Here is a 61,955-nt window from a genome sequence, read left to right as displayed (position 1 = left end):
GAAATAATTTTCTATAAACTATTAGTGTCTCATGTTTGTTTTTCTAATTGAAATTTTTTATTAAAAATCATATAATTTTCTAAGTAAGATTTTTCGTACCAAGATGGGGTAAAAAACTGTATAGAAAATTTTTGAATAAGTATTTAACAGTTGATGCTATAATACTTTTAGCATGAAGCAATTTTCATTGCAATTTTGTGTTTGATATTTTATTTAATTAAAAATTTATCGATAAGTATAATAATATATTAGATTGATTATTAATTTTTATTTATTTCCCTATAAGAGACAATAAAAGGTCCATTTAACTTTCCTAACAAAATTTTAAAATATTTCTTGTAATTTTCTAATAAGTCACTAATAGTAATAAGATTTTATTTAAAGATTTTTTTGGGAATATGTATCATAGGAAAAATATTTTTAGTTTTTCCTATAATATAAATTTTTATCTAGGGGCACTAAGGACGCCATAATAAATTATGGCCAGATTCAAAACTTACAAAACAAGCTAGACAACAATTGGAGTAAAAAATATTAATATTTGTGCATTTTAATCCATTATTGAAATTCAATCTTGAACCGCCCCTATCATTATATTTTTTAAAAATGTATGCATAATTTTATATATAATTTATTCAAAGCCACCCCTACGTGCGAGATCATAAACAAGAAAAAAAAACTTTTTGTCCCTTCCTCATGGCTCTTAAATAAATTGAAAAGATATTTTAGTAGAAATACGTTTCTAGAGACTATTAGTGGTTTTTTCAATAAATGTTGAAAAGACATTTTTAATAGAAATATAGGGACCATTAGTGCCTCATATTTTTTCAAAATATTTTTCTAATTATAAATTCTTTTTAAAAAATCATATAATTTTTCAAGTAAGATTTTCTTGCCAAGATGGGTTAGAAAACCATATAGAAAAATTTTGAATAAGTATTTGACAGTTGATGATATAATACTTTGAGCATGAGGCAATTTTCATAGCAATTTTGTGTTTGACATTTTATGTAATTAAAAATTTATCGATAAGTATAATAATATATTAGATTAATTATTAATTTTTATTTATTTCCTTAGAAAATGCAATAAGAGGTCCATTTAACTTTCCTAAAAAAAATTTAAAATATTTCTTGTAATTTTCTAGTAAGTCTGTAATAGTAATAGGATTTTATTTAAAGGATTTATAGTTTTTATTTGGGTGATTGTAAATTGATAGTGATATTTTATTTAATTTTGTTGTGTTTGATTATTGTATGGAGTTTATTTATAATGTTATGCAGTGTATGGAGTGTTTAGATTATTTTATGGAGTGTATAAACAATTTCATGAAGTGTTTATGGAATGTATAGACAATTTTGTGGAGTGTTTATGGAGTGTTTATACAGGTATCATGTATATTGATTATGCCCAATTTTAAGTAGAGGTCATGCCGAATTTTATACAAGTATTATATATATATATTATGCTCAATTTTAAGTAGAGGTTATGCCCAATTTTATGTAAAGGTCATGCCCAATTTTATGTAAAATGTATGCATAATTTTATATACATTTTATTCGATATATATTTTTTGAAAAGTTTTAAATGTATGTTGAGGCTCGAGCTCGGCTCGAAGCTCAGCTTGAGCTCGATAACAATTTTAGGCTCGAGACGAGGCTCGGCTCGAAGCTCGGCTTGAAATATTTAAATCAAGCTCGACTCGATGCCACCCCTAGTCATCTGTGCCGTCAGGCATTTCCCAGAAGAAAATGATATATACTTTGTGAACGTGGGTGAGCCGATGATCGACACAATTCTCCTGAACATGAGACTCCACGGTGGGACAAAAATGTCAAGGATGATCTGTCAGTTCAATCTGCTCACCATTTTTTCAAGGCATGTTAGGAAGGCTTAGTGATAGAAGATATTTTCACATTTACCTAAAGTTTTATAAGTAAATGAGTTATATATATACACGGCTGATCTAATATGGAAAGTCTTTTGGTGCGAAACTCGGATGATTGAGATAGTTGTTGATCATAATCAAACGGTTGAGATAGCGTTCACATATTTCGCACCAAATGGTTTTTCATATTGGATTAGTCCTATATATATATAGATGTGTGTGTGTGTGTGTGATAATTTATATGGGAGATATATGGTTGAACACGTCCATGCCTTTCTCTGCCAATTGAAGGGGGAAGAAGAGATGCCGAAGAGGTGGAGGAACCTCCATCAAGTGGGGTAGGAAGGGAGAGATGGAGGTTGCCCACGGTAGAGGAAGACAAACAGAGCAATTATAAAAGCTAAGAAAGTTGATGGAAATGATAAGGCCCTAAGGCCCTTACACGTCAAAGGAAAAACGTTACATATGAAGTGTATACTTACCTAGCATGAACTATATCAATAAAAAATATCCTTAGGTATATTTAAGCGACAATAAAAGTTTGCATAAATATTGGGATATTCAAATTCAAACTAGGTTAGGAATCCAGATACACTATAACAAAATACACTTTTAACTACATTTATAACAACAAATTCATTTCATCCTTCAAAATACGCTTAACTACATTTATAACAACAAATTCATTCCATCCTTAAAAGGTGTCTCTACTTACGAGAAACAAAGGCATTGGAAAAAGGCAACGAAAATATATTTTGTACCAAAAATATTCTACTTTCATCAATAAAAGTTGTCTGAAAAATATTTTTTGCGAGAAAAAACTACTCTCCCCTGTAAAAAGATTTTAATAATGAAATTATGTCATTTACCCATGAAAAAAAATGTTATTAATGTTGAGTGGGAAAAAGTTTCATATTGAAAAATGAGAATCAAAGTTAATGGGTTATAAGGTAGAGTAATATGCCTCCCAAGTGACTAGTCATTTTAGGATGGAACCGGACTCAACCCAAAAATCCAATATGGTATAAGAATAGGTTGTGTGTGGGGGCCAATATCTAGTTTGTGCTTCCCAGGAAATATGTGTGTTATGGGTGTTAGAGTGGTTCCGTCCACTATTGTGAGCAGTGACTTTCCGCACTTAACCAACTAGTCTTTTAAGTTTTATTGGCCAGCCTCTTGACATGGTATTAGATCCAGGTCCGGCACATCCGGCCTTCGAATCCCGCGGGGAGAGATAAGGGGCGAGGTGGGTGTCAGAGGTGGTTCCGGTCCACCTCTCTTGAGTAGGTTGGTTTTCCACTCTTAAACGAGTAGTCGTTAAGTGCGAAAAACCATCGCTCACAATAGTGGATGGAACCACTCTGACACCCACCCCGCCCATTCTCTACGGCCTCTCACAGGATTCGACCGTGAGACGTGGCGTGCTCCAAGACTCCCGATGTCAAGAGGTTGGCCAATATAACCTAAACAACTAGTCGTTTAAGTATGGAAAGCCAACCTAATCAAAAGAGGTGGACCGGAACCACCTCTAACAATGGGCTTGGTAAGCTAAGAGTTTGTGTGCTCCATTAGAGGGTTTGTGCCCCATTGGAGGCTTTGTACCTCATTGGAGGCTTTGTGTTTCATTGGAGGCTTTGTGCCAACGACTCAGGCCCGTTATCTGTAAGCATGTACATAAAGAGGAGTGTTGAGTGGGGGAAAACCCCACATTAAAAAAAGATAAGAAAAAGTAATGGATTATAAAACTAAGAAATAGGCATCCTAAATAGTTAATCATTTTGTGAGGGAACTATACTTGACCCAAAAATTAAACACTTGATAAACTATTTTATTTAGGGTTTAGAGTTTTCACAGACAACTTGTAATTATATAAAAAAATCATAAGGAAATTTGGATTCCATCAAGAATCTTCTTTTTGAAGAAAATTTTCTTTTCCTATTGAATTGTTATATGATAAAACCTTTTTACTAACAACAAGTTTTGATTTGTCATTAAAAACATTGTGTTCCATTAGTTTTTGCAAATGAATACCTAAAGTCGTCAACAAAAATATTTTAGGAATTATTTTACAAACGAAATTCAGATTTAGTTAGCAACATGTGTTGAGTGAAACTATGTTTTCCTGATGAAATTGCAATTCTATTGATAATAATGTTTTTGAATATAGGGCTCGAAATATCAAACCAAAATCTTTTCCTTCCTCTCTGAGTGCTTAACACAAAATACAAACTAGAGAAACTCCATGCCCCCCGATGTGCGTCTAACATCCCCTACATTTTGAAGTAGGGGTGGCTTCGAACCGAGCCGGCTCGGTTTGATTCGTCATCTATCGAGCTCGAGCACCGAAATCGGCTCGTTTACCTTAACGAGCCGACGAACCGAATCTGGGCTCGGTTTGATTCGTCATCTATCGAGCTCGAGCACCGAAATCGGCTCGTTTACCTTAACGAGCCGAGCTCGACCGAAGCCAGATTCGGTTCGTCGGCTCGCAAGCCGGCTCGAAGTGAGTCGGATCGGTATCGGGATTGCGAGCGAGCTGGGGAGCGGGAGCTGGATCGAGAGTGAGGGGGGAAAATTTTTTCCTCCCCCCTCGTCACCGCCGACCCCTCCCATCGGTTGTTGTCGCCGCCTCTACCACCGTCGCAGCTATTCGCTGGCCGTCTCTACCACCGTTGCAGCTACTCGTCGGCCGCCTCTGTGGTCGTTCGTTCGATTTCTTCCTCTCCTCGTCGTCGCCTCAGTTTCCATCGCCGACGCTTCCGTCACCGCCGCTTCCGTCGCCGCCGCCTCCGTCGTAGCCGTCATCCTCGACGATAGGACCTTCCCGACGCCGTAATCCCCTTCCCTCCGCAACGTCTCATCGAAAAACCAAAACAGGGGAGAAATAATCTCCCCCCTCCCTCACGCGAAGATGATCTCGCACGTGCAAGATCATAAAATAAAAATAAAAAAGAATTCCTCTGGAAAAAATTAAACATAAATTTTATAGAAATAATTTTCTATAAACTATTAGTGTCTCATGTTTTTTTAAATATTTTTCTAATTGAAATTTTTTATTAAAAATCATATAATTTTCTTAGTAAGATTTTTCGTACCAAGATGGAGTAGAAAACTGTATAGAAATTTTTGAATAAGTATTTAACAGTTGATGCTGTAATACTTTTAGCATGAAGCAATTTTCATTGTAATTTTGTGTTTGATATTTTATTTAATTAAAATTTTATCGATAAGTATAATAATATATTAGATTGATTATTAATTTTTATTTATTTCCCTAGAAGAGACAATAAAAGGTCCATTTAACTTTCCTAACAAAATTTTAAAATATTTCCTGTAATTTCTAATAAGTCACTAATAGTAATAAGATTTTATTTAAAGTTTTTTTTGAGAATATGTATCATAGGAAAAATATTTTTAGTTTTTTCTAGAATATAAATTTTTATCTAGGGGCACTAAGGAGGCCATAATAAATTATGACCATATTCAAAAATTACAAAACAAGCTAGATAACAATTGGAGTAACAAATATTAATATTGGTGCATTTTAATCCATTATTGAAATTCAATCCTGAACCTCCCCTATCATTATATTTTTTAAAAATGTATGCATAATTTTATATATAATTTATTCAAAGCTACCCCTACGTGTGAGATCATAAACAAGGAAAAAAAAACTCTTTGTCCCTTCCTCATGGCTCTTAAATAAATTGAAAAGATATTTTAGTAGAAATACGTTTCTAGAGACTATTAGTGGTTTTTTCAATAAATGTTGAAAAGACATTTTTAATAGAAATATTAGGACTATTAGTGCCTCATGTTTTTTCAAAATATTTTTTTTAATTATAAATTCTTTTTAAAAAATCATATAATTTTTTAAGTAAGATTTTCTTGCCAAGATGGGTTAGAAAACCATATAGAAAAAATTTGAATAAGTATTTGACAATTGATGATATAATACTTTGAGCATGAGGCAATTTTCATAGCAATTTTGTGTTTGACATTTTATGTGATTAAAAATTTATCGATAAGTATAATAATATATTAGATTAATTATTAATTTTTATTTATTTCCTTAGAAAATGCAATAAGAGGTCCATTTAACTTTCCTAAGAAAAATTTAAAATATTTCTTGTAATTTTCTAGTAAGTCTGTAATAGTAATAGGATTTTATTTAAAGGATTTATAGCTTTCATTTGGGTGATTGTAAATTGATAGTGATATTTTATTTAATTTTGTTGTGTTTGATTATTGTATGGAGTTTATTTATAATGTTATGCAGCGTATGGAGTGTTTACACTATTTTATGGAGTGTATAAACAATTTCATGAAGTGTTTATGGAATGTATAGACAATTTTATGGAGTGTTTATGCAGGTATTATGTATATTGATTATGCCCAATTTTAAGTAGAAGTCATGCCAAATTTTATACAAGTATTATATATATACATTATGCTCAATTTTAAGTAAAGGTTATGCCCAATCTTATACACGTATTATATATATAAGTTATGCCCAATTTTATGTAAAATGTATGCATAATTTTATATACATTTTATTCGAAATATATTTTTTGAAAAGTTTTAAATGTATGTTGAGGCTCGAGCTCGATAACAATTTTAGGCTCGAGACGAGGCTCGGCTCGAAGCTCGACTCGAAATATTTAAATCAAGCTCAGCTCGAACATAAGCAGGTTCGGGCTCAGCTCAGCTCGATGCCACCCCTATTTTGAAGGTACAAATTCGTTGTTTTTCTCACAATGAAAATGTATATATTTTTTTGGGTAAAGGGGAGAGGGATTGCCAAAGGGACAATGATGGAGGAGAGAAGGGAGCACTAGAATGAGGGGTATGAGTGAGTGAGAGAGAGAGAAAGAGACAACAGAAGGGCCAAGAAGAAGAGGGTTAGAAAGGAGAGGGGGAAGGGGGAAAGGGGGGTGAAATAGGGAGAGGAAGAGGGAGACCTCAAGATCTTCAATAAGGTAATTTCGATGATAACAAATACTCAAGTTACTAATGATATGTATTAAACATGCCTTGTATCTCAAAAACCCTCAAAAGATATTTCGGGCAGCATCTTCGTTAGACAAGCCATGGTCTAGGCAAACGACTCGTACAAAAAAAGGTCAAAAACCAACTCATGCTAGAAAACACACCGTCGGGATATTCTAGCAACACTATCTAACCACACAAGAGAGAGAAAAGGCTCTACTAAATACCATTCACCCAAACGTCAAAAAAGGCCAGCCAAATAAGAGGGTTAAAAAGTAAAAATGATAAAAAAAGATGACTAGGAAGAAGTCAACCACTTCCACTAGAGACTTGAAGAATTGAAGAGCCAAAGGTCCAAGGATTCAAGTACATGCACATAAGTCAAACACATCAATGAAAAAATGAATCCCCAAAGTGAAAATGGAGCAAAAGGAGTAAAGGAGTCAAGTACAAAGAAATGAGATGTTTCAAAAGAAGAAAAAGAGTCAACCCCATCAAGCAAGCTAAAAAGGAAAAAGGAGTCCAACCCTAATTATAGAAATTTTGAAATAGAAAAAGGAGTCAACGCCCATTCGAATGAAAATAAAAAAAATATTTGACACCACATAACATAATTTTTTGGAAAAAAAAAGGAGTCAACCCTTTTAGGGTGTAGAAATAAGAAGAGTTAAACCTTGGGGAGGATTTGCCTATAGAATTAAGCCATTTGAAGAAAAAGAGTTGAACCCAACCACAACAGTCAACCCCATGCTGCAAAAACTCAAAATTTCTGAATGCTAGACCCAAATTTAAAAGCTTTACATCTCTAACTCTAATAAATGACCTACCAATATGTTCATCTAGAAAAAATAAGATTTATTAATTGCTTTTCATAATTTTTGGACCTAGTTTTCACTTATTTTTTCCAAATGCCAAAAATACTCATAGTGGCTAATATTGGAATATTGGAATATTGGAATTCTTGCAACTTAATTAATCCAAACTTACACAAGCGGAATCTCTTTGTATTTTTATAGTAGGACCAGAATAGTGGATTTTTAATAAGATTTCTTGGGTGGTGACTACCATTAGGAGAACATCGTAAACAAATCCATGTGCCAAATGATTGTAAAATATTTTTTTTAACTCAAATATGATTTTTAATGCAAAAAGAAAAAGTCACATATGCTCAAAATGAATAGTTTAGTTAAACAAGAGTTGCATGTCTCGTGGTTCATAATGGGGATAGATCTTTATGGAAAAAAAGACAAGGACATGTTAGAAATAAATTTTTGAAAAAAAAAATTTCAATGGAAAATATTCTCCAAGTCTTCCAAAGCTTAATTTTGAAAATACGTTTTTTGTGATGCATGTACATTTAAAAGGTTCATTGAAGCCCAAGAAAAAAATTGCACCCCCAAGCCTCTACAACTCCACATGGATTTTTATGGGACATTGGAGTAGCAAGCTTTGGTGGAAACTATTTTGTTTGTCATAGTTGACGATTTCTTTAGATACACTTAGACTGTATTTTTTGCTTATAAAAGTGAGACATTTGTAGAATTTTTCAAATGGTCTAGTATGTTTGAGAATTAAAAGTAGTACAAAATCGTAAGGAGAAGTGAAAGAGGTGGTGAGTTCATGGGGGAATTTGTTGACCAAGATTGACCCCTCTTTCATTTTTATGATAACAAAACTTAATTGCATTTGTCCTAATAATTACAAATCAAGTATTCTAGATGCAATTGCTTCAAGATATACGAGATCTATACAAAAGAATTGGTAAATTCAATTACATGATCTCTAGCTATATGACGTGTCATGTCATTTTGAAGAAACACCCATGAGCAAAGATTGAAGACTTGATGACTAGAGTCTTAGTGTCTTAGAAATATATCAAGAATTCTAGTAATGTATGAGGATAACCACCAAACTCCAAATATAAGGTACACAAGAGCATTGGAGCTTTAGGGCATAAATGTTTCCAAAACCATATTTAAATGATGCATATAATTATTTTGAACTTGCTAAACCCTTACTCTTGTTATTCATCATGCTTAAAATACAATATTACACTATGGCATAAGGCATGACCTATAACCCTACTTGGGCATGATCGATCATACAAAATACTTTGTGGTAGAGTTTATAATGCATGTTCAGTCATCTGGTATGGCATGATCGATCATATAGAATGCTACAAGTTGAGCCTATAAAGCATATTGATTATACCCTGTGAAAGGATCAATTATACATAACCCTGGATTGTCAGAACTATAAAGTATGATCAATCAATTGAATTGGGTAACCAATCAATGAGTTTTCTAAAAGGTTGAAAATTAATTGATGCTTTGATTGATCAACAACCTTAGGGAACCTAAAAAATTTAGTCATTACACTTGGTTGATTGGTCATACCTTTTTAGTAATTGATCAACATCTTTTACATTTTTTTGTAATGGTCAATGAACGACTAGTTTTGAAAGGGAAAACTATAAATATCCCTCTAAATTCGTTAGGAACAATATTTTGAGCATTTGTGGTCAATTTATTGCATTCAGTAACCTTATGCACTTGAAAATCATTCACAAACCCATTTTGAGAGATTGGAAACTTGAAAATCACAAGGAGGATATCACTTCATTCAAAAAGAGTGCAAGTTTCCTTTCTTCTTCTTGTATTTTCCTTTTATCCTCCCAAAGGTATTCTAGAACCTTTAATCTAGAAAGGGTAGGCTTACTAGAGCATTAAATCTAGTTGTAAAATCTCAAGTAGAGATTAATTTCATGTAATTACTCATTATGCCTAGTTTAAAAGTGAGTGTGGATGTCTTTTGTGTAAAATTTTATCCCATAGAGTTTATTAGTGAATTTTTCCTAAACAACGGTTCGTGGACGGTGACTACCAATAAAGGAACATTGAGAACAAAAATTCTTGTCTTATATTGTGGTGTGTGCTTTTATTAATTGATTTAATTTAATTTTTGCATATATGCACCAAAGTTTTTAACTTTAAATCTCAATTTACCCCCCTTTTTACAAGCCACCTAGGCTAATAATTGGTATCAAAATAGGCCAAAACCTTGAAATCAAAATCTTATTTGATTTCCTTACTTGATTTTAATGGCAACTCAAGATAAATAACTTCTTCCTGAAGGGCAATCTGCAACCATCCCCCAATGTTCAATGGGATAAATTATGGATCTTGGAAGATAAGAATGAAATTCTTCCTTCATTCTTTGGATTGGGATATTTTTTATGTTCCCAAAAATGGATCATTTGAACCATTGAATATGAATGATGGTCATCTCATCTCCAAGGAGTTTTGGGATTTGACTAGGAAAGATAAAGACCAACTTAGAACAAATTCAAAGGTCATAAACTTCCTCTTATGTGCCTTGGGGCCCAACGAGTACACTAGAGTTTCAACTTGTAAAACCAACTTAAAGGACTTTAGGATGATTTAACTACAAAAGATAAAGACCAACTTAGAACAAACTTAAAGGTCTTAAACTTTCTCTTGTGTGTGTTGTGTCTTAACGAGTTCAATAGAGTCTCAAGTTTTAAAACTGCCAAATGGTGGCCAAAGTTGAATTTTGTCATTGAATATTTTTATTTGTATAAATATAAATATTTTGTGGCAAAATATCTTTGGATGCTACTAATAGTCCATATCTAGGGGCAATAATTATTTCATTGATAAATACTTTATATTTTTTTATTACTTCCCACTCAGATGGGGACAACTACTCCCTAGGTAATCAACTCCCCCACAATATGAGAAAATAATATTTAGAGGCAAAAATTGAATTTCACAGTTAAATATTAGTATTTGGATAAATAAGGCTTTTGTTCCCCTTTATCTTCAATTGAACTTTAGAGCCCTATTAGTAGAAGCCCTATTTTAGTATGGGTAAGGGGACATAAGAGATCTCCACTCAAACACTATAGAGGTGCAATCTACAACGGACAGTAAGATCTTCCATTTTCGCTACTCTTGGCTTGACTACTTCTAGGGCACCCCAATCAAGCCACTTTTAGTGTACTTGAATTGCTTATAGCGTATATGTTGACCGTAAGTTGACTCCCACATTGCTTTTGATGATAACAAAACTTGAAGTAATAACTTAAAAATCCAAGTATTTCATATACTTACCTTCAAGAGCATCTCAAGTTCTGAAGCATCAAAGCCAAATTCAAGACCTCAAACACAATTGAAGAACATATCTTGAAAAACACCCACAAGGAAGAAGACAACGACAAGACTCGAGTTCAAGCATTATAGACAAAATATCTAAACTCGATCAATTTTTCTAAGAGAGCATCCCAAACTTCCTATTCCTTAAGTATATTTGTGAAATGGAAGCTTTAGTTTATAATTTGCATATAAAAATGTCTAGGATCATTATAAGCATCATTTAGAAACATGTTAGAGTACTTAGAGAGAAATTTTCATGCTTTTAAATATCTACATTGTTAAATTGGCATTGGAATGATTGATCATCCAAAACTGTGCAAGCTAGAAATATAAAACATGATCGATCAACCATAATTGATTGATCAATCATCCAAGACATGGCCATTTCATGCTATAATACATGATCGATCATCCCACTTGGATTGATAGATCATTACTGTCCAAGCAAGCAAACTTTTCATGGAATGATCGATCATCCCTCCTGATTGATCTATCAGTTAGAACCTGGCCAGTAAGAAATATAAAACATGATTGATCATAGGAAAATGTACTAATAAAACAAACTGGAATTTCATAGCCAGTGGGAATCTTAATTGATTGATCATCCATTGATCATGATCAATCAACTTGACTTTTCTGGACCAACAATAACATATTGATCTATCAGTCCATCAATCAATAAGTCATTATTTGACAGGAAAGTAGTCGTTATGATTGATTGATTCGATCAATCACTTAATAGTGATCGATCAGTCAAAGTATTGATTTTTGCAAATGGGTAAATAACAGCTAGTTTGAGTTGGGGAAGCTATAAATACCCCCACCAAACCGTGAGAAGAGTGAATCGATATTTATTGGCATATCTTCAAGCCACAATCCTTTATCTTGCAAATTTTCATAAAAAGTGTTTTAGAGAGAAAGAGAGAGAGAGAGTCACACACTTCGAAAAACTTTATTCACTTTTAATCATCTTTATATTTATCATAGTACAAGCTCCTTAATCATTTGATAGTGTGCTTCAAAGGAGGAGGCAACTCAAATCTCTCAAGGAGAAGCATCTTTCCAAGGGAGTAATTTTGTTTTCCTTTCTTTTTGTGTATTTTTGAAAGGTTCATCTAGAATCTGTTAATCTAGATAGAAATACCTAGCTAGAAATAGAACCTAACAACAATCTGTTGGAGAGATTAGCATTGTGTAAAATTGTGTAAAATTGTGATTTAAGCTACATGTGGCTAAAGAGAATCGAACTCTCTTTTATAATTTTCCAGATATTAGAGCTTAATAGTAGAATTTTTCCAAGCAAGGGTTCTTGGGAGGTGCCTACCACTAAGGGAATATCAATTATAAAAAATTATTTATCCATGTGGTGTGTGCATGTTGTTTGAATTGCTTTTATGCATGATTCTTTAATCACACATACAAGTTGTTTTAAATTTAAATATCTCAATTCACCCTCCACCGGGCCAACAATTGGTATCAGAGCAGTCCAAGAACTTAATTGAAGGGATTTTGAAAAAAAGATAAATGACATCTCAAGATAAATTGCTCATTCTCGAAGAACAATCTACCAACTGTCCACTTTTGTTCAATGAAACAAATTATGGATATTGGAAGGTAAGAATAGAGTTCTTATTTTAATCCATGGACTGGGACATTTGACATGTAACCAAGAATGACCCATTTGAGCCTAAAAAAACTTGAAAATAACATTCAGGTTGCAAAAAAAATTTAGTGAGCCGAATAGGGAAGACAAGTGGCAAGCTCCAAAGCTATAAACCTCTTGTTATGTGGTTTAGGACTAAATGAGTTCAATAGGGTCCCAACCATTAAAGAAATTTGGGAAAAACTTGAGGTCACACATGAAGGAATCTTTAGAGTTAAAGATTCTATAAGGATTCACTCACATGGGGAAATGACACATTTTTATATAATTTAGCTCATCCCATGGTAATTCACTCACATTTATAGGAGTGGGTCCTATTTAATTAGAGGGAGTCAGGATCTATTTAGTGCATCTCTCCACTTAAAAAGGGTTCCGTTTACGTGATTGGAAGCGACCAATCTAAGGGCCATCATTTGTTTCAGCTAATCCCAACCCATTAAAGTGAAGGAGAATTTACTTTGGCAAAACAGTAGCCATCTAGAAAGAGAACAGCTATTTGAAGCGACGCAAAAATCCTATTTTTTGAATTAAATTGCAGGAACAAGAGAGTCTTAGCCATATTACTAATCATTCATTCATGTACAGAAAAAACTTCCCAATTATTAACTTACCGAGATACTGAACGATGAAAAGGAAAAGAAAAGCACCTCCTATAAGAAAACTACGTCTTCTTCGTTTGCTTTTCATTTTGTTCTCAGAGAAACGGAACCCACCTGCTTTGCACTAATCACCATTTTCATCTCTCCTCTCCACGTTCGTCTGTGAATTTCTTCTGGCGACGAGCACATACAGGCATAAATTCACACCACTCATGACAACAAGCAGCCAGTAGAAGTTATCCAGCCGGCTGACGTTCAAGTTCCTACTGATCCACCCTCCATTGCCAGACGTAGAAGTAACCGCGTCGACGACTGTCAAAAGAAGGCTGCTAAGGAAGCTGGAGGCTCCCAACACGCTGAGGTAGAAGGCAATTCCCAGGCTTCGCATGGAGTCGGGCGCTTGATCGTAGAAATACTCTTGCAAACCCACCAAAGTAAAAGCATCCGCTACACCCAGAAGAGCAAACTGAGGAGCCAGCCAAAATACGCTCATGGTGGAGCCATCTGCGACCGAATCCAACCTTTTTCGCTCTACTAAAGCCGCTGAGATCATTACCAGAGTAGAGAATCCCATGCCGATGCCTATCCTCTGTAGGATACTGATGCCCCTTTCGTTACCCTTGAGTCTCCTGAAGAAAGGTATTACACACTTATCGTAGAGAATTACGGCAATGATCATGACTACGGCGGTGATAGAGTATATGGAGGCGGCCGGAATGGTGAAGCTCTGCGTTAGTTTTCTATTCATGATGCTCCCTTGTTTGATAAATAAGGTTGTGCCTTGTGCGTTATTGATACCAAACATCAAGGAGACCAACCATATGGGGATCATGTTGAGGACAAGCTTTGTTTCCTCCACTTTAGTTACTGTTGCTAGTCTCCATGGTCTGTTCTGCTTCTCGGTTGCTTGGCTCTCTACGTCTTCTGGGTGTTCGATGATAGCTGCTTTGTCTAGAAACCTACAATCAGAAGGTTTTAGGATCTGGGATCCAATGCTTATGTGAAGAAGAAGGTCGAAGGTGAGGTGCTTTACCTCAAGCTACTGGTGTGGCAAAGTCGCCTTGAGTTTCCCTGCTGCGAATTGGTTTCATTGTACAGAAGGGCAGGACTGGGAGGGAGAGGCAGGTTTCTCTTAGCGATTGCTGCAACCATAACTTGAGCCAGTGGAGCTAACGGGCTCCCTTGGGGGAGTTGATATCGATAAAATGGCATTCCTAAGAAAAATATCACTAGGCATACTGCCATAGAAGATGTGAGAATGATATATGCGACTCCCCAGCTCACGAAATCTTCCACATACACGATGAGAGTTACCCCGAGCAGAAGAGCACCGCTAACTCCAAAACTCCACCAATTGAAGAACGACATCTTCTTCATTCTCTCTTCTGGGTGGTTCTCGTCGAACTGGTCTGCTCCAAAGCTTTGTAACGAAGGCTTGTGCCCTCCAGTTCCTACAGATACCAAGTATAAAGCCATGAAGAAGACCACCTGGTGAACGTTTGTTGATTTGTCACACATAGACTCGCAAGGCTTCAAGCTTGGGGCGAATCGCGATGCTGTCATCAAACTCAACCCCTGTTTTCCAAAGAAATGCAGTAATCCATTACTCAATTTGTTCATAAATCATAAGGGGACGACTTTCTTCATTGTTTATTTTCCTGTTCGCGCGCGACACAGTTGGTTTATCTTGAGTATTTAGTTAGACTCTTATTCATCTGATCAGAAGATTGATGGAAATATGGAGGACGATAAATTTTACCATGAGGTAGACGATGGATGAGAAGACAACTGCTTTGAATCTGCCCAAGTAAGCATCTGCTAGAAATCCTCCGATCAATGGCATTATTGTTGTTACTCCTGTCCAGTAATTTACGTTCTTTGCCGCAGTTCCTAGGTCCTGATCCATTACTTGCGTGAGGTAAATAATAAGATTTGTGGCGATCCCAAAGAAACTCAACCTCTCACTGAACTCCATTACTGCAACCCATAAAGCACGAACAGAAATTAAAGATTGGAAGTAAAAAAAAAAAAAAAAACAGATTGAAATTCGACATCAGTGCTGGAAGAGTCAAACGGCAACAAATAATGGAGATTGAACAATTTACCAATAATGAAGAGAGATGCTTTCCATTCTCCAGTAGAAGATCTAAGAGGGATTCTTCCTTTATGATCAACTGAAGAATCATAAACCCATTTCTCCCCATCAGCCTTGGTTACACCTCCCTTTGTCTCTTCAATCTCAAGTGCATTATCCATATCTGTAAAGCAAGATATTGGGTCTCCAGATATTTTTCTACAAAAAGTAGAATCTGAAAGTCAGATTCATCCAAGTGAAGAGGCTGATGAGGAAGAAAGATCTCGGTGGCGTCAACTTATATAGTATTCCTTCTCCTCTTGTATGCAAGAGACAAATGTGTTCGCTGCAGCGAATCAGGTTCATGACAACCACAATTTTCAACAAACTTGAGCGCGTCTCACCTTTGTACGCCACACAAAGAGTTGTTAGGATAAGTTGTTAACAATAGAGATGCACAATGGGAAGCTCTAGGGAAGGTGGGCAGAAATGGGGCGTGGCGCGATAATGAATAAAATAAACCTTAACAGACACGAGGGTGGCAGTTCTCCTACCTAAAAACGGAGTTGCAGAGAGCGACTTCTGCATATAAAATTGATTTTCGGAGGAGAGCCAATCCAGTGCGTCAAGTTGTGAATGGAGCTATAAATGCTTCCTCGTACTTTTCTCTTGCAGATTTAGGTGTTGTTGCGCGCCCCTATGTTGATATGAACACACCTAAGCCCGACAATTTTACCTGAATATGTCTTCTAACTTTCTTTGTTTTCAACATTTTGCCATGCAAGTTCCAAAAAGAAAAAGAAAAGAAGAGCTTACACTAAAATGACTTAGATTGGGAAAATATTTAATATTGATAACCTCACTATCCTTATCTATCTTTTAAACCTTTAGTTTATGAACTTGATTGTTTACTTGTATAGACATGTACCCAAATGAACAAAGAAACACCTTTACTTGTTGGTGTCAAGTAATGAAGACGAGCAAAAACATTTGGAGTTACTCATTTCGATTCATTTTCACTCTTTTCCTTTTTTTCCTTTTATTTTTTCCGTTTCTTCCCTTTTTCTTTTCCTCCTATTTTTCTTTTTTCCCTTGTTTTCTGTCTTCTCCTTTTTCCTTGTAGAGGAGGAGAGAAAAATTGGGAAATAGGGAATTTGGAAAACTAGGAAATTAGATATCTCCCACCAAAATTGGAAAATTCATTGGGAGATGGTACTTTCTCCTCGGTACATGGCCCAACCAATTTATGTTTAGTATATATAGATACATCCACATCGACTTCATCTGCATCCTCATAGACGAGGCGATCACGAGGTGTAAGCAAGGGCTTTAGAATTGATGAGCTTATAGGAGACCTTGGCTTGAGTATCCCAGTGGAGTTTCGAGATTGGCAACAAAGGGCATTGGGACTCCAAAGTCTACTTGTCACGCATTGGGTATGCCATCGACTGAGGACTTATATGGAAGTGAAGGTGGAAAGTTTAAAACCTACACGAAAAATCCATACAACTTGTGTTTATCATTATACTAAGATAAATGTTACAAATTACTTGATTAATTTTTCCTTTTATTTATTTTAGCTTAAAATATTAAGTTTGATAATGTCTTGCGTTATATGAGAAGTTTGATGCTGACTTGAATAGTAATGTTATAGTACGAGATGTCGTGCATGCTATATTGGGTGCTACATTTCTACAACCCTAGACTATTATGCACGCCTGTTATAAAGAGTGTGGAGGTTACCCCCGCGGTACTGTCTACTCCTTATAGTGGGATTTCCCTCGAGGACTAGGAGTTGTTGTGCATGAACATGTTTGAGGAGGAGAAGTTCCATGTAATTAAATTTTTAGGTATTGTGTTTTAAAATATCAATTATTTTTAATTTTACTCATGTCAAATTTTTATTATCAGAGAGCTTCCCGAATAAATACCGAAAAATGTTAGGAAACAAAATATTCAACATACTAATGGGTCGAAGTCTTTTACACATATTAGAGAGGAGATTATATGTATTTAACTTGGAGTAAATTTTATTTCAAATGTACTAGTAATGTAATATATTTACATGCACATAACCTTCTAAATATGTAGGGTACAAATTGCTCTGATATTGAACAATTTCGGATTACTCATTGGTCTAATTACAACTGGACTCACATATTTGAAGAATAATGTGTAAGTATAACGTTCTTATAAATATAAAATTTTATTTTAAGCAAAAATGATTTTAACTTATGTTATTTTTCACAGAAGTAGTTGTAACGGCTGGTATAAGAGACAGAGGAGGCTAGTGAGATAGTTGATGAGAGTGCCATTATGTGATGAGTTTGTGGAGCTAGTTCTGGCTACGTTAAGGGGCTGGATTTGTCTCAATTGCCTCTACCCAGGAACGGTCAACCATCTTCAGCTTAGACAACTACATAAAGAAGCATTATTCCAGACTTGGGACCAGTTAAGAAATATACAATATCATGATGAGGAGTCTAACTGTCGTGTTGAGGAGCAAGAGCATAAGATGAAGAATTTAGATATGTCGTTCTTTTAGTAAATTCAGACTCAGAGCTAGCCACCTTGAGATCCTTCCCTTGATGGTGTATAGTTTTATTATTTTATACAATTTGTAAATTTTTATATTTTCTAAAAGTTTTTGTATAATTCATAGATTTTTTGAGATTTTATTATACATATTTTTCTATACAGGGTTTCTTTTGTATTAATTATTTTAAATTTTAATGAATTTGTTGCCAATGATTCAAATTATACATTTCTTAAAAAAATAATTATTTAAATAATTTTGACTTCTACCAACAAATTCTAAATTTTAAAGGCAGAAGAGCCTCCTAGTGAATGTTGAAGATCACTGGCAAAGCCATAGCCCAGTGAATTTGATATTCACTACGAGAAGACCAACCCGGTGGATTTGATCAATTGCTGGTAGAAGTCTCTCCTAGAAAGTATGAAATTCGCTAGCAAAGTCTCTCTTAGTAGAAGCAAGCCAACAAAAAATCTCAACAAAATATTTGTTGGGGGACATTTTTAGTAAGTGAAATTTTAACTTCTACCCTAGACCTTAAACCCTAAAAACCCAAATATTTAAGACAACTCAAAATTTATTTTCTATGTATCACAATTTTTTTTTAGTTTATTTATTTACTTTGCGTATAACTTTTTGTAGTTTATTTATTTACTTTGCGTATAACTTTTTGTAGTTTATTTATTTACTCGATTAGGTGAGGACATGGCCTATCAAATGGCTCTAGAGTGGACGATGTCATGAGAGAGTTAGGTAGGAAGATCCCTGAAGAGTTTAGGGATTCACGAAAGAGACCATTGGGGTTTTACAGTTCCCTCTTTACTCATTGGTTAGGCCATATCTTTTACAACCACATGGATGTGAGGGTAGAGAAGTTCAAGGCCTATACAGATGATCAAGTTATCAGTTGGATACCCATATATTGAGGTACATCGCATAGTTCAACCAATTAGATTTCTTTTTTACTTGCAACTATACTAACAAAAAAAATTATGATAGATTTTTTGTTCAAGGATAAGTTTGAAATCAATATATAGAGTAAATTAAATTGGCATGCATGCCTGGTATAGGCATATGGGGGGTCAGCCGACTAAACTTTTGACCCCTTCCATAGCGGTTTCTCTAGAGGACTAGCAATGGCTATGAAAGAGTATATTTGAGGGACCTATGATCCAAGTAATTGGATTTGTAAGATCTTCGTTTAGAAGTTTCAATGGTCTTTTAGCTTCAATGGTAATGATTCCAATGGAAATTAATAATTAATCTCATACATTATCATACTTCTCGGATAAATTTTCTATAAAATAAAATATTAAATGAAAAATTACCATAAAAATTACCTCCAGTCAACGGAACCATCAACGCCACTCCGAACCAGTAGTTAACAATCTTCGCTGCTATCTGAATGTCTTGATTGAGGACTTGGGTTAGGTGGATGATGAGGTTGGTAATGATTCCAATGTAACTCAGCCTCTCACTGACAGAGGAAATAAAAAAACAACAGAGACGCATTAAATGATGAGATGAAGACGACGAAAACCCATTTGCTGAAGATAAAGATAAACTTAAGGAAACTGTTCTGGTTTAAAGAGAAATCATGGCTTCTCCCATGAATAATTACACAGACTGTTTTAGTCTCCGTGATTCTCATTCTATAGAAAGACGATAACAATTAAACCAGCTGAATCAATTTCATTACGGAGGCTAGCCTTTACCTAGAATGAAGAAGGAAGCTTTCCATACTCCAGACGAAGATCTAAGTCATACACCCATTGATCATCGGCCACTTCTATTTCTCAAATTGTAACTCTGAAGCATTGTAAACTCTGTTGTAGTTTACGTGTTCGATACCTGCTGTAATCTTATAAAAATTGCATAGCTGTTCAATGAATATCATCCGGAAATTATTCCTTCTTCTTCTATTTCTTCTATATTTTGGACACTTTTGTAAGAATACCTCTTAGCCAAGACCACATATGCACATAGATTCATCCCACTCAGAACAGCCAGAAACCAATAGAAGTGATCCAGCCTGCTTTTGTTCAAATCCCTTGAAAACCAGCTATTGCTACTAAACTTCTCGGTAACACGATCTATTATGGTAATCAAGAGATTTGTAAGGAAACTAGCGACTCCTATCACGCTAAGGTACAGTGCCATCCCCAGGCTCCTCATGCTGTCAGGTACCTGATCGTAGAAGAACTCCTGCAATCCCACTAACGCAAAAGCATCACCTATGCCGAGGAAGATGAATTGTGGAGTCAACCAGAAAACACTTATGGAAGGACCTCCACTCGGCTGTTTTGTGTCAATGGAATTCAGTCTTTTTCGTTCCACCACTGCTGCGGAGATCATCACTAGTATGGAAACTCCGAGGCCGATGCCCACTCTTTGGAGGATAGTCAATCCTCGTTCGTTGTTCTTGATTCTTCTTAATCTCGGTATTACGACCTTTTCGTAAACTGCAATTGTTACCATAATGGCGACGGCTGAAAACGAGTACATAGATGCAGTAGGCATGGTGAAGTTGTGGGTCAGCTTTCGATTCATGGAGCTCCCTTGTTTGATGAAGAAGGATGTCCCTTGGGCATTGACAACGCCAAATAACAATGCTCCCAACCATATCGGAATTACGTTGAGAACAAGTTTGATCTCCTCCACTTGGGTTACTGTTGCAAGTCTCCACGTATTCTTCTTTTCAATTGCTTGCACATCTTGCCCCTCGATGATAGCTGCTTTGTCGAGAAACCTGCAACAGAAGATTTAATGGCTAAAGATTTTTAACGGGATTGAACGAATAATTTGCCCTTCTGTGTATCGACTTCATGTAACCATTAGAGACGAAAAAAATCCCCTTTCATTGTTTTTCGTGTTCGTACCTTAAGTTGTTTGTGTGGCAAAGAATCCTCAAGTTTCCTCGTTCTGATTCCGACAATTCATAGAGTTGGTCAGGGCTTGCTGGATAAGGAAGATTCCTCTTGGCGAAAGCCGCTACCAGAACTTGTGCCAATGGCGTCAATGGGCTCCCCCTGGGCACACTGTATCTGTAATGTGGGATCCCGCAAAGAAATATCCCCAAACTTACAGTCATGATTGATAAGATAATAATATCGGAAACTCCCCAGCTCACATAGTCTTGGATGTAGACGAGGAAAGTAACCGCAAGTAGGAAGCCAAAGGAAATAGCAGAATTCCACCAATTGAAGAATGACATCTTCTTCTTCCTCTCTTCTATGTGGTTTTCGTCGAACTGATCGGCTCCAAAGCTCTCTAATGAAGTTTTATGCGCACCAGTGGCGACAGATATGATGTACATGGAAACGAAGAAGACGATTTCGTGGGCCGGCCTTGGTTTATCACAAGCATCTGTCTCGCATGGCTTCAGACTAGGGACAAACTGGGACATCGTTAAGAGACAAAATCCCTGTTTCACAAATGCGTAAATTCTCATTATTTCTTTTAAACTTCCGAAAATTAACAGTTGAGTTTTCTCATAGAACTAAGATTAAAGAAGATGCTAGACATGGATCTGGAAGTAGATAACAACTCACCAGAAGATACATAACAGAAGCGATGACCACCGTTTTGAATCGCCCCCAGTAAGCATCGGCAAGAAATCCTCCAATCAACGGAACCGTCAACGCCACTCCGAACCAGTAGTTAACATTCTTCGCTGCTGTCTTGACGTCTTGATTGAGGACTTGGGTTAGGTAGTTGATGAGGTTGGTAATGATTCCAAAGTAACTCAGCCTCTCACTGAATTCAAGTGCTATACAGAGAAAAAAGATAACAGAGACGCATTAGACGATGCGATGGAGACGACTAAAACCCATTTGCACAAGGCAAAGATCAGAGATAGGAAAACGATCTGGTTGAAGAGAACAATAGCTACTCTCGTGAATGATGAACAAACTGTATTTAACGGTGGAGTTTCTTTCTTCTCTCTGTTAAAACCAGCTGAATCAATTTGGCCAAGGAGGCTGTCGTTACCTAGAGTGAAGAACGAAGCTTTCCATACTCCAGTCGAAGATCTCAGAGGGACCCTTCCTTTATGATCAACTGAAGAGTCATACACCCATTGCTCATTGGCAACTCTCGTCGAACCTCCCAGTTTCCGCTCAAGTTCTACCTCCATTGCTTACAGTGATAAATTGGGTGTCCAGAATGGGATTAATATAGTAGATACCAAGACAGAATCTTTCCGTGTAGATACCAGAGGGGCAATGCTCAGCTCACATGAAAGAGGAAACAAATTCTGCCAGAATGATTTCTGTGATTTAGACTTTGAGTAAGAGATCATCGGAAATATCCAGGCGAGATCCTTCATTGGGTGTAGTTTGGAGACTAACAATGCTGGCCAGGTTGAAACATCTTTTCTCTTTTCAAAAACTAAACAATATTTTGTTTACATATGGGGAAAGAGAAAGAAGTGGAGATAAAGAATTCAGACATGCAACCAGCGAGAGAGAGAACACAAAGATTAATATTCATCGGAGAATCACGGATGATGCTGTTATCCTATTTAATCGCAAACTCTCAACATCGAACAGAAAAAACAAAGAGGGTAACGTTGGTGTGGGCTGTGAGTCGTATCTGTCCACCAGATTGAAGTAGCTTCAAACAAAAACCAGGATTCCTGGTTTAATTTAGTGAAAGTTGCCTCGATCTGCCATGATTAAAAGTTAGAAGGTAGCTTGCCATGTGCTGAGAAGTAAACTAGATCCAGTATAAACGGCACGATAGCCGTCAGCGCCAAACTTCGTCGATGATTGACAGAGATAAGATGGAGTACTCCAAAACGAAGGACAAGCTGGAGCCAATTCAAGCACCGACCTCGTGATCACCGTGATCGTTTTTTTAGGCAGACTTTCATGTTAGCACCTTACTAACAAATCTGTAGTTATATTATCACACGTCACCAAATCTGTAGTTATATCATCAAATGTCAAATACTTATCCCATGGCGACCAAAAGTTAAAAATGTATTTCTTACTATACACATTTCTAAAAATCCTTCATATAAAATCGTATTAGTGCCTTTCAAGGAAATTATATGAAATTTTTTTAAAATTTTTAAAGAAAATTAAATAGACCTTACAATGTTTTTTTTTTTGGAAAATAAATAGAAATTAATAATCAATCTCATACATTATTATATTTATCCATTAAATTTTCAGTAAAATAAAATTTTAAATAAAAATTACGATGAAAAATTACTTTATGTTGAAAGTATTACATCATCAATTGTCAAATACTTATCCAAAAATATTTCATATGGTTTTTAGGCCATCTTGGTTGAAAAATCTTACCTGGAAAATTATATAATTTTCTTGGTAAAAATTTCTAGCCAAAGTTAGGTATTTTGAGATTAAGTTTAAAACTTAGGTATTTTTTATTAATATTTTCAAATTGGTTATTTACTAAATTTCCTTTTTTCTTTACTGTTACAAATACATCAGAGTAGCCATTGGAGCTAATTAATTACTTGTTTGCAATCACTTGGAATTGCTCTGACACCATCACACTAAGATCAATCAGCACTGACCACTCATCTTCTCCACATTTTTGCAACAGTGATTGAACCCACCCATGATAGCTAAGAGCCAGTGGAAGTTGTCCAATATGCTATTGTTTAAATCCTTACCGAACCAACTAGATCAACTTTTCCCAGTGACATATGGTCTACCCTAGTGATCAAGAGATCGCTAAGGAAGGTGGAGGCTCCTAGGACACTAAGGTAGAATGCTATACCAAGGCTCCTCATGGTCTTCGGAACTTGCTTGTTTAGTGAAGATCATAGTTTGATCAATAAATAAGCTAAACACACAACATGCCTACCAGGACTGCCTTATAGGGACTATGTCAAGTACAAGCTTCATCTCCTCTTCTTTGGTTGCAGAGGCCAGTATGACTCGGGAGATCTTTGCTATAATTTATGTTAGAGTAGAATTTGAGATCATCTCAAATTGTAACTTTGAAGTATTGTAAACTCATCTTAGTGATAATACTTATCATGTAAAATCTTATCTCTTTATAACTTATAAATACCTGAATTGATGAATGTAAACAACGAAAAATTATTCATTCTTTTTCTTGTCCATTATGGTATCAGAGCTCTTAATCGACAATCCCTCTTCCCGTAGCTGAAGACTCAATCGAACCTATCTCCTGCCCGTGGCCACAACCTATCTTTGTTCCCGTTCATGCACTCGAGGAAGAATAACATTCCCGATTCCGTTTTCGCCGTCCTGCTCGGCCCCCCAACCCAAAATCCCCTCTTCCTCCTTTGTTATTATCTTCCCCGAGCTTGAGGGGGAGTGATGGAAGACATGATGGGCTTCCATTTTATATGGGAATATCCTATACACCATTTATAACAAGTTGGGCGTTTATGATGTTCTCTCACCCCCAGCTTGAGCAGGAGTATTGGAAGATGGGCCCAAACCCACTCGACCAAGGAAAGCTCACACATCCAAGTGTGTTAGAAGATGGGCTCAAGCCTACACAACAAAGAAAGAAACACACATCCAAGAGAGGTAGACAATGAGTTCAAGTCCATAGATCAAGGAAGGCCCACACAATGGTGGCATGATGGTAAATAAAGAGTCATCTCATCAAGATGACATTGATGTAATTAGTTTAAGTTTAATGGGCATAATTTTAATATTATAGTTTATTCATCTATAAATTGAGCTTCAGGGGAGGGTTTGGACACAAAGCCATAACCTCTTTCTTCCTCCTGTTTTCTCCGCAAATATGTTGTCTCTCTTTTTCTCCATCAGCTAATCTACAGAGTCCTGTAAATCAACATTTGGCGACTAACCTATCTTTGTTTCTCACTACTTGATTTTCTTCATGAGCTTTGTTCCTATAAAACCATTTTGTTCCTATGAGTTGTTTATTTTGGGGTCTGAGTAAACTTTGTATATTTCAAATTGATTCAATTCTTCTTGCATTGGCATGATCCAAAAGTCTTATTTTTTGGCTTCGGTAAAGATTGTGGGCTCAATTTGAGAAACAAAGACACTATTTGCCATAGTTTCATGAGTTGCTATTCTAGTTGCCATTTTGCTTTGAGGGTCAGGAACGATTTATTCTAAGGGATGATCAGTCTTGAACCCATACTTCTATGGCTCCATAGGTGGTTCTTCTTGGTTATTCGGGTCATTTGGGTTCTCTTCAAGATTTTGGTCTTGAGGTTGATATCCCGGGGATGAATCGAAGGGGTTTCTTTCTTCGTCATAAAAACTTGGAGTTGGAGTTGGATTTGGCGAATCAGATTCGTCACACTCAACATTTACCGACTCCTCGACTATCATAGTTGCCTTGTTATAAAATCTATATGCTTTGCTATGAGTGGAATTACCTAAAAAAATTCTTATATTTGCCCTAGAGTCAACCTTCCCACTTTTTTCCTTGGCTTCTTTAAATATGTACACTTTACATCCAAAGGTTCTAAAATAAGTAATGTTGGGAAGGGTGCCCATATACAACTCATATGGGGTTTTGTTAAGAAGCAACCTTATGCTAACTCAATTTATGATAAAGTATGTGGTGTTTATAGATTCGGCCCAAAACCTATGTGGCATGTTGTATGCATGAAGCATAGTTCTAGCCATTTCAATTAAGGGTCTATTTCTTATTTCAACAAGACCATTTTGTTGTGGAGTTCGAGATGTTGAGAATGTATGGTCTATACCATGTTTTGCACGATATTTCTCAAAGAGTGAATTTTTAAATTCTCCTTCATTGTCACACCTAATTTTGACAATACTATAGCCTTGCTCTTTTTGAATTTTTTCACATAGTTTGGCAAGGCCAAAAAAAAAAACATCATCCTTATGGGCTAGGAAACCTACCCATGTGAACCTTGAATAATCATCTTCCACCACTAAAATGATATACTTCTTATTTAGGCTTAAGGTTCGAGTAAATCCAACTAAATCCATGTGGATTATTTGAAGAGGACGGAAGGTTGAAATTACATTCTTGAATTTGAAAGAAATTTTGTGTTGCTTTCTTTTAGAAGATACGATGTAATTAGGGAGTCAATGTAATTAGTTTATGAATCTTGTCTCTTCTTCTTTCTTACTAGGGTGAAGGGCATAATTTTAATATTATACTTTTATTTATTTATAAATAGAGAAGTTTGGACAAAAGTCCATAACCTCATTTTGTGTTGTTTTTTTACTCTTTTCCATGAGGTAATCCATGGAGTACTGGAAAATGAACATAGCATCAAAGCAGTGACTCGTAGCTATGAGTTTTTAGGATTCTATTTATTTGTTTTTCTACTCTGAACTCATTTTTCTTTGGTATCTTGACTATCATCGTGTCATTGTTGTTGTTCGTTCAGATAAACTACTTCATGTTGTTTTGCCGTGGAATGCCTTACCCTCTGTTTATCATCTGGAATTTACCTTCCTTCTTACTCCATTAATCTACTGCTGCTATTTTTTCTCATTTTAATCTGCTGTCATGCTACCTCTGATCATCGTTTAATCATATTGCGTTGCTCCATGGTATGACCTTCTTTTGAATCTGCTGTTCTGCTACCTTCTGGCTCATCTTCCTCTGCAATATGATAGTTGGTTCTCTGATATCATCGTCTACTAGAACTTTGTTATCTTCGGTTCTCTGGTATACTGCTGCTGCATCCCGAGTCTTCAAACGTTAACAACAGAAGGTTCTATTAAACTCTGTGGTATCAAATCAAGACCTAACTCTGGCGTGTCCTCTATCTTCCTTGGCTGGATTATAATACTCAGTAAGACATATCTACTGAAAGATCAGCTCATCTTGGACATATTGTTTCTATTTTCCGTATTCGTTGCCATCCATCTTCGTTGTCACCACTGCCATACAACAATTTTTTGGAAACTTGACTCAACTGTCAGCAATCAGCCAGCAATCCGATCAAATATTTTAGTTATGGAAATCTACCTTCGTTGGCACTGCTGGCATCCAGCACGCTGACGAAAGAAATTCGACGGAGTTATTCTGAAATCAACAACTAGCAATCCAATCATCTACCTTATTTTTGGAAATATTATCTTCATTAATTTTGGTATCTTATCATCCAGCTGGTGGCAGACTCCAACCGGTTTCCATTCGAAGTTGGAAACAAGTTCAGAAGGTTTTGTCGGGATTACTGGTACCTTACTATCTGGTTTGATCTTTGATCTCGATCTTGGTGTGATCTTACCAGTTCCAGACGTTTGCCGAGAATACAGTGGACAGAAAATCAAGGTCCATGATCTTTCCAAATAGAGCATGTAATTTGAAGTGAACCAGTAAACTTGAATCAGTCATCTTACCAGTAAAATTGTTCGGGAAGATCTTGATTTGATTTTTCCCGCTTTTAAGGCAACTCGAATCAAGTACCGAACAGAGCCTGTCTTGTTGATTATACGCGTTGCTTGAATTGCTTCGGAATAGAGATACGAGTTGGTGATTATACAAATTGCTAATTATACTGTTTGGGAAAAATATGAGTTGTTGTTGCTATCCGGTATGATATCTATTGCCGATTTATCATAATTCTGGAGACTGGGCGATCTCTGGTTTTTCCACTTTGGTTACCATTTTCTCCACAGCCGAAACAGAAGGGAAGCCGAGAGAGGGAGGAGACCGTTTAATCTGATTAATTTGCCAGGTTCGCATACTGTTTCTGTTCGCTGGTAATTTCCCGAGCGCCAACTGCGTTGCAATTGCCGAAGATGACGACTTCTCACTAGTATCGTCGGCGAGGAAGTCGCACTGACCACCGTGGTATCATCTCACCGGAAGACGAAGACACTATTTCCACTCGTTTAATCTGTCGAGCAATCCGAGCGACCATATTGGTGACTATTTTATTTAATGTTGCGAGTTAACTCAGAGAACCAGCAATTCTATTATGTTCCGCTCGGGTTAACTTGGGCCAACTCGGACCCAGTAAACTCAGACTTGAGTCAGCCTGACTCAACTGACTTGTTCTTTGCCTCTATTATACTAGTCTGGGTTCTGAGTACTCTATGGATTCCTCCCAACTCAGCTATGTTGGTCAATTCTATTATGTTCCGCTCGGGTTAACTTGGGCCAACTCGGACCCAGTAAACTCAGACTTGAGTCAGCCTGACTCAACTGACTTGTTCTTTGCCTCTATTATACTAGTCTGGGTTCTGAGTACTCTATGGATTCCTCCCAACTCAGCTATATTGGTCTGACACCAACTCGGTCCCTTGGCTCCAACTTGATTATTATCTAGGATTAAAGGCAACTTATTACTCGGTTCCAGCTTATTATTCGGTGCATATCTTCCTTATTCAATGAGGTAATTTTATGTTGCTCTCTAAGTTGGGAATCATCACAAGGTCTCTCTCTTACAAATTTTCTATCTGGTAGTCCTCTCACTAGGTTTTTCTTCACAAATTTGTTCAAGGAATCTATTCCTATATGCCCTAGTCTCTTATGCCATAACCAAGATTCATCGATTTTTTCACCCAAACAGATAGTACTAGTTGAGGGCAAATCAACTATGTTAGCAACATAGATGTTCCTATTTCTATGTCCCTCTAGAAGTAGTTTATCATTTTTCATTCTTTAATAAGCATTTGTCTTTTTCAAATGATACTTTATTACCTTTTTTCACAAAATTGACTAATGCTAAGTAAACCAAATATCAACCCTTCAACATAGTATACATTGGATACGAAAAAGGTTGAGGTACCGATTTTACCAATTCCTTTTATGGTACCTTTGCTATTGTCTCCAAATTTTACATGACCACCATCTTTAGGTTTGAGTTCGATGAACTTCTTATCATTGGTCATGTGCCTCAAGCAACCACTATCCAAAATCCAAACATTTTTTGGTGCCTTGGCTCGAAGACAAACCTACATCACGAAAAATATAACCCTTAGAGATCCATTTTAAGTTGGGTTCCTTTGGGATAACATTTGATGCACTGGGTGTTTGAGCTTCCAAATTTGTTCGCCCATGTTTTTGTTGGTTACTGCAACCTTTTTGGTTGTTTTAGGTACCCATCTTTATTTGATGACATTTGCATTCTTAACTTGGCAAATGTGGGCGTAGTGACCCATCTCATTGTAATAGTGACATCGGATGTGAAGAATGAAATATAACTTCTTGATTTGTTTCTTTTTGTTCTTCCCAACTTTCCTCTTGGGTGTGGATTTCTGAGATAGAATTTTGGTTTGTTGTTATAAGTTTAAACTCTTCTTTTCAAATACAAGTCTATCACATGATAGTTTGTCTATCAATCCACTTTGCCTTGAAGCATTGGCCATATGACTCTCATTTGCTTCCTTCAAGGCACTAAACTCTTCCTTGAGTTTTTCAATCTCCTATAATTGAGCATTGCATTAGATCATTCTAACAGTAATTCAAGCTCAGTTTCATAGTCCGAGTCACTTACCTCTTCAGAAGATGTAGACTCATCATCTTCTTCAATTGGCATGAGTCCAACGACTCCTACTTCTTCTTTCGAGTGGCTAGACTCTTCATCCATAGCACCCCAAGCTGAGATCAATACCCTCATTCTTCTTGTTATTGGGATATTTGTTTGTGGATGGGGCTCTTCCTTCAAGGTTTGGATGTTTGTTCCTTTTATGCTTTGGTTTTCCACACTAAAAAAAACATAAAATTTTCTAAAAGATTTGTCATTTTGAGTTCTGTTTTGGCATTGCTTAAAGTTTTTCTTTCTCCTATAAATCCTTTGTAAATGTCTAGTGATGAAACTGGCCTCATAAAAGCTTTTTTCATTAGAGATGCTTTCAACACTCACTTGGGGCATAAGAGCAATGGTCTTTCTTTTAGGTTGTTCTTCCTCAACTTCTGAAGGGTCAATCTCATATGTGAGAAATATTCCAAGTAGCTCTTTCGTGCTCATTATTCTAAAATTCGTATTCTCACGAATGGTGGTCTTCCTCCTGTCTCATGACTTTGGAAGTACCTTGAGAAGATTATCATTTTGCCTATACATGTAAATCTCTTGTCCTAAGATATTCAACTCATTAATAATATGAATGAATCTAGAGCTCATCTCAACTATTGATTAGCCCATTTTCATTTTAAATACGTCGTATTGAGCTATCAACAAGCTAATTCTAGAGTCCTTGACTCTAATGGTTCCCTCATCGTGACCTCTAGTTTTTTCCATATTTATTTTGTCGTCTTGCATGTAAAAACCCTATTGAACTCTTTGGGTCCTAAGGCACATAACAAAAGGTTAATGGGAGTTTGTTTTGAGCTGCTCCTTATCTTCCCTAATCAGCTCTATGAATTGCTTTGTGACTAGAATACCTTTTCCAATTTTTTGAGGCTTGAATGGACCATTCTTAGTCACATGCCATAAGTCCCAATCAATGGATTGGAGGGAGAATTTCATTCTTACCTTCCAATAGCCATTGATTGTTCCATTGAACAGAGGATGGTTGATAGATAGTCCTTCGAGAAAGAACAATTTATCTTGAGATGTCATTTAACTTATTCAAAATCAAGGGGATTTTCACTAAAGTTAAATGCTTGGCTTATTGTGATAACAATTGTTGGCCCAGGTGGCTTCTCAAGAGGGGGTGAATTGAGATTTACATGTTAAAAATTTAACTAAGGCGTGGAATGTAGAATATGCAAGTAAGCAATTTCAAAATAAAATTTAATCGCACTCCAAAGGGAGACACAATATTGTTTTTGTTGTCGATGTTCCCCTATTGGTATATTTTGAAGTAGGTGCTCAACTACATTGAAAATGAGGTTGTGCAAAACCGTAATGATATCGAGACTATTATACTAGTGTGTAGAGTAGCAGTATACCGTTAGAGATATCACCAATGTGAATGTGACAGTGGAGTAGTCTAATAGTGAATGACTTCTTCTCTAAAAGGACACATAAGACAAAATACTTGTGCATGGCCATAATGTGCTACCCACGATTCATACTTAGTTGTTCAATATTCTCAAAACATATACATAAAATTCAACTTCAAGATTCATTCACTTAGGATTGATGTGCATGGTGAAATATCAAATAGATGAAGGTTCTGTTGGCCGAGGTGACTTCTCAAGAGGGGAGTGAATTGAGACTTACAAGTTAAAGATTTGACTAAGGCATGGAATGTAAAACACTCAATTAAGCAATTTCAAAGTAAAATTTAATCGCACACCATAAGGAGACAAGAGATTTTTTGTTATCGATGTTCCCCTATTGGTATTCACTGCCCAAGAACACATGTTTGGGAAATTTTACTATATAAGCTCTTGTAGCTGGAATTCACATCAAATAGATTGTGACTCTCTTTAAGGCACATGTAGTTTAAGTACACGCATTTAAAAATACAATCTCTCCAACAGATTGGGTAGATTCTAGCTCTAGCTAGGCCCTTTCTATCTAGATTATAATAAGTTTAAGATTAACCCTTGACAAAAGAAAAATCAAAAGAAAGGTAAAAACCACTTACACCCTTTCATTTGGAGAGTACTTTCTCCTTGAGAGATCTAAGTATCTAAACATTGCATTACAATGTGAGTATGGAAGCTTGTCTAATACAAATGTAAGGAAGAGTGGAGGAAAAATCAGGAAAATTTTGCAAGGGACTAACTCTCTTTCACTCAAAAGCATTTGGAGAAGTATTTGCAAGACTTTGAAAATAAAGGCCTAAAGATTAGTCAATAAATGATCATTAACTTCCCTATGTGATATTTGGTGAGGTATTTATAACTTCCCCAAGCCAAACTAGGTATTTTTGGCTCGTTTGCAAAAGTCAATTTTTGGATTGATCGATTACTATAAAGTGATTGATTGATCTGTTGTGTGTAACGATTATTTTTCTATCTGAATGTGTCTTCTTGATCAATGGTATGATCAATAAACATGTTCCCATTGGGACTGACATTTTAAGTTGATCGATCGCTACCAAGGTATGATTGATCAAACAAAGTTCCCTCTGGTAGTGCAATGTATGTATGATCGATCAATGAACTTTCTATGATTGACCATGCTTCATGTCCTTGACTGGAAATATTTTGTTTGATTGATTATTCATGTGGTATGATCAATCATTCAATGTAAAATTTGTTTGCCTGGACATTATTGATCATTCAAACCAAGTGGGATGATCGATCATGCTTTGTGGCTTAAAATGGTAATGCTCTGGGTGATCAATCAATCGACTTAGGTTGATCGATCATGTTTTATAAACTTGGCCTATGTACTTCTTGATGATTGATCATTGGTAGAGGTTGATCAATCATTTTGGTGCTAGTACATTTGAATTAACTTTAAAAGCATGAAAATGAATGATCTTAAGTTCTTTAACATGTTTGAAAAATGTAGATGATAATTTGAAACATGTATGAATGCAATGTATGTCCTAAAGTTCTATGTTTTACATTGTACCTCAAATCAGAGTTTGGACAACTCTCTTTTACATATATTGAGTTTTGACTTATATCAATGAATCCTAAACTCTACTCTTCACTTTGTCTTCTTTTTCAACTGCTTCTTTATGAGTTGACTTTCCACGAAGCTTGAGGTCTTTAGTAGGCTTGATTCGTTTTGAAACTTTAAACTTTGAAATGCATATCTCCTGAAGGTAAAGTATCAGAAATACTTACTTTGCAAATTATCAACTCTATTAAGTTTTGTTATCATCAAAAGCAAGAAAAGAGTCAACCTAGGTCAATAGTTTCAAGTATGAAAGACAACTGTCATAAAAGTAAGGCAATGATTGCTCGTACCATATTTTTTAATTCTTTTGTCATATCAATTAATGTGTTAATTTTTAAATTTTTTAAAATGGTGGGAATTTTAGATTATTTTTTAAAATTGGAACGACTCACATGCATAAGAGAGGATCCGGCATGCATGCCTTGTTTTTACTTTCTTTTCGTCCCACATTGCTAAGTGCAATGAGAACTTTTGAAGCTTATAAACCTCAACCCTCCTTCCATTTGACATTGTGTGAGACACATGTGCTCGTGCGTGGGAAGCACCCATGCACACACTTGTGCATGGTCTCACAGGGGATCATGCATGGACACACTAGCCATGTGGGGTGGGGCTAGGGAAGATTGATCTTTAATGATATGATTGGAAAATGCAATCGTAGGGATGGATGTGGATTAGAGTTGTTGGATTAAAACAGTTATAGATTGGGACCGTTGAATGGATAGTTACATATTTGAACCGTTTGATTGTGTGGGTACAAATTTGAATCCTTGTATCAAGTAGTTACATATCTTGCAGTTACAGATATGAACTGTTGAATTGAGTTGTTTCAAATCTGATTGCTCACATTGTGCAGTTACAGATCTAAACCGTTAGATTGAGTGGTTAAAGATCCAATGATCAGATTTAGGGTTGCTGATCTGAACCATCAGATCAAGTGGTTTCAATTTTGGACAACTAGATTAATTTGGAGATCAAAGGGTGGATTTTTTTTTTTGAAGAGGTAGGAAGCTCTATAAATAGAGTAGCATAACATGAGAAAAAGGCAAATAAGAAAATCTAAACCCTAAAAGCTTTTGAAAAAGAAGGAAAGTGTTCTTCATGTTCTTGAGTGAAAAGTAGAAAAAAATCCTTTATTCGAACTGGTTTGAGCAGTTAGAAAGAGTCCTGCAAAGTTCGTGAGCTCATCATTGTACTGTGCGTGTCTAAGATGACAAAAAAGTCCACTGTATCTTGAGGAGGGATAACCAACATTCGATGCACTGTAGGAGGTGAATTTCTGTCAAAGATCGTGAATAAATTCCTTAGGTCTATTTGAGATATTATTTAATTTATTTATTGTTTAATGTGATTGGTGAAGCGATTCGATAAAAGGTACGTATCTACACAAAAATTCTTAGGGTTAATAAAGTGTTATTTAGTGCTATAAATTATATTATTTACCAACATATTGTTGTCGTGAGTTTGAACTTTTCTTTCTTTGTGTATTCAACTTGCCTCTTGCTACTTGACCGGTTGTCGCCGTTAAAAAGGCTTTTTTGGTGCTTCTTTTCTTCGCTGCATTTTGTAGAGTTGGGTAGGGTTGGAAGGACAGGGAAATTTTTTCTCAACAAAAGCTGCAACTAGACTTGGTGCCTTTGGCGTTCCACTCAGACAGATTACCCTGCTTACCGCCATTACTACAACAATAATAACATCTTTTTTGGCATAAGTCTTATTCCAAGGAATCAAAAGAGGAAATCCTCCGAGTTATCCTCCGAGAAATAAGAGGAAGAAATCCTCCTCTGATTTATCGTTTGAGATTATAGGAGGAAATCCTCTGACGTTGATCTTGTAAATTAAACTGTATAAATACCCATGTAAACTAAAAGTAAGGAATCGAATGAATATAAGAGTTTATCGGAGAAAAATCTAGCATGGTATCAGAGCAGGTGAGCTCTTTCGACGCAGGTGGGCTCCAGTCCCGTGATGGAGGGAGGAATCTTCACCTCAACTGCGGACCCATCTCCCGAATCGAAAACTCCACTTGTGGTGAGTCATCCTCTCCAAAAGCGGCAGAAAATAGATCGACGATCACGACGACCACCGACTCTGGCCGAACCTTTGATGTGCGCAAAGACATTCCGGACCCATCCACTCCAAAGGCACCAGAAAACAGATTGTCGGTCACAACGACCACAGACCCTGGTCAAACCTCCGAAGTGCGAAAATTTTTTCAAGTGACGACGGAAGTCTTCCCGTCCTATGCAGTTCAAGGGATCCCTTGCACAGAAGCTCTCTCGTTCGGTGCTATTCAGAGGCCGTCGTCAGGGATGATGATGACCTTGAATTTAAATCTGTTTCCTAACTTAGGCAGATTTATTTGGAAGGAGCAACCCATATCAGACTGGACGAACCAGACTCAAAGACAAATCAACCTAGCTGCCCAGACTGGATCGGACTCGACTCAATCGGATTAGACTTGACTTGGACCGTACTCGACCTGTCCCAGGTTGTTGGGCAGTGTATTTTAGGCAAAGATAAGCTGGCATATTTGAACAACGATCCTCCTCAAATGGATATGGAACCAGTAACGCTTTCCTCAGATCTACTGGAGAGGCTAATTGCAGCGCGTGGATAATTGATTCTGGAGCAACGGACCATACGACATTTGATAGGAATGATTTTTATCAGACCTCTCCTCCTCGACGAACTAGCATTGTTAATGCTAATGGAGATATTTATTTGGTAACAAGTGTGGGAACATTGATGTTGTCACCATCCCTACCATTATCAAATACATTACTTGTGCCTACTCTTTCTCATAAGTTATTATCCGTAAGTCAAGTTACCAAAGAACTGAATTGTGTTATGATTATGTGTCCTATATTTTATCTTATTCGGGATGTTCTCACCAAGGAGATCATTGGGCATGGTACTAAGAGAGGAGGGCTCTATTACATGGAAGATTTCAGTATGGGCCTAGCATATCACATGCGCCACCCGAGTGATCTCAAAGTGGAAAAAATTTGGTTGTGGCATTGTTGATTAGGTCATCATTCATTTGGTTATTTGAAACATGTGTTTCCTGATTTATTTTCAGATTTGTCAATTTTGGATTTTAATTGTGAAACTTGCATTCTAGCTAAAAGTCATCGAGTCCATTATCCTTTGAGTTTGAATAAAAGGGAAATCCCTTTTTCTTTGATTCACTCTGATGTGTGGGGTCCTTCCCCTCTGTTTGGTTTTCACTGATTTGTAATATTTGTTAATGATTGCACTCGAGTGACTTGGATTTATTTTTTGAAACATAAGGATGAGGTTTTTCTAATCTTTTCATAAAATGATTCAAACCCAGTTCTCTGCTAGGATTCAAATTCTTCGATCTGATAGTGGTGGAGAATATGTGAATCAACAGTTCCGTGATTATTTCCAACATCATGGACTGATTCATGAAACCTCATGCCCCCAAACTCCTCAGTAAAATAGTATTACGGAGTGGAAAAATTGACATATCCTTGAAACAACTCGAGCACTTTTACTTGGAACTCATGTGCCTAACCTCCATTGGTCTAATGTTGTTGCTACGATAGTCTATCTTCTTAACTGCATGGCCCCTATCAACCTATGTTTCATTGCCTATGATGCTGATGTTTCCACCTTGAACTTTTGGTTGCGTTGTGTTTGTTAATCTCCAAAAAAAAATAATGCACGAAACTTGATCTTTATGTTATTTGGTGTCTTTTTTTGGGATATGTGATACATAAAAAAGGGTATCGATACTACGATCCAACTACTCGGCGCACATGTGACTATGGATGTCACGTTCCAAGAATCTAATCCTTTCTACTCTCTTGCCACATCCAATTCTTTTCTTCAGGGGGAGACACGAGAAGAAGAGCAGAATTGGTTGATATTTGAGTGGTTCAAGGACACTAATACAGCGACATCTTCGAAAGTTGAAGTAGTAGAACCTAATCTAGAGCCTACATCTCTAGAAATTGAAGTAGCAGTACCCCTCCTCTCCATAGTATCCAATGACCCATCTCCTGACAAAATCAGTGAGGTAAGTACTCCTACCACAAATCAAAATTCTAATGATGCAGATATTTTTGTTAGTGGCTATGAATTACCTGTCAGGCTTAATCGGGGTAAACCACTTAACAAATATTCTCCTGAAGTGAAGGAACACAGATCAAGATATCCGATTGCCAATTATGTATCTACAAAAGAATTACCTGAACCCCTCAAGAACTTTGTAAGTGAACTCTCTCACACCATGTTCCCAAGTATTGATGAAGCTCTTATAGACCCTAGGTGGGCTCAAGCCATGAAAGAAGAAATAAAGGCATTAATGAAAAATGAGACATGGAGTCTTGTTCCTTTACTTGAAGGTAAAAGAATAGTGAGGTGTAAATGGGTATTCTCCATCAATTACAAATCTAATGGAGCAGTTGAACGGTACAAGGCAAGGCTAGTTTCAAAAGGATATACACAGATATATGGTATAGATTATCAAGAGTCATTCTCACCGGTGGCCAAACTGAATACTGTTAGAGTTTTGTTATCTCTTATAGAAAATCTTGATTGGCCACTGCACCAGTTTGACATTAAAAATGTTTTTCTCCATGTATATCTTGAAGAAGAAATCTACATGGATGTTCCCCCAGGATATATGGCAAATTCTGAAACCAGGATGGTGTACAAACTCTAGCGAACTCTATAGCTTGAAGCAATCTCTTAGAGTGTGATTTGGGAGGTTGAACTTGGCAATACGGAAATATAGTTTCAAACAAAGTAACTCAGATCATACACTATTCTTAAAGCATCGACGGGGTAAAGTAACAACTTTGATAGTGTATGTGGACAATATGATTATTATAGGAGATGTTCCAAAAGAAATAGCAAGTCTTCAAGAGCAATTAACAACAGAATTTGAGATAAAAAAATCTGGGAGGACTTAAATATTTTTTTGGAATCGAAATTGCTAGGTCCAAGCAAGGCATATTCCTTTCCCAATGAAAATATATCCTAGATTTATTATTAGAAGTTAGACTACTGGATTATAAGTCAGTGGATACCCTAATAATCCCAAATCACAAGCTTGGAGAATACCATGATCAAGTTCCAACGAACAAAGAAAGATACCAGAGGTTGGTTAGGAAACTTATTTATTTGTCCCATACACGACCTGATATCGCCTATGAAGTAACTATAGTAAGCTAATTCATGCATTATCCGAGTGAAGATCATATGAATGTTGTGAATCAAATTCTTTGATACCTAAAGTCCTCCCTTGGTAAAGGACTCATGTTCTCAAGAAACCATCACTTAAGAGTTGAAGGTTATACAAATGCTGATTGGGCGGGGAATATTTTAGATAGAAGATCTACCTCAAGCTATTTTATGTTTGTTGGAGGGAACCTTGTTACATGAAGAAGTAAGAAACAAAAGGTAGTAGCACTATCAAGTGCTGAAGTTGAGTTTCATGGGATGGCTAAGGGTTTGCGTGAGCTTCTCTGGCTTCAGAGATTATTAACCAAAATTGGCTTTGGCTCAAACTGTGAGATGGACTTATTCTGCGATATCAAGGCAGCTATTGATATTTTGCATAATCCGGTTCAACATGATCTGACTAAACATGTGGAAGTAGATAAGCACTTCATCAAGCAAAACCTTGAGTCCAAGATAATTCGATTTCCATTTGTTAAATATGAAGAGCAATTGGCAGACATACTTACAAAAGCAGTATGCAACAAAAACTTCTACAACTCACTTAACAAGTTGAACATCAAAGATATATATGCACCAACTTGAGGGGGACTGTTGGCATGAGTCGTATTCCGAGGAATCAGAGGAGGAAATCCTCTGAGTTATCCTCCGAGAAATCAGAGGAGGAAATCCTCCTCTGATTTATCGTTCGAGATGATAGGAGGAGATCCTCCGAAGTTGATCTTGTAAATTAAATTGTATAAATACCCATGTAAACTGAAAGAAAGGAATCAAATGAATATAAAAGTTTTTCGAAGAAAAAGCTAACAATCTCCAAGTCCCATAAACATGAAATTTTGGGCATACCTATAACATTACTCACTTATTTACTCACTTAATGTATGATGTGTTTCCATTAAGAACCTACTACGTTTATTGGAAATCCATTTAAGAACCCAATAAGTTGCTCATTGGGTCCTTGATGGATGCCATAGGGTTTTTAATGATTTGGATTGGGAATTGATTTGGGTAAACCCACCCCTCGTTAGCCATAAGGTAGAATGCTACCGCAATGCAAGTGGTCTGGATTTTGCAAACTTACCAAATGGGCGAGCATGTGTCAATAAGAATTCAAATTCATTACGGTTATAAGTAACTAAAAGGAATACATGATAGATAAAGGGAAGGAGTGGGGGTGCTGCTTCGTGACACATTGTCTTCAAAACAAAGTAAAAATACTGCGGAAGATGGAGCTGATTAATTACTTGTCTGGAAACTCATGGAATTGCTCCTACATCATCAGACTCATATGAATCAGCATCGGCCACCCTCTTCTCCTCATTTTTGTACGAGTACCTACTAGCTAAGAACATGTAAACACAGAGATTGATGCCACCCATGGCAGCTAGGAGCCAGTAGAAGTTGTCCAATCTGCTACTGTTTAAATCCTTGGCGAACCAGCTAGATCCACCACTTTTCTCAGTGACATGGTCTACCAAAGTGATCAAGAGACTGCTAAGGAAGTTGGAGGCTCCGATGACACTAAGGTAGAATGCTATCCCAAGGCTCCTCATGGTTTCGGGAACCTGATCATAGAAGTATTCCTGAAGACCTACCAAAGCAAATCCATCTCCAACGCCAAAGATCAAGAACTGTGGTGCCAACCAAAATACACCCATGGTGGATCCTTCTACTTTTTCTGTTTCCACGGAATTCAACCTCTTCTTTTCCACTAAAGCTGCACAGATTAAACCCACGATGACAACGGCCATGCCTATCCCAATCCGTTGGAGGATACTAATGCCTCTCTCGGTGCCGGTGACTTTTCTTAGGTAGGGGAATAAGAGCTTATCGTAGATTGTTACGGTTATTATCATGCCAATAGCAGCGAGGGCGTAGATTGTAGCGGGAGGAAGCGTAAAGTGGCTGGTCAGTTTTCTGTCCATGACGCTCGCTTGTTTGATGAAGAAGGTCGCTGTTTGATCAACACAAATGCCGAACACCAAACAGGCCAGCCATATAGGGACCATGTTGACTACAAGCTTCATCTCCTCCACTTTGGTTACAGTGGCCAGTCTCCATGGGCTCTCCTTCTTGCTCGGTTGGGTCTGGATATCTTTGCCATTTTCTACGATGGCTGCTTTGTCAAGAAACCTGTATTTAAATAGCAGGCAGCAAAGGACATCTTAGCTACAGGATTTAATGTTCGAATGAAAAAAAGAGTTGGGTAGCAATTAGAAGAAACCCAAAGAAAGTGTCATCTTTTCGGTTAGGTAAAGCGAATAGGACCTGGGACCTGTTTCCACTTGTGAATACTCCCCATTGATTTTCTAACAGTTAATAGATGGGACTATCGTTATGCTTCCTCCATGGACCAAGTAAATTTTATATCACTAGCCATTTGGATTCTAGACCACTTGCAAGATTATGCTGTCGAGCAAATCTATAAATAAAGTACCTAGAATCACCAGGGTAAGTGTGACTGTGTGAGTGTTCCACTCAAACGGGGACCAGTTCCTTTCATGTCAGGCAAGATAACTGGCTGGGATGAGTCAGTCTACTGGACTGCATGGTTCAAGCATTTGCCTTCTAAGTCACGAATAAGTGGTTCAGTGGGATCACACTGGTAACCTAAGGTTCGGACTTTTCTCTCAGAGAGAATTCGACTAGTCTCTTGCCAACTTACCTGAGTTTACTGGTGTGGCCTAGAAGGCTCTGGCCGCCTCTTCCTGCAGAGTGCACTTCGTAGAGTTTGGCAGGGTTGGAGGGATAAGGAAGTTTTCTCTTGACAAAGGCTGCAACCAGAACTTGTGCCATGGGCGTCAATGGACTCCCTTTGGGAACTCTGTATCTGTAAAATGGCCTCCCAATCAGAAAGACCACGGTGCTGACGGCCATTACTGCTATGATAATAACATCTCCGGCTCCCCAACTCACGAAGTCTTGGACATACGCAACTGCCGTGACCCCAAGCACGAGACCACTGCAAAGCCCGAAACTCCACCAATTAAAGTATGACATCCTCTTCTTCCTCTCTTCGGGATGGGCAGCATCGAATTGATCAGCTCCAAAGCTCTCCAGTGAAGGCTTGTGTCCTCCGGTTCCCACAGAGATCATGTACATCGCGACGAAGAACATTATTTCATGAACCTTTCTGGGTCTCGGACACTGATCTTCTTCACAAGATTTTAGGCTTGGAACGAACTGAGATAGTGTTAAGAGGCCTAATCCCTGTTTCCAAGACACAAGAAAGAACAGGTATGGTTAGTGTAAGGAGATTAGACTATGATGAAAGGTGCGTTAGTGCTACGTCCATTTCTGGGTGGGCGTCAGCACCCTGAAAAGGTAATTTACGCGGTCGATCACATTGGATGAAGTGGAGGTGTCTCCATCCACATCTGAAGAGGAACTTTTGATTATCGTTCCTTTTATTGCAAAATTTTGCAGGCATGTAGGTGTAAAACTAGCCACGTTATCTCACTGAAGAATAAGAACCCACCCTCGAATCTTTCCCTGGAATTGACGGAGAGAAGAATAAGATTTATGTACCAAAAGATAGATGATAGAGGAAACGAGAACTGTTCTGAATCTTCCCAAATAAGCATCGGCCACAAATCCGCCCAGCAATGGCATCATGGTTGTCACTCCCAGCCAGTAGTTGACGTTCTTGACCGCAGTCTCCAGGTCTTGGTCGAGGACTTTGGTCAGATAGCTGATGAGATTGGTGGCGATGCCGTAGTAGCATAATCTTTCAGCGAATTCGATCGCTATACAAAATGCAAAGACACAAACGTAAACATATGGTTGTGAGAGGCGCAGTACAGTTAAATCTAGAAAGAGAAGAAGAATAAGGTAGATGAAGCATCAATTTCTGGCGTTCTAGGCCTTTCTGAGAAATTAGCTTCAGCTAACTGGGTGAATCTTGTTCTCCTTGAGCTCTGCTTTCTTTAGTTTTATTTTTGGAGAGAGACAATTTTTCATCAGAAGAAGTAAAAATGATCGTATAATATTGTAACTAGCTGGTTATATGTTTCTCTTAATACAACAGATACTAAACAGCTTCTGGTATAGAGACTTTATCAGAGCATATCATAATGGAAACTGTTCGCAATAAATCTTATAACTAATTTCTTCTACTGTAAGAGCAAAGAAATGCAACAGACTACTCTCAAATGTCTACGACAGCACATTATAACCATCCAATCTTCATCACAAGATTGTAACTTCTGGGATATACAGAAGCTTTCTACAATTCAAGTTCACAGGAGATACAGGAGGAAAAGCCAAGGAAAAGCAAGTTATTCTAACAATGGCTTCGGGGCAGTAAGCGGGAAGAAGACAACTGAGAGAGATCTTCCTTACCTATGATAAAGAGGGTAGCTTTCCACACTCCGGTAGAGTCCCTACGTGGAATTCTTCCTTTATAATCAACTGAAGAATCGTAAACCAACGTGTTCCTGTCAGCTTTTGGTGTGCCTCGGTTTTGCTCATCAAATTCAATCTCCATAACTGAAGAAACAAGAGGAGCTCGGTCTCTGGACTAAGTGGGTCTTTTCTTTGAAATGAATATCTTCTTCGAAGTAGGACGTGTAGGAATTAAACGAGCCTGGTGTGATTTGTGAGGCTGGGCTCTGCTCCTTTATATACGCTTTGTAGATACTCTTAACATGCAAGAGATGAAGGAATAGTTGGTGAGGTTCATAATTGCAATGGAGAAATTATTCACTTGACCACTAAAAGCTGAGACGTTCGTTTTTGGGTGAAGATGGGAATCACATCAGGCCTGTCGGTACAGTGTAAACCAAGGTTGAATGTTCATTTGACGATCGATCGAGTTTCAGAAAAGTGAAAGAATAATATTTAACCATTTTAGCTTTTTGTTTATTTTCTCTTAATCATAACTTTAGGAAAGCCTAAACAGAGTCAAGTGCAAGAAGATGGATAACCTGGGAAAAAGAAAGTAAAAGGTCATTTCCTAGGTGATTTAATTTTCTGGAGTGTTTTACTTTTTTATATGTGTGTATTAGTGTATGTGACTGGAAAATGTGTTTAAAAAGGAATGTCAATATACTATCTAGCTGATGTTGAAGACCTATAACATCCAAATCTTGGTATGACAATAAATGCATGGCTACTTGTAATAGTAGGTAACTTACAAATTTTGGAGACCTATAACTTTCAAATCTTGGTATGACATTAAAAACTTCGACTCATGAGGTCGAATCTTGTTCTTGGGGTTGACTCTTTTTTTTTTTTATTTCAATTGCTTGATTCTTTAGTTGAATCCTCCCCAGGGTTCATCTCCTCTTGCTTCTGCACCCTACAGAGGTTTTAACTGTCTCGGTGTTTTTCTTCTTTCTAAATTTTCTATTTCATTGTATAAAACTCTTTTACTCTCTTTGTCATGATAATAGTTTGAATCTTTTCATAGGAGTGACTCCTTTGGTTCCCTTCTCATTATATGCTTGACACCTTTTATCTTTTCACTTCAATGCTTCATCCATTTCACTAATATGTTTGAAGTCTATGCCTGGGCTTGACTCATTCGACCTTTAACACTTCGAACTTTCAGTTCTCTTGTTGAAGTTGCTGACTTCTTCCTATGCGGTCATCTCCTTTTGCTCGTTTTACTCTTCTTGGATTTCCTTGGGTGGCTATTTGCAAAAATAAATCTTCCATTCTCTTGTTTAGTCAAATAGTGTTGCTGCTTTGATTAGATGGTGTACTTTCTAGTATGAACTGTTTGCTTAGACTTTTGAATGCACCGTTGAGATGGACCATGGATGGTCAAATGGATATGTTGTCAAAAAAATTCTTTTGAGAGTTTTTTAACTATACAACATACTTAATACACATCATTAGTAACTTAGGTATTTGTTATCGCTACATTATGTTAATGAGGATCTTGAGACCAATAGGTGACCCAATGCCTCTCCCAATCACCTAGCTGGGGAAGGTAGGTTTCACTTCCTTACCATTGATTAGCCTCTAGTTTGGCACCATGGAGAGGAAGGCCCTACCCCTGGCCTTGTGGGTCCATAAGATTGTAATAGGAGATTTGGATCTCAACTAGTGGGCTCCATTACTAAAAAAAAAAAAAAAAAAAATTAAAATAATTTTTTTATTTAAAGAGAAATGGTGATTAAAACAAAAGTTTGAGAATAAATTAATATTTTTCAAGGTGCTTCACAAATTTCTTTGGTCACTTCTATTTTTCAAGGTGGAGATTGAAACTAGATATTAGGTCATAGTTGGAAGTACAAAAAAATTGAAACTCTATTTAAAGAGGAAAAAGTAATGATCTTATTTGAAAATTACCCTATACAAATAGTTAATAGAACTAATGCAAGTAAAAATTGAAGTATACACTTATTATTTGATCTTTCTTCCATTAAAAGCTTCTAAATAGTTTCCCAAATATAAGAATACCTACCTTTTAGGTTCTAAGTATGCTCTTGTCTCATTTTCTCCACATGGTAGCATTAAGATTATTTAATTACAAGATTCACCAAGCCCAAAAAGATCTCTTACAAGCTTATTTAAGTGGATGAACTGAATTCAACCTTGGATCACATTAAGAGGTTTATCTCAACCTGATCTAATAATGTCCTACACATGCGGCTACTGCCACAAGAAGCACTTTGGGGACACCTGGTTCCAACTAGAGAGAACCCAAATGATGGAACATTAATTTTTCTTTCCACTGTATTTAGTTGGAAAATCTCTTAATCCAACAGTTTAGGTTTAGGTTTTAGGTTTTTTCTGTAGTTGTGAGAATGGACCCCCAACTCAGGACAATCCATGGTGGTCGAGCAACTCTTCATCAAAACAATCTACTGAAAAATAACAAGTCGACAAACTGGCCTAAGTGCCTAATCATTCAGCCTTTTTCAAATATAGTAATAACACGTTTGTTCATCATTATTGACCACTATCCCATTTTGAACCCCTTTTCGTCTTTTTTTTTTTCTTTCTAAACAACTGGTTCAAATTGAAGATAACGATCATAAAATATGCTTTGATGGAAGTGCTGGTACTGTGAATGACGATCATTCACTGTATTACTTATATCCCTGTATGTATGAGGCATTAAGTGAATAAGGGTCACTGTGATGTGTGGTCGGTGCTTGGGTTATCACCTTTTCTGTCCTTTCAAAGAGATGCTAATGGGTGATCGAGATGCTCTTTTCCCAGAGATTCTTCGAGAAAAAAAAAAAAGGTGTTGTTCTTCTTTGGATCAGAGTTAGTGGTAGAAACTTGGAGCATTTTAAATTTTCTTCGCTTTTCACATGATGGAATATGTTTTGAGTGAAAGAGACTGTAACTCATGCTGGTATGTTCAATACAAGAGCAACCACTGGACTTCATCAGCTGATAGATCAGTAATCCACGGTTTCTTTTAATGAACTTTTGTGTTTGTTATAACGGAGATAATGTGGTTTTCTATGAGAGAAAAAAAAACGAAAAAAAAAAATAAAAACCTGACTTCTAAAAGTAAAGATGCATGGTAACCCATCAGTATCATGCATGAACATCAAAACAGTTCTAAAAGTCTAAGAGGGCTGAAAGAATAGGTTTCGTGCAAGGCATCTTAGAAGGAACATAGTTGATGTAAAATCTCAAGGATCATCTATCAAAATCATGGAAGGTTTTAATGCACAGTGGATGTTCCTGACTCTCGAAATTCTGGTTCTTCTTACTTTTCTAGATTGAACTGGACCAGAGGGGGTCGATTCCTTCACTGCATTGAAGTGCACTTGGTCCAAGAAGGTGAGATCAACTGCAGCTGCAGGAATCACAGAAAGTAAAGGCATTGTTATTACCAGTCCACTTTTTCTCTTTCTGCTTCATGGGCCATCGTTCCTTTGCTGCTTCAGAAACATTTACAAGCCTATCTCTTCAAGATAAGATGTTGAAAGAGTCTTTTTGAAAGAAAATTTGAAAGGTTTGACAGACCCACCATTTGCCAAAGAGTCATAGTGCTTACTGCTTACCTGCCCATTTCCGCACTCGGTGAGAAGAAACTTACCTAGTGCCTAACACTATTAAAGATCATCCTTATCGGCTATGCCACAGAAGTCGATCATGCTCGAATGCTCCAGTCAATTAATCATTCTGGCACTTGATCGTGTGCAATCATCATCCATTGGCTTTAAGGTGATCGGAAATTAGCATTGACATCACAAATAACTCACCAGTGCATTTGACCAAAGTGTGAAGTGGGCGTTAGTGTGACCAACCCACTATGTGTTTACACTTTCAAGTAATCTAAAGGTGTAATGCAAAGTTTATAATTTAAGTTTATGTATAAAGTGGTCAAAGTACATAAAAGTAATCAACCCCAAAGTAAACAAGATTTTTAGATGGTTCACAATCCTTTTGTGGATTGTCAGTCACCGTCTAGGATGTTTTAGCACCTTGAGACTCCACTAAGTTTGGATTACCCTACAACATTTATAACGAATTGCATTCAAGACCAATTACAATGTCGTCCACATAAGAACTTATACCACTCATTTGACAGCGGTAGCCAACTTACAATGGCACACTATCACTTATATTTTCAACAGCTAACTAGAAAACTGTACTTAAACCTATATGTGGATTTATAACAACAATTCACTGGTGGACCAGGCCTAAACCCAAGAATGCAATTTTCAGTACTGCCTAGCTACACAAGGACTTAGGACTCGACATCAATAGCTTCAAGGCTTCTCAACCTCCCTCTTTCAAGAGCATAACAACTAAACAACGACATATGCCTTGTTAGGGTTACAGTACACACAAATGTCTCTTCAACAGGTAGATTTGACAATTCAATCATAGTAAGATAGTTATACCTATCCTAACTACCTATACAATGTAAATAGTAGCTAAAATTCGTTTGGCTTGGTTTTTGGAACAGGGGGAAATCATAAAGCAAATTGACTTAAATTTGATTTTCCATTGCATGCACACTATTCATGTATCTGCATCTTTGAGTTCAAATTTGCTAGACCAAGATCAATCATGAGTTTTTAAAATATGAGTGCAATAATGCTTGAATTTTGAAAAATGTCCCAAAACATTAATATTAGGTAATAGCTCCTTCAAATGCCCCTAATAATTTCAAATCAATCTAAAAACCACTTCAAATTTGCTTGTTAGAACAATCAAATATGACTCAAAGAAATTGTTAAAGAAGATTAATTAAGTTTATGTAATGGCATAATCTGTAATTTCAAAATTTCGTTTAGTCTTTTATTCTCTATTATATGCAAGGGTAATTTGGAGCCTTTTGTACCAGACTTTTCATTATAAATAAAAGGAGTAGAGAGGGATCTCACATACAATTCGAGCCTTTCTCTTGGCGCCCTAGTTTTCTTCTTCTCTCCACGTGAGTTCACTCCCTCTCTCACAGAAGCCTCTCCTCTCCTCTTCTCTTCTTTTTCTTTCATTCTTCTTTTTATCTTCTTTCCATTTTCTTTTTATTCTCTCCATACCTAAACTCTTTCAAGTTTGAAATAGTAGAATCTAACATGGTATTAGAGTAGGGGTTCTAAGGTATTACTTAAGTTGATCTAGAAAACAAAGAAGAAGGATATATTAAGGTGGATGTCCAAGGTGTGAAGTTGGGTTCAAGGCCTATCTCAAAATAACTAGCCAAGTTAGGAAGCCTCTTTTTCAACTATTAAACTCAAGATCTTTGTACTCACTAATCTATGTGAGACTATTTTTAACACTCCCTCTCATGTGTATGCCCTTTTTTGTGGAAATTTTGGGTGGAGCTCCACATATGAGTACATGCTCTAATACCATATGAAGTTAAGTCCAAGGCCCATCCCAAAATGTATAACCAAGTTAGCAAACATTTTTCCAAACTAATAAATTCAAGATCTTTGTACTCACTAATCCATGTAAAATTATTATTCAACACAAGGCATCCATCAAAAGGAAGAAAATTAAAATTTTATAAAATTCAGCAATATCTCTAGATCAAATAAGTACATTAGTTCCCAGCCTCGTAGTGTTTTTTAAGTTAAAAAAAATCTAAGTTTTATGTTTGAATTGTTAGATGTCCAATTCATAGTGTGAAAACTTCTTATCATACATAAAAATCAGGTTTTTGATGGCTGAAATTGTTGTTTTCAATAACCTAACTTATGCTCATTCAAAAGTTGGTTTTTTTATATCAAAAGTTCTCTTTTAAAATTTTGAAAACTCTCTTGAAGTGCCGGCTAAAGTTTTTTTGAAAAACATTGTAAGTCTCACCTCCTATATCTTGAAACCCTAAAGTAGGGTTTGGTATTAATTATTGCAAAGATGTCTTTATATAGAGTGGGTTTTTTCCTTCAACTTTCCTCCATAATTATTATTGGAAATAGTTAGAAATTTAACTGGTATTTTGAGCATTAGTCAACTGGTATTCTAAGCATTGTTTAACACACATCATTGAATGTGGGTCTGGTTAAGGAGCTAAGTACTTGATTTTTTGCATCGAAGTACGATTGTAATTAGCAAGGCATATAGCATATACAAAATCTTCCCTCTATTTTTCTTGAGTTTCAATGTCAATTGAGTATGGCTGAGCAACTATCCATTTTTTAAGTAGATCTCGAATCCTGGAAAAATATTCATGAAGATTTCCTTCATGCTTTGTCCTACACATCTCCTAAAATATGTCAAAAAAACTTTTTGCAGACTGTTAGGTGCATAATATAATTGAAAATATGTATCCTAGATATTGTTGACTATATTCAAATGAATAAAATTGTTGGAAACCTATTCTTCCATGCTATTAATCAACTAAAGTATAATCAATGTATCTTTCTTCTACTACTTATGGTAGGAAGCATCATTAACATGTGTAGGTGGCTGGTCGAAGTGTTCAAAAAAGTCCCTTGTTATAAAAAAAACCATTCAATAAATTGAGACAAAGACATATAGTTGTTCAAATCCTTGAGAGAAATGGTAGTAATTCTCAAATGATCATGTTTGTTGAAATCAACTTAACTCAAGGAAGAAGATGAATTACTTGAAATTTCAGCGATTGAAAACAAAACCACAATGGCTTACCTGTAAAGAAGACACACAAACACATTTTGGACTAATCCTAAAGGCGATCAGTCTTTCTCAATCAACTAAACATGTACACAACCTGTAGATTGAATTCATGAACTAACACAAAGCCATAGGTGTACAAGTCTCAATATATGGGCACAAGTATGACTTGACTTAAAAAAACTTTATACTATTAAACCAGTACTTCAAACAGCCTTACAACATGGATAATTAAGTTGAATATCTTAGAAAAATTACTGATTTTGAAGGTAGTTCCAAACATACCATAAATATGAAAATATTCTAAAACATTTCAAACCCCAGCTTAGGGTTTCATGAAACTAGAGAGCAAATAACTTGGGAGATTTAATCCAGAATTTTAGAAGAATTTTTAAATTTATCAAAGTGAATTTATGGCATGCAAAACTAATCAAAACAAGGCAGTACAAGAGGCCTTGTTGCAAAGCACAAAGAGAATGGCGTGTGTGATTTTTTCTTGTAAACTTCTTCATCATCATAGTGAATGATTGTAGCAGCGGAATGACAGGACATAGTCTCACCTTGAGGCAAACCCGTATAAATATTGTGTATTTTTACTTGATTATTTCTTCTTTTATGATTACTATTGTTCTCGATAGTATTGAACTAGGGTGTCTAATTCCTAACAAGTGGTATTAGAGCTTGGCTCGTGATTGAGAGTAATGGTTATCCGAGAAGGATCGAAACTTGGAATCAACAAGTTTGATGGCATGGATTTTGCTTTTTGGATGATGTAGATGGAAGATGATTTGTGCAATAAAAAGTTGCACTCACTACTTCTAGATATGAAACCAAAAGGCATGGAAGATGAAGAGTGGAATCTCCTTGATAAACAAGTGTTAGGAGTGATTTGGTTGACACTATCGAAGAACGTGGCTCATAACGTGGCGTCCGAAAAAAACCACAGTGGGAATGATGAAGATTCTGTCTAATATGTATGAGAAGCCTTCCGTAAATAATAAGGTACATCTCATAAAAAAAACTCTTCAATTTAAAGATGACAGAAAATACATCAGTGGTAATGCATTTGAATGAGTTTAGCACGATTGTCAATCAATTGACCTCCATTCAGATTAAATTTGACAATGAGGTTTGTACCCTAATTCTTTTGGCATCTCTGCCAAATAGTAGGGAGCCTATGAGGGTTGCGGTCAGCAATTTTGCAAGCAACGGGAAGTTGCACTTTAATGATGTTCGAGATACTATTCTTGTTGAGGAAGTTCGTAGAAAGGACTTTGGAGAATCGACGACATCTAATTCTTCCCTAAATATCACTACTAGGGGTAGGAACTTCGAGAAGAATTCCAATAAGGGCAACATTAGATAGAAGTCAAGGAATGGAAGAAGCAAGTCCAAATTCGCAAGGAATGCAGAATGCTGGAATTGTGGCAAGTCTGGTTATATAAAAAGAACTGCAGAGCACCGAAGAAGAATGAAAAGACAAATTATGCTGCAAATGCGGTGACTGAAGAAGTACAAGATATTTTACTCTTGTCGATTGATAGCTTTATTGACTCTTAGTTGTTAGATTCAGGAGCTTCTTTTCACACCAATGCGCATCGTGAGATCTTGGAGAATTATTTTGGTGGAGATTACGGGAAGGTGTATCTTACTAAGAATTTTTGGATATTGTCAATATTGGTGATGTCAGTTTGAGGATGTCAAATGGGTCAGTGTGGAAAATTGACAAGGTGAGACATGTGCCAAAACTTATGCATAATCTGATCTTAGTAGGGCAGCTTGATGATGAATGACATAATGTGATTTTTAATGATGTTGCCTGGAAAGTCACTAAGGGAGCCATGTTGTTGCACGAGGAGTTAAAACTGGAAAATTTTACATCACTTTCAATTGCAGAGACTAGGTTGCGGTTGTTGATTCTAATTTGTGGTATTATAGGCTCGCTCACATGAGTGAGAAGGGAATGAAAGTGCTTCAGTCCAAAGGGAAGCTACCAAGGTTTAAATCTTTAAACAATAGTTTGTGTGAAGGCTATATTTTTGGCAAGCAGAAAAGGGTTAGTTTTTCTAAGGTTGGAAATGAGAGAAAGACAACAAAATTGGAGTTAGTTCATACAAATGTGTGTGGACCTTCAACTATTACCTCCCTTGGTGGTTCTAATTACTAGTGACATTTATTGATGATGCAAGCAGAAAAGTATGGGTTTCTTTCCTTAAAAATAAATCTAATATTTTTTATACTTTCAAGAGATAGAGAGCAATGGTTGAGAATGAGATAGAATTGAAGGTGAAGTACATGTAGCCAAATAATGGGGAAAATTACATAGACGATGATTTCAAGTGGTACTGTGCTGATAATATAATCAAGATGAAGAAGACCATTCCTAGAAAACCTCAACAAAATGGTGTGGCTGAGAGGATGAACAAAACTTTAAACGAGTGTGCTAGGAGTATGAGATTACATGCAGGATTGCCAAAGATGTTCTGGTCTGAGGCTATTAGCAATGCTACATATTTAATCAATAGAGGTCCTTCAATACCATTGGATTATAAAATACCAGAAAATATTTGGAGCGGCAAAGAGGTAAATCTTTCTTTCTTGAAAGTGTTTGGTTGTGTTTCTTATCACATTGATTATGCTATTAGTTACAAGGTGGGACCCACCATGATCACGTGAGGTGGCAGGGTGAAGCAGGTCTCACAGAAGAATTTTAGTTATGTTAGTCTTCTATTTATGTTAAGTTATTTAATTATGTTAGGACTTATCTTTAAGTGTTAGAATTTGGGTGTAATTTGGACAAGGGTAGTTTAATTGTAGGTGGACTCTACTACTTTTCTCTATTATATATAGGGGTTCATGTACTCTGATTACATCAAGTCAAAAAAACTCTCCACTTCTCAACTTGTGAAGAATCTTTCTCTAGCCTAAACTTTTTTTCTTTTTTTTTTCTCTTCTCTCCTCTCTACCTGAGTTCTCTCTCTCTCTCTCTCTCTTCTCTTTGCTCGTTTTCTTCTCCCTCTCTCATCTTGTTCGAGGTTTCAATCATGGGGTCCTAAATTCAACATAGTATTAGAGCATCAAATTTAGGATCCCCACGTCAAAAGAATTCTCTATTAAGTTATAATCAAAGCTACTCGTAGAAGTCTCTTTGTGAAGCAAAATTGAAGCTTGTGAGATAAGTTTTCTATTCTTTTTATTATAATTTCATGTTCTTTGTTTTTGGATCTTTAGAAGACGGTTCAGAGATAATTTTATAATAGTCTTCATCTTATGAAATATGAAATTATTGATATTTATGCATCTCGGATTAGAAGAAGTTTACCAAGGCAGTTTTGTTGGTTTGTAAGTTCTTGGCTAAAAATAGGTTTATGTTGAGATTTCTGCAAAAAAAAAGTTATAATTTTGTGGGAACAAGACTTTCCTGATGAAGAAAATTATTCTTGAGCCTATTATGAGTGATTTTTTATCCATTGGATTTCATAAATCTAATTATTTAGCTTCTATGCTAAGCTTCTCCATTAACCAAGTTATTTCAAGAACACTACTCAGTTTTGTGTTTTATAGGAGAATTTTTTGAAAGCCACAAGGTGGCTGGTTGATCTTGGAACTGAATATATACTGGTTTATCCCATGCTAGAGTCAAATATATTTTTGGAATAATCATGGAAAGATCTATTTCTGAATTGTTACCTTACTTACTTGATCTCATGCTTATTTATAGATTTTTGCTATTCTATACAAGGAAGACTAAATATTTAATTATAAAAAAAATTGGCCAACAAGTTGACTGGCCTAAGAGGGTTCCCTCCTTTCCTAAAGACTTGATAAGCTCTGGATCTCCTTCCATCTACCCGAGGTAGCCTTAGCTAGTCTTGAAAATCCAAGCATTTTACTTAGGCTACTTCAAATTTGAGTACGTTATTACCCTTGAATTTTCTCTTATGGTTGAAGAATACATGGGTAACAAGAATGATATTCTCAAGATTACTACCATACCCTTGCGAGGGATATCAAATTTCTTGAGTTGTTCCACATCGGTTCGACGGTTCCTTATAACAAGGGATCTACTTGGTCACCTCACCAAACATGGGCCACCCATTGATGAAGAAGATATTGCTTAAGCTAAGTGGTTAAAAGTGACACTTTGGTAATTAGTTGGTTCATCAACAGCTTGGAAGAACTATCTCCAATAATGTTATTCATCTCAACACCTCCAAACAAATTTGGTAGACATGTGCTAAGTTGTACTCTAACTCTAACAACTTACACAGGCCATATGATATTCCCCAAAGAATGTTCAACACTAAACAAGGAGAAAATAGTCATGAATGTTTGTCTCGTTTTAGAGGCCTTCTTCAATGATGGAAGCTAGCTCAGCCTATCTCCACTGATGTTTCTATCCAGACAAGCAGAACTGTAGAAGTTAAGACCCCATGAGAATGACTCTAGGTTAACGTGGAAGAAGGAGAGAAGAGAGAGAAGATGGAGAAAGGAGAAGGACGTAGAGATGAGAGTTTGGCTTAAGGGAAGGAGAGAATGCGTCAAGGGAGAAGAGAGGGTGGCTGGATGTTTTCTCAAAGAGAGGAGAAGGATTGAATGCCTTACCTCTTAGCCAATGCTCTTATTTATAGTGTTACAAAGCCCTTAGGGTTACAAATCAATAGATTAAAAGACATACTAAGACAATGTATTTACATATTCATGCCATTCTTATGGAACATACCATAAATAACCACTTTGCCACTCCTTTGACGTGTGGGCTTCTAGCCTTGAGGTTGTGGGTTTGAGATAAGATAGAATTTTGGATATAACCAGTTTGGTGAGGATATCAACTAATTGCTTTTGAGATGAAACATACTTAAGAGAAATCATTCCTGCTTGAAACTTTTCCCGTATAAAATGACAACCCAATTCAATATGTTTAGTTCTTTCATGGAAGACTGGATTTGACATAATGTGAACAACTGCTTGATTATCACAATGTAGGCCCATAGAGCCTCCTTTATAAAATCTCAATTCGATAAGAAGAGTCTTTATCCATAAAATTTCACTTACAGTGTGGGTTATAGCTCGGTATTCTGTTTCAGCACTAGATCTTACTTTTTGGTTTTCCATGTGACCAAGTTCCCCCCAACAAGGGTACAATACCCAAACATAGATTTTCTATCATCGGGTGATTCAGCCCAATCTGCATCAGAGAAGCCTTCTATATTGAAGTGACCATATTGTTTATATATTAATCCTCTTCCTAGAGCACCTTTTAATTATCGTAGTATTCTCTCCAACGCTTGCCAGTGAGTAATTTGTGGTTTGTGCATGAATTGACTTACCACACTCACGACATATGATATATTTGGCTTGGTTACCATGAGATAGATCAATTTTCCCACAAGTCCTTAATATTTTCTAGTGTCAACATCTTCTCCAGTTGTGGCACACAATTTTTCATTCGCATCCATAGGTGTATCAACTGGTCTACAGGCTTTCATTTCTGCTTCTTCAAGAAGATCCAAGACGTATTTTCTTTGAGACAATACTATTCCATGATTTGACTGAAGGACTTCTAAACCCATAAAATATTTGAGCTTACTCAAATCTTTAGTCTTGAACTTTTTACATATCATATTCTTCACTTCTTGTATATTATGAGCATCATTCCCAGTCAAGATAATATCATCAACATACACGGCCAATAATATCTTCCCTTTGATAGTATCTTTAACATATACTGAGTGATCACCGAAGCACCTATGAAAGCCAAATTGTAGAAATGCTTGATTGAATTTATCAAACCAGGCCCGAGGGGACTGTTTAAGCCCATATAAAGATTTCTTTAACCAGCATACGGACTCCCCCTCAACCACATATCCTGGTGGTTGGACCATATAAATTTCTTCGCATATATCACCATTTAAAAATGCATTTTTTACATCGAGTTGATTTACTGGCCAGGATGAGTTAGCAGCAATAGAGAGGATGATACGTACAAAGTTCAGTTTTGCAACCGGAGAGAAAGTCTCTTCATAATCCATCTCATAGCATAGAGTATAACCTTTTGCAACCAGGTGTGCTTTAAGGTGAGCAACCGACCCATCTGGATTTTGTTTCACCGAAAAAAAACCATTTGCAACCAACCGGTCTTTTCCATTTTGGGAGTGATGCTAATGTCCATGTTTGATTTTCTTATAATGCATGTATTTCTTCATCCATAACTGTTTTCCATCCTGAATGTTTCAAGGCCTCCTGAGAGGATTGTGCTATAGAAACAAATGAAAGAGAAGCGAGAAACTGAACACACTCAAAAGATAAGCGATGAGAAGACATAAAATTGACAATTGGATGAGATGTAGTACAAGAACGGGTTTCCTTTTATAACGCGATGGGCCGAGTATCAAATTCAGGGCCAAACATAGGAGGAGGAGAAAGACTTACCTCAGGTGGATCGGACAACTCCACAAGTGAGGGGAAGGTTGGTGCTTCAGGGAGTTGAGTAATATCTTCATTAAATGGCACAAGTGGGCATGGAGTGGTAGGATGAAATGTAAACCCTGGAGGAGCCTCATGTGAGGATTAGAAAAAAGTGTCTTCAAAGAAAGTCACATCCAGAGATACCATCAACCTCCAAAGCGTAGGATTATAAAAAATATATCCTTTTTGTGTTCCAAAAAATATATCTCAGAGACTGAGGATCAAGTTTACTTTTATGTGGTAAAGTATCATGAACAAAACATGTGCAACCAAATCCTTTAAGAGGAAGAGAAAATGGATCTTCACCGTGAAATAAAAAAATACGAAGTTTGATTTCTAAGTACTGATGACGGTAACCAATTGATGAGAAAGAATGTTGTAAGAATAGCATGAGGCCAATAAAAGTAGGGTACCTTCATGGAGTAGAGGAGGGACTGAGCAACTTCAAGGAGGTGTCGATTCTTTCTTTCAACAACACCATTTTGTTGAGGGGTATAGGCACATGATGTTTGATGAAGAAGTCCATTACCCTCACAAAATGATTTAAACTCATTAGACAAATATTCCTTAGCATTATCGAATCTAAGGATTTGAATTTCTTTTCAAATTGCGTTAGAACCATTGCATGAAAGTTTTTAAAAATAGAAAGAATTTATGATCGTTCTTTGAACAAAAACAACCAAGTTACTCGTGTAAAATCGTCCACAAAAGTAACAAAATATTGAACCTGAGAAATGTTAGAGACTTTTAAAGGGCCCCATACATCAAAATGTATTAATGCAAACGAATCAGTACTAGTAGTTGTAAGACGAGGTGAATATGTAGTCCTAATTGACATACCTCACAATTAAAGATAGACAAAGATTTAAGAGATGGAACTAAAGAACGAAGTGACGAGGAAGATGGACGACCAAGCCGGTTGTGCCACAGTTGAGCCTCGGATGTAGTGGATGAAATAGCAGCTATTGGTGGAAGATTAAAATAGTATAAACCCCTTTTTTCATGGCCACCACTAGGGGTGGCATCGAGCCGAGCCGAGCCCGAACCTGCCTATGTTCGAGCCGAGCTTGATTTAAATATTTCGAGCCGAGCTTCGAGCCGAGCCTCATCTCGAGCCTAAAATTGTTATCGAGTTCGAGCCCACCGAGTTCGAGTCGATTTTCGAGCCGAACTCGAGCCTCAACATACATTTAAAACTTTTCAAAAAATATCTACCAAATAAAATATATATAAAATTATGCATACATTTTACATAAAATTGGGCATAACCTATATATATAATACATGTATAAGATTAGGCATAACCTCTACTTAAAATTAAGCATAATCTATATATATAATACCTGTATAAAATTCGACATGACCTCTATTTAAAATTGGGCATAATCAACATACATAATACCTGCATAAATACTCCATAAAATTGTTTATACATTCCATAAAATAGTCTAAACACTCCATACACTGCATAATATTATAAATAAATTCCATACAATAATCAAACACAACAAAATTAAATGAAACATCACTATCAATTTACAATCACCCAAATAAAAACTATAAATCCATTATAAATTTACAAACTGTAGTTATTTCTCTTTATGCTAGAAAATAATATACGTCATTGCTTGAGCAAAATCTCCACCTATAACAAAAACAAAAAAATAAAATTAGTTATTGTCAGATAAAAAAATACTCTTCCACTAGTAGTTACTTAATGTCGTTAAAAATATTAAAATTACCATGATGACAAAAACATGAAAAATCATGTAGCTGGTAGCATTATCTCTACACTCTTCTTCTCAGGCTGTAATCATAAAACAAAATTTTAATAAATAAAACTAAAAAATTTCGTAATAAATAACTAATCAAAGAAATTCACCTTTTGATTTTTCTTTATACCGTGAAGAGTCCGAACCCAACCAGTGCCACAAATCAAAGTTTGAAATGTATTTGGTACCAAGGAAGAACTATACGAGTCTATTACTCTATCACTAGCACTAAATAATGACTCTGAAGCCACTGTGGATATGAGAATTAAAAGGGGGTTAGTCAACAAACTTAAAATTTGAAGTTCATCTTCATCTCCTGCTTCAAATTCATTTAATTTATCTACATGAAATTCAATTTCAAACTTGGTGTTAATGTGGACAAGTTCATATACATTGGAAAACAGTTTCAGTGTTAGTGCCCCAAAATAAGAAAAATATAAAAAACAAGAAAATGAGTAACTTATAATAGTATACTTAATTAAAACATAATATTTAAACCCAAAATTAGGTAAAAAAAACATGATTACAACACAAATAAGTTATTTAATGTATAATTAATATATTAATTAATTCAATTAAATATTATATTATTTAATAATTACAGTTTATTATACATTAATACAATAATTGCATGACCCAATTAACTGTGTACATGATTAATTATAAAAAATAAAAAAATAAATAGGAAAATTTGATCAAATGTTAACTTTAACACACTATATTTTTACGTATTATTACATCGTCCAGAAGAAAAACAGGATGAGAATAGGATTTGCAAGTTTTTTTTTTTTTATATAAACCACACGTGCGAAACTCGCATGTGTAAACTGCAAGTGCGAGTTCGCACGCTATGTGGGACGGAGCGTCGAGGGGGGAAAATAATCCCCCCCCCCCCCCAGCTTAGGTCTCCGAACTTTAGGTATCCGGGGGTTCCCGTTCCGACGAGAGCGGTGGCCGGTTGATTTGACGGCGGCAACAGGCGGTGGTAGGGGGGTGACGACGATGGGAGAGGGTCCGAAGTAGCTGCTCTAGTTGGGATACGACGAGGTGAGGGCAACGCTATGGGAGTCGACGGCGACGACGATGAGAGGCAAAGAAGGCGATGAGCGGGGGGAAGGATTAGGTGCGGCAACGACGGAAGGGGCATCGGCGGCGAGAGGAAGAAGGGAGATGGAGGCTGAGAGAGGGAATTTCGGAAGAAGAAGAGAGAAGGGAAGGAGGAGACGAAGAGAGCGAGGGCTAGAGAGAGACCCAAAAAAAATTTCGGGAGAGAAGAGAGCAAGGGCGGGAGAGAGACCGAAAAAACAATTTATGGGAGAGAAAGCATGAGACGAAGAGAGCGAGGGCGAGAGAGAGACCGAAAAAAAATTTTGAGAGAGAAGAGAGCGAGGGCAGGAGAGAGACCGAAAAAACAATTTTTGGGAGAGAGAGCGTGCGAGACTCCCGAAAATTTGCCCGATCCCACCGCTCGTTAAATTAACGAGTTGGCTCGCGAGTCGACGAGCCGAACCTGGCTCTGCTCGAGCTCGGCTCATTAACCTAAACGAGCCCATTTTTGAGTTCGAGTTTGGCTCGAGCTCGAAATATAACGAGTCGAACCAAGCGGGAACCGAGCCGCTCGCGAGCCGGCTCTGTTCGAAGCCACCCCTAGCCACCACCAATCACTTGTTTCGTAGTTAGATCCTGAAATATACACAAAGATGGTGAGAAGGTGAAAGAACAATTCAATTATTTGGTTAATTGACTAACAAAGAGCAAATTTAACAGAAATTGAGGACCAAATAACACATCTTGGAGAAGAATAGACATAGTAAGAGAGGAGGAACCCTTGCCAAGCACCTTGGTTTGGGAACCATTAGCAATAGTGACAAATTTATGAGGAAAGACAATGAATAAAGCATGTGTTTGTTACATGACAAGTGTTCGGAAGCCCTGGAGTCAATGATCCAAGAGGAAGGGGTTGAAGCGGAAGAAAGCATACGTTAGGCAATGGTAGTGGCAGCAGTAGGGCCTGGTGGAGTAGAGGATTGATCCAATATGGATTTTAGCTTCTTAATTGCAGTTGAGTCTTCCGTAGAAATAGTCACATTTTCAGAATGAGAATCAATCATATCCTTCTTTTTATCAACATTAACTGAGAGTGGATTGGTTGTTGCCCAATTAGGCTTGCCATGGAGTTTCCAGCCTGAATCCACAAGGTGGTTCTGACCACCACAGTAAGTGCACAATTGAGGCTTGGTGAGGGAATGAGTCAGACTCGTTCGATCACCTCTATTGCGGCCACCGCTTGTATTTTTGTCACGTCCTCGAAATGGGGATGATGTACCCCGATTACCAGTGAACATAGCAGATGGAGCATCAATCGGGGAAGGAGGAGATGGATCAGGAATCCGTAACAACATAGTACTGATGTCATCAAAAGAGGGCAGGCAAAGGAACTAAAAAGTTGAGTCTTAGCCACCTCTAGATACGGCTTAATATTGTTAAGGCAAATAGCCACTGCCAGGGCCTCGTACTGTTTTTCTTGAACATTAAGGTCGGTAGAGTATAGTTGAGCAATTTTCCATTCTTGGAGAAGACCACAAAACTGGGCCAGAAACTCATGAATATTATCTACTTGTTTGGTAGCCAGCCTACTTTGGAAAACATCATATACTCTTTGCAATGATGCGCTAGAATAGAGCTTAGCACATGTGTCCCAAATATCCTTGGAAGTTTCCAAGTTGATCACATTGGTAGCGACATGATCTTCCATGCTATTAATAAGCCAACTGATAACCATGTTATCGTTTTTTACCCATTTACGGTAGACTTCATCTTCTTCATCAATTGGTAGCAGGATTTTGATAACATGACTAAGAAGGTAACCCTCCGTACCGATTGTGACCAGCTAAGGTAATTGGAAAGACTTCTTAGTGCAATTGTAGTAATTAGGAGTATGTCCCTCTTATTACTCATATGTCCACTCTCCATGTTGACGCAAACCAACTGGTGAGGTCAATTATCAAAGGGGCTCAAATAATAATAACACAACGTAATTTGAAGCACCCGTAGACCAAATTAGCCACCAAAAATAAGTAGAGAATATTTTCACGAGAATAAGCACCAAATCATGGAAAAATTGGTGTTTTTATCAAGTGATAACAAGAACCAGCCACTACTCAACTTCTCTTATATTTATCAAAAAAAATAGAGAGAAGAGAATAGATGCAACTCTTATGCTTAATCCAAACTCAACCACAAAACCGAGAGCAACTTTAGACAAGGCCTTTCTTGACAAATCGAGAGCAATTTCTTGGCAAAATAAATTGAACACAAAAAAAATCAATTGTTGAAGTTCAAACTAAAAAATAATAGGGATAAGTGACTGTTGAAATTTCATCAAACTTATAATGGTCATCCAACAACATAACACACTCCCATGAGTAACGTTAGATTATAGAATTGACAGCAACATATGTTGGAATCCCATATCAACAATGTTTGATTCCCGTTACTTAAAGGTAACTGAATCCAAATAACAAACCAGAAAAATAACCTTTGATCAATCATGTAATTTTGCTACAAGATGATCAACACTACAATATCCTTTTAGTCATACAAGATAAATCTTCACAATGTTTATGAAGATTATCTTGCCTTGACGTGAATCAAGAATTCAAGCAGAGGGAAAAAATTGAAACCGTAAAGAAAGAATATGAAAAAAAATAGATTTTACCTATCTCTTCATGGCAAAACTCCTTCTATACACAACTTCTTGAATGGATGACATAACTACTTGAATAGGGATCCAAACCTCCAAACTCTGATACCATGTAGAAGTTAGGACCCCATGAGAATGACTCTAGGTTAACGTGGAAGAAGAAGGAGAGAAGAGAGAGAAGAGGGAGAAAGGAGAAGGACGTTAGAGACGAGAGTTTGGATTAAGGGAAGGAGAGAATGCGTCAAGGGAGAAGAGAGGGTGGCTAGATGTTTTCTCAAAGAGAGGAGAAGGCTTGAATGCCTTACCTATTAGCCAATACTCTTATTTATAGTGTTACAAAGCCCCTAGGGTTACGACTCAATAGATTAAAAAATATACTAAGATAATGTATTTACATCTTCATGTCATCCTTATGGAACATACCATAAATAACCACTTTGTCACTCCTTTCACTTGTGGGTTTGAGCCCATCTTCCAACAAGAACGAAACCCACTACCATTTTCCTGGAAAATATTAAGCCATATCTCGAAGTTGCTAAAAGTCAACTCCTTAGCGCCTCTACTATTCCCACCTTTCATGATGTCTGTGCCACATTACTCTGCATTCCAGACTCTTCTTCTCCTTCTCCTACTGAAGTATCATTCACTATATACTCTAGGCATAGGGGAACATCAACCAACCGCGACCAAAGTCATGGAAGAAATTACAAAGGAGGACGAGGAAGAGGTGGAAGGAATGATTTTGTCAAAACAGGCGGCAGGGAATGCACCCATTGTGAAAAATATGGTCACACTATAGATCAGTGTTTTAAAATCGATGGCATACCAGATTGGGTTAAGGTTAATCAAGCCTCAGTAAATGATACAAAGGAGAACCAGTCTACCCCACCAACAGAAAATAAAACCCTTACTGATGATGAGAATGACTTTATTCCAGAAAATGAAAACATTGATGGTCTCTCCTCCAAGTTCCTCCTCAAGTGCCGCTACCACCACCGCTTCAGGTATTCTCTCATGCACTTCCTCTTTTCATCCTGAATAATTGACTCAGGGGCCTTCGAGTATCTCACAAGTAATAAAAATCTACTCCACTCAGTTTCTTCTTGTCTCTCAAATAAATTGGTTACCATAACTAACGGCTCCCAAACTAAAGTTCTATGAAAAGGATCCACCTCTGTTACACCATCACTTCCGCTCACAGATATTTTTTTTGTTTCTACCTTTCCCTTGAATCTTTTATTTGTTAGTCAGCTAACACAACTTTTTAATTACTCAATTACCTTATCACTCACTTCCTATGTGTTTCACGATCTTACAACGAAGCAGGTGATTGGTGGACGCCATGAACAAGAGGGGCTCTACTACCTAGATGTGCCTCAAATAAATGTCGTCTCAACCAAGGAAACTGAGAC

The 61,955-nt window shown here is 36.8% G+C and overlaps 4 protein-coding genes across 4 annotated transcripts; all 4 read right to left on the bottom strand.

Annotated features, from left to right (window-relative positions):
• Positions 1-13,290: 13,290 nt before the first annotated feature.
• On the bottom strand, positions 13,291-15,628 carry LOC137942281 (protein NRT1/ PTR FAMILY 5.6-like). The gene is made up of 4 exons (XM_068787974.1): positions 15,420-15,628; positions 15,074-15,291; positions 14,348-14,889; positions 13,291-14,273 (listed from the first exon to the last, which is right to left on the bottom strand). The coding sequence occupies exons 1-4, from the start codon at positions 15,568-15,570 to the stop codon at positions 13,439-13,441; spliced, it is 1,746 nt and encodes a 581-aa protein (XP_068644075.1). The 5' UTR covers positions 15,571-15,628; the 3' UTR covers positions 13,291-13,438.
• A 4,186-nt stretch (positions 15,629-19,814) lies between these two features.
• On the bottom strand, positions 19,815-22,056 carry LOC137943055 (protein NRT1/ PTR FAMILY 5.6-like). Its single transcript, XM_068788752.1, has 4 exons — positions 21,912-22,056; positions 21,473-21,690; positions 20,801-21,345; positions 19,815-20,670 (listed from the first exon to the last, which is right to left on the bottom strand). The coding sequence occupies exons 1-4, from the start codon at positions 22,054-22,056 to the stop codon at positions 19,815-19,817; spliced, it is 1,764 nt and encodes a 587-aa protein (XP_068644853.1).
• A 16,781-nt stretch (positions 22,057-38,837) lies between these two features.
• On the bottom strand, positions 38,838-45,374 carry LOC137943054 (protein NRT1/ PTR FAMILY 5.6-like). The gene is made up of 6 exons (XM_068788751.1): positions 45,261-45,374; positions 44,916-44,956; positions 41,923-42,017; positions 41,110-41,327; positions 40,247-40,791; positions 38,838-39,714 (listed from the first exon to the last, which is right to left on the bottom strand). The coding sequence occupies exons 1-6, from the start codon at positions 45,372-45,374 to the stop codon at positions 38,838-38,840; spliced, it is 1,890 nt and encodes a 629-aa protein (XP_068644852.1).
• Positions 45,375-58,822: 13,448 nt separating this feature from the next.
• On the bottom strand, positions 58,823-59,622 carry LOC137943053 (uncharacterized). Its single transcript, XM_068788750.1, has 2 exons — positions 59,312-59,622; positions 58,823-59,246 (listed from the first exon to the last, which is right to left on the bottom strand). The coding sequence occupies exons 1-2, from the start codon at positions 59,620-59,622 to the stop codon at positions 58,823-58,825; spliced, it is 735 nt and encodes a 244-aa protein (XP_068644851.1).
• Positions 59,623-61,955: the final 2,333 nt, after the last annotated feature.

This window comes from Aristolochia californica, unplaced genomic scaffold (genome assembly GCF_029961685.1).
Source record: "Aristolochia californica isolate CCGP_79_NKW_82.1479 unplaced genomic scaffold, dmAriCali1.0.hap1 SCAF_10, whole genome shotgun sequence".
In the NCBI taxonomy this organism is placed as follows: Eukaryota; Viridiplantae; Streptophyta; class Magnoliopsida; order Piperales; family Aristolochiaceae; genus Aristolochia; species Aristolochia californica.
Note: the sequence above shows the minus strand (reverse complement) of the source record. Positions and strands in the feature narration are given on the sequence as shown.

What these genes read in the sequence shown, in the direction of transcription:
- LOC137942281 (XM_068787974.1), bottom strand. Translation starts at nt 15,570, where the DNA reads ATGGATAATGCACTTGAGATTGAAGAGACAAAGGGAGGTGTAACCAAG. An exon ending in AGCATCTCTCTTCATTATTG is followed by an intron (nt 15,292 to 15,419) that starts GTAAATTGTTCA and finishes TATGGGTTGCAG; the next exon opens with TAATGGAGTTCAGTGAGAGG. An exon ending in TGCCACACCAGTAGCTTGAG is followed by an intron (nt 14,274 to 14,347) that starts GTAAAGCACCTC and finishes TTCTGATTGTAG; the next exon opens with GTTTCTAGACAAAGCAGCTA.
- LOC137943053 (XM_068788750.1), bottom strand. Translation starts at nt 59,622, where the DNA reads ATGGTTATCAGTTGGCTTATTAATAGCATGGAAGATCATGTCGCTACC. An exon ending in TGCCTTAACAATATTAAGCC is followed by an intron (nt 59,247 to 59,311) that starts GTATCTAGAGGT and finishes TGATGACATCAG; the next exon opens with TACTATGTTGTTACGGATTC.
- LOC137943055 (XM_068788752.1), bottom strand. Translation starts at nt 22,056, where the DNA reads ATGGAGGTAGAACTTGAGCGGAAACTGGGAGGTTCGACGAGAGTTGCC. An exon ending in AGCTTCGTTCTTCACTCTAG is followed by an intron (nt 21,691 to 21,911) that starts GTAACGACAGCC and finishes TTCTCTGTATAG; the next exon opens with CACTTGAATTCAGTGAGAGG. An exon ending in CTTCTGTTATGTATCTTCTG is followed by an intron (nt 21,346 to 21,472) that starts GTGAGTTGTTAT and finishes TTTGTGAAACAG; the next exon opens with GGATTTTGTCTCTTAACGAT.
- LOC137943054 (XM_068788751.1), bottom strand. Translation starts at nt 45,374, where the DNA reads ATGCCTTTACTTTCTGTGATTCCTGCAGCTGCAGTTGATCTCACCTTC. An exon ending in GTCCAGTTCAATCTAGAAAA is followed by an intron (nt 44,957 to 45,260) that starts GTAAGAAGAACC and finishes GTTCATTAAAAG; the next exon opens with AAACCGTGGATTACTGATCT. An exon ending in CCTCTATCATCTATCTTTTG is followed by an intron (nt 40,792 to 41,109) that starts GTACATAAATCT and finishes TCTTGGAAACAG; the next exon opens with GGATTAGGCCTCTTAACACT.